Genomic DNA, 72,089 nt, shown 5'->3' with positions numbered 1-72,089 from the left:
GACATCTATATGTCTGGTGTAATTCTATAGGGACATCTATATGTCTGGTGTAATTCTATAGGGACATCTATATGTCTGGTGTAATTCTACAGGGACATCTATATGTCTGGTGTAATTCTACAGGGACATCTATATGTCTGGTGTAATTCTACAGGGACATCTATATGTCTGGTGTAATTCTACAGGGACATCTATATGTCTGGTGTAATTCTACAGGGACATCTATATGTCTGGTGTAATTCTATAGGGACATCTATATGTCATGAAGGATACAGAGGCTGTATTGTTGCTATTGTTTATATTTGTGTAGGTCTCAAAATGCTAAATAATTATCTCTTTTCTATCAACCACTTGGTATAATGTACCTTTCCTATAGAATCGAATGATATACTGTTGCTGAAGTAAGTCATGAGTTGTTTCATCAGAAAAAATGTATTTAGATGTATTTTCAAAAAACGTTTTGATTTTTTTTCAAAGAAGGAAATCAAAACTAAAACAAACATCTTACTGCATTGTGTGCTTTTCTTTGAATATTTTCCCACGGGATATTTTGATAAATCTTAAAATCTAGAAATATTGAAAACGAAGTCCTGTAGACCTATGTGACATCTATTTCAGATACACTGGTGCAGCAACCTTAAGTCCAGCTATTATAAGTTGATTTGAAGATTATGCTTGGCCTATATATGGCAACACACTATAAATATTGCCACATACTTTAGGCCTTGATGGAGGAAACAATAAACAAGACTATGAAATGGAGCTCATGATATTATATATAATGTCCTATATTGCAGCATCTTCATGTAATGCTCAGTAATGTTAAACGGGTTTTAAACTCATCTTTCAGTTAAACAGATGAATACCACTTGTTTACAACTTTAAACACAGTAGTTATAATTTACAGGGACATAAATGTTTGTAAATTTAGCTGTATAGCCGAAATAAGTACAACATAACTGTGACTTAGGTTGCGTAAATTCTCCTACGACGGCACATGTTCGACACCGGAACAAAACACGCGTAACGTATTCCATGAAGTTTAGCATCCAAAGCTCATTCAGTGCAGAAACCATATTCAGATACACTTTAGGGTGACAAAAATTACAATACTTTTAAATCAACTAACATGAATCATTTGTGAGGTGTTGAAAACGATTTGCAACTGCTTTGAATCCTAACTTCTAGGGTGAGTTCCCCAGACAACCTCCTCTAGAGTCAATACATGTAATTCTATCCTCCGTGAATCATACTTTCCATCAAAGGTAAGCATATCGTCGAGCTGTCACTTGAAGTGACCTATACGTGAAAATGACATGTCATATCAGTGTTTAGTATCCTACTTACCTCATATACCGGTACAGCCATGTTTCTGTAACGATATAAATTCATAATACTATGCAGCTACAGCGCCGAGATCTTGTCTTTGTTATAGAGCGGAAGTGCAACTGTGGTTACTTCCCTTGAATAACTGAACAGGCACTTAGCGTATTTAATGTGGTGCAACGAGCACGAAGCTCCTACGTAATTTTGGCTGTTTACAATAAAGTTGTGGCAAGCAAATAGGCAAAATTTAACTTTTTTCTCTTCTGCGTCCCCCATGCACTTCACTTAATGTAATATCCTTTGCTACACATATAGGAAGGTCCAAGGAGAGAATCAAATGTACTTGAAATCAGAACAATTTTTCGATGTGGGAATGTCGGTCTGATCGTCCGAACTTTGAAAAAGTTCTGAAGTTAAAGGGATAATGTTCGTGTAGACAAGCAAAAACTTAACCTTACAAGTAACTCTATAATGCTTTGAGACTGATCAATGCACGTAGGTGTCTCACATGGTGCGTTCATCGAATTCCCTATCTGTTAGGGCGGACATTGACTAGGCGCGGGAGGAGTTTAGTGAGATGAGACCAGGCCAGTAGAGGGTCATTCTCGGCCCCCATCGGATATCGACCTTAACACTATACCATACTGAAATAGTGAAACGAAGAATAGTAACTCTGGGCGATCAGAACTTGATAGTAGTGGAGTTTGAAAATTATGAGATGTGTTTGAGAAGAAGTCACTATGACATGAAAGTCGCGGAAAGCATATATGAAAGAAAGACAAACTTAAAAACAAAAGAAATTAAAGTTAATAGACTCAATAGTTCTAATAAGCGAAACGCATATTTTCGGTTTGAAAATTTTAATCACACCTGTTGGTAAATGTACTCATATTGATTTGTATTTGTATTTCGCAAGTTCTTTTCACAGAGTCATTATTTTTGGATTCAACACTGAAGATCAAATTTTCAGTACAGGAGCTCCGGTATATAAAACAAGAGGTCCATAGGGTCTGTATCGCTTCATCCAAACTAGATAAAAAGCGTATAAACTTGAAGTTTAACATCTATTTACACTCTAATGCCCCGCCCCACTGCCCCATGGGAATCAGATGCAGCCCTTTAAAAAAATGAAGTTCCATTCCCTCATTGATGCTTCAAATCAAATTGGCGCAAAATTTAAAATTTGCGAAAGAATGATGATTTGAATGAATCTGCTATATTTCTCCTGTTGTGTCCCGTCACTCATGTCACACGGGGTATGCGACCCAAAGTTGCTTCAAACCAAATTGAGACAAAACCCTGACATACCTTGCAAAGAAAGAATCTAATGAATTTACTCCAGTTCCCATATTTGACCCCGCCCTTCAGCCCCACAGTTTACATAAAACTGGTTCCGGTTCCGCTTCACCAATGGATGCTTCAGACCAAATTTCACAAAATCTTATCGTTTCTGCAGGAGAAGAAGAATTTTAAAGAATTTGCTCTATTTTCCATATTTTGCCCCGCCCTTCAACCCCAGAGGACAGAGACCCACAGTTCAGTTTATACAAAACCAGTTTCCTCTTCACATATGGATGCTTCAGACCAAATTTGACAAAATCCAATCATTTCTGCAGGAGAGGAATTTTAAAGAATTTGCTCTATTTCCCGTATTGGGCCCGCCCTTCCCGCCTCTCAGGGGTCGAGACCCACCATGTATACAAAACTGACTCCCATTCATTAAGGGACGCTTCTGACCAAATTTGGAAATCAAATTATTCCTGCAGGAAGAGTAGGATTTTAAAGAATTTGTTCTATTCTTCAGATTGGGCACCGACCCTCAAGCCCCGGGAGCCCAGACCGACCGTTCAGTAAACAAAATTGGTTTCCTTTCCCTCAAAAATCCTTCAGACCAAATTTGGTTAAAATCAGCTGCTCAGGTGTACATATCTAGTAGCAATTTATAAGCTCTTTCGGACAAGGTGAGCTAAACAGGGAATAACGATAATTGTTTCATTTATGTTTTCAGTCTTTTTTGATGGTCTATAAATTTTATTCCGTAGAATCTTCTTGACCCCTAGTGGTGCAATAGCAATATTGCGGGAAATCGAAAACACTGATATTGCCTGTGACGTTTACCGCTATTTCATGGAAGGACAAGTCCTAAATTGTATATGTAGGTTCCCAATGGTCCCGAGATTCACATTTTAATTTTGAGACTGGCCAATATTAGTTTAAGTGTATATTTACCGTATTTACCGAGGCTTGCTGAGTGTTTGACAGCTTAATAATCCCCCCGAGGGTTGAGATCCCCCTGTCTCATCCCAAATCGGGTGAATGATTATTTTTCTCTTACCCTGTTCCCCCGCTGATTGTAAAATTCGAAATAGAATGTTTGTAAACAAAAACTCGTAGACAACGTATGAATATAGTGACAATGCCGTCTCAACCGCGTCACGCTTAATTGTGATATCCCGCACAAAATATAATTCCCATTAACGGTACAGTAAAAGATAAAAAGGCATAATATTATTGATAAAAAAACAATTTTAATGTGAAAGTATGGATGAGATGACTTCAATATATAAACAAAATCAACACTTATAATTAAATCGTTATTTTACAATGACGTCATTTACATGTCAAATTCCACTTCCGGGTCAAGATAGTGACGTCACATTATTGTTGAGAACGCGCAAGGAGCGCGTGTAGCTTGTCTCAACCCCAGGGTGAGATAGAAAAATCTCACACCGGTAAAAACTGTAGATTAATAGAATCTTCCCCTACCCTGAGGGTGTGATAGAGAAATCTCCAACCCGAGGGGTGATTTTTGTTGTTGTCTAACCCGAGGGTTAGACTACAAAAAAAATCACCCCGAGGGTTGGAGATTTCTCTGTCACATCCTCTGAGGGTAGGGGTTGATTATTTTTCTTCCATCCCATTATTTCTGCCACGACGTAAAAAAAAAAAATCCCACGGTACAAGTGTCTGAATGGCGCATGAATATCACCATTCACGTTTCCAAAATTCTACATTCTTCCGCGGGAGCAAAATGACAGACTGCAAACGCAATATGAATAACCATTAGAAATATTTATTTTTTGGAAATTAAATATTTTAATTAGAGATAGATACATGGAAATACTTGTATTGAACAACATTTAACTCTGTATCATTTATTAAGGTAGGGTAGGCTTGCCGCGATGTCATGGACAAAAAGGGAATTTCCCAGTTTATAATGACGTCAATTGTTTATGCGCGCGAAAAATTGCAATGGTGTGAGTGTCACGCGTGTGTTCATTCAGAATCAGAGTCATAGATGATCCACCGACGTTTATTTGTGTTCACTGGACAAGGACTGTTATAGTTAATGTTAACTGTGATGTTACAGTCGCGCATTACGGAACCTGCAAACAAAGCATCCACTCATCGGTTTGAGTAAGTTGTGATAGCCGACTAAGGTCACCGAGTGCAGTCATGTGGGATAGATTTATCCTCCATGGATGTTCCACATGGGACATGTCTATCCTACATGGGCAGAGGTGGGAGAAATCCCTGTCCGGAATAAGAGAAAGCCCCTCTCTACCTCATCTCTGTATCTCACTCTCTCCAGTCACTGATAGTATATACAGCCCCTCTCTACCTCATCTCTGTATCTCACTCTCTCCAGTCACTGATAGTATATACTTGAATTTGAGTTTCGATTTTAAATCTGTTCACATATTTTTTATGACCTTGCAAAATCAGAAATATGATTTGTAGAAATGACTAGACAGAAATGTCCTTGTACGGTTGAAACATACTCTCGCCTGGAATAAGTACTCAATTAGTTATTCAGAAATCGCAAAATCTACGCATGTGGCGTTAACAGTACTCGTGACCGTGTCCACACAGAACGGTATTTTATGGTGTTATGCCTCACAAGTTGTAGAAATACCATATTCATTAAAATCAACGTGTTCACTCTTTACAACGCGTGTCACCATTTTTAATTCTTGTCGCCTAGGATTGGTTTTCACCTTGCCTGACCTCGGCGTGGGCGTCGGCCCCGGTCCCGTCCCGGCCCAGGAGCAGGGATTATGATACATAATTAATACCTGCAGGACTCCCCTCAGGGTATTCTTTTCCCGTGATTTGGAAAGTATGGCATGAAATAATGTAAAATGTCGACGAGTTTTTGAGACCATGTCTCATATCAATTTGGTTTATTTCTAAATCTCAAGTCATTTGTATTCGTCATCAGAATCGATGGTTTACTGAACTGCTGTACTAAAATATGTAACTTTATGCAGAAATCACGGTCACTTTAAAGTGGATATAGTGTTTTAGTTTTTTCAGTCTTGCGTGTTCATATATTCTCATGTGCATAACTCGTTTTGGCGTCATTGCGGTTGGCATATTCAGTGAATACTTCGAATACGTACATTTGAATTTTTGAAATTAATTATAAACAAAGACAAAGAGTTACCTAAAATTTACAAATTTTAATTGCCATGTCTTATAAATGAATGCAATCACTACCATATAAGAAGACGTTGTGAATCATTCGTCAAATAGGCTGCTTTTGATGATTTCATGGTGTTTAAAATTATCACTGCAATGCAGCGAATTAACTACGATGCAAGGGAGGTAACTCGTAAAGAATGGTATCGGACCACACAAGCAAGTGCAATTTAAAATAAAATTATATCATTTAATGATTTATTGCTTACGGTGTCTGTTTTGTTCTTAAAATACGTTTGTTAAAATCTCTTAAAGTGTATTTTGTCCTCTACAAGGCGACAGTGAGAATAGAAGTAAACTATATTTATCGAACATTTTTATAGATATATAGATCAATTTATTTGATTATTGAGTTATAATATGGATAGTCTGACAAATATCATTAATATCAGTGAAAACGATGCAAAATTTATGAAATTTATGAATTTTTGTGTTTTGGAATATTTTATTATTAGGACTTAAAAGGGATTAGTATCGATGTAAATATGATCACTTCATTTAGAAAAAAAAAATCTGACTCAGTTTTCTTGATAACAAATTGCTCGTAAGATTACATTGTAGATATTGTATCTCGTCACACAGCTATTCACTCGCTATACTTGGAACTAAGAATGTAATTCAATGTACCAATTATGTACAAAATGTGCCAAAAGCAAATGAATTGGCGATGAGAATATAACCGGTGTGTATGCGTGTTTCCCTTTTCTTTAATTGTCTAGAAAGTTGGGTTTTTTTTATGTTATATTTTATTTTTACATACATTTCAGGATGACTGCATGCATGTGTTTAATGCAAGCACCAACAAATTTTCTGGTATTTCATGCTGTCTTCATATAAAATATTGGTGAAAATGAAGGCTTATTAAATCACAGGTTCAGTATGTCAGGAGGTCAGCCTTACTGATGTATATTGTTGTGCCCTAACACCTCACGCTACTGTATAAACGTACAGCTGAAATCAGTTACAGAGGCAACATTCAAAGTAAGCGGATCGTCAATACACAAATTGTGCAAGTTACACATTTGTCAATGTGACGATTTTCATACGCCATTTCTGAATATTTTTTTCTGTTCAAATTTGTTACTTTAAGTTGAGATAATCACAGACTCAAATACAATACCAAATATCTTTTTTTTTCTGGGAAAATGCTCCACAAATTATCAAGACGAGTGGAAGTCATACAGAACACCATATTGTAAAACTACGTATCATCAGTGTCAAGTTTACTGTTATGGTGAAGAGTACAGGATAGATTGCTACTTCCGACAGCTATACAAAATGGTTTTGGAGATGAACATGTTTTTACCATGTAACTGGTGAAAAGACCGACTGTTATTGTTATGTATCTTATATTCTTCTTCTTCTTCTTCTTCTTCTTCTTCTTCTTCTTCTTCTTCTTCTTCTTCTTCTTCTTCTTCTTCTTCTTCTTCTTCTTCTTCTTCTTTTTTGTGACCTTCTATTTTTTTTGGTGAAAGATATGATCACAGTTTACAAAGTATAAGATAGGACACGGTGTACATGAATCCTTCACAAAGTAGGCCAAAAATCATGGCCGCCATGACGTCATAGGTCAAATAAAAACACTCGCTGTTGGGTAAAAGGTCACAAATTTTCATTTTTTCAACGTTTTGTAAACAAAAAACACACCTATTGATAGAAGACGTCAATCAGATAAATTTGATGCATTCGGTTTCTCTGTATGTCTACCGTTAATATTGAATGCCATTCTGAATCTTTCTTTTGATTTTTTAAAATTGCTGTCATTTTGGTAAAATTTGTTTCAGACCTATATCAATTACTTATATTTCGTTTAATTGTCACGAGAAAGGTTTCCCCAGCTGTCCTCTATCATTTAGTGGCATTTTCAACTACATAAAAAAAAAATTGGCCGCCATGACGTCATATCAAATTTTACCTCTAATTGCACTATCTCATTAAATACTGAACGTATTGAATTCATCTTTGGATATGTTATGTAAAATAGCAAACAAATAACATTTCTGCAGAAATATTTCTATTATAAAATGTCAACTTCCGGTTTAAGGTATGGGTCAAAGTTCGAACTGGAAATTTCGTGAAACAATGTTTTAAAAATTTCTTAAATTCTACAAGGTCTAGAGGCAAGACAAAATAATTTAGGTGTGGCGTGGATGTCACCATCTTATCTGATGTATACAGGGGATGGTGAGGATGACATCATCTTATCTGATGTATACAGGAAATGGTGTGGATGACATCATCTTATCTGGTGTATACAGGGGAGGGCGTGGATGTCATCATCTTATCTGATGTATACAGGGAATGGTGTGGATGTCACCATCTTATCTGATGTATACAGGGAGGTTGTGGATGTCACCATCTTATCTGATGTATACAGGGAATGGTGTGGATGTCACCATCTTATCTGATGTATACAGGGAATGTGTGGATGACATCATCTTATCTGATGTATACAGGGGAGGGTGTGGATGACATCATCTTATCTGATGTATACAGGGAATGTGTGGATGACATCATCTTATCTGATGTATACAGGGAATGTGTGGATGACATCATCTTATCTGATGTATACAGGGAATGGTGTGGATGACATCATCTTATCTGTGTATACAGGGAATGGTGTGGATGACATCATCTTATCTGATGTATACAGGGAATGGTGTGGATGACATCATCTTATCTGATGTATACAGGGAATGGTGTGGATGACATCATCTTATCTGATGTATACAGGGAATGGTGTGGATGACATCATCTTATCTGATGTATACAGGGAATGGTGTGGATGACATCATCTTATCTGATGTATACAGGGGAGGGCGTGGATGTCACCATCTTATCTGGTGTATACAGGGAATGGTGTTGCATTGTTCATTCTGTATATCGTTACAACACATGGTATAGCGATACAGCACATGGTATAGCGATACAACACATGGTATAGCGATACAACACATGGTATAGCGATACAACACATGAAATAGCGATACAACACATGGTATAGCGATACAACACATGGTATAGCGATACAACACATGGTATAGCGATACAACACATGAAATAGTGATACAACACATGGTATAGCGATTCAACACATGAAATAGTGATACAACACATGGTATAGCGATACAACACATGATATAGAGATACAACACATGGTATAGCGATACAACACATGGTATAGAGATACAACACATGGTATAGCGATACAACACATGGTATAGCGATACAACACATGGTATAGCGGTACAACACATGGTATAGCGATACAACACATGGTATAGCGATACAACTCATGGAATAGTGATACAACACATGGTATAGCGATACAACTAATGGAATAGTGATACAACACATGGTATAGCGATACAACACATGAAATAGTGATACAACACATGGAATAGTGATCGACACATGGTATAGCGATACAACACATGAAATAGTGATACAACACATGGTATAGCGATACAACACATGGTATAGCGATACAACACATGGAATAGCGATACAACACATGGTATAGCGATACAACACATGGTATAGCGATACAACACATGGTATAGCGATACAACACATGGAATAGCGATGCAACACATGGTATAGCGATACAACACATGAAATAGTGATACAACACATGAAATAGTGATACAACACATGGTATAGCGATACAACACATGGTATAGCGATACAATACATGGAATAGCGATACAACACATGGTATAGCGATACAACACATGAAATAGTGATACAACACATGAAATAGTGATACAACACATGGTATAGCGATACAACACATGGTATAGCGATACAACACATGAAATAATGATCTCTTATATGACAATTTCCGCTCTAAACGAAACTGAAAATTCGTTATAGTTTTTTTTGTCTGTATTATCTCAAACTGAAACTGATATTTGCAGTTATTTATCTATGAATGTAACTGCTTTTAAAATACTTCCATATGTTTAACTGAAAATAAAACGACAGTCCAGCACATCCTTGTCTTGTTCGCGATCTAATATGTGCCTCATTCTGACTCGTGTGTCCAACTGGATGTTGTAAAAGATTATCGATGCGTTCGATGCACCGCACATCAGCTAAAAAATGTAACGACCAACAGAAACCATGTAAAAATCAATCAGAGTATTCCAACATAAGACGAAGTGCGTTCACGTGACTTAGAGATCGATAGTGCCAGCATCAGTATTCGATAGTGCTGCTGGAGCTATCAGCATCCGCCGCTTGTTCCGACGCGTGTAAGGAGTACGGGGTTAGCACAAGTACGGAAATATTATCGATCTAACTCAGTAGTGCACGTGTTTTCCTTGCATATTACCACTCAGTGTTAATCAGGTGTATATCACATATACCAAAAAAGTCAGTGCACGTGTATGGAAAAAATAAATACGCATTATAATACATCATATACTGCACACGCCAGTGTACATATAGCCTACACGTCAGTGCACGTGTGTATCTTTTACTGACGTGTATGATATATTACGATAAACACATTTATTTACGTGTATGGTAACTATGTTATACTCATTTACTGACGTGTGACGTGTAGCCCTGGTGTCGTACAGACAGGTATTGATGTTTCTCCAGCTCTGGTGTCGTATAGACAGTATTGATGTTTTCCTAGCCCTGGTGTCGTAAAGACAGGTTTTGCTGTTTCTCCAGACCTGGTGTCGTATAGACAGGTATTGATGTTTCTCCAGTCCTGGTGTCGTATAGACAGTATTGATGTTTTCCTAGCCCTGGTGTCGTAAAGACAGGTTTTGCTGTTTCTCCAGACCTGGTGTCGTATAGACAGGTATTGATGTTTCTCCAGTCCTGGTGTCGTATAGACAGTATTGATGTTTTCCTAGCCCTGGTGTCGTATAGACAGATTTTGCTGTTTCTCCAGACCTGGTGTCGTATAGACAGGTATTGATGTTTCTCCAGCCCTGGTGTCGTATAGACAGGTATTGATGTTTCTCCAGCCCTGGTGTCGTATAGACAGGTATTGATGTTTCTCCAGCCCTGGTGTCGTATAGACAGGTTTTGATGTTTCTCCAGCCCTGGTGTCGTATAGACAGGTATTGATGTTTCTCCAGACCTGGTGTCGTATGGTGTCGTATAGACAGGTATTGATGTTTCTCCAGCCCTGGTGTCGTATAGACAGGTTTTGATGTTTCTCCAGACCTGGTGTCGTATAGACAGGTATTGATGTTTCTCCAGCCCTGGTGTCGTATAGACAGGTATTGATGTTTCTCCAGCCCTGGTGTCGTATAGACAGGTATTGATGTTTCTCCAGCCCTGGTGTCGTATAGACATGTATTGATGTTTCTCCAGCCCTGGTGTCGTATAGACAGGTTTTGATGTTTCTCCAGACCCTGGTGTCGTATAGACAGGTATTGTTGTTTCTCAAGCCCTGGTGTCATATAGACATGTATTGATGTTTCTCCAGACCTGGTGTAGTATAGACAGGTATTGATGTTTCTCCGGCCCTGGTGTCGTATAGACAGGTATTGATGTTTCTGCAGACCTAGTGTCGTATAGACAGGTATGGATGTTTCTCCAGCCCTGTTGTCTAATAGACAGGTGTTGATGTTTCTCAAGCCCTGGTGTCGAATAGACAGGTATTGATGTTTCTCCAGCCCTGGTGTCGAATAGACAGGTATTTATGTTTCTCCAGCCCTGGTGTCGTATAGACAGGTATGGATGTTTCTCTAGACCTGGTGTCATATAGACAGGTATTGATGTTTCTTAAGCCCTGGTGTCGTATAGACAGGTATTGATGTTTTTCTAGACCTGGTGTCGTATAGACAGGTATTGATGTTTCTCAAGGCCTGGTGTCGTAAAGACAGATATTGATGTTTCTCCATACCTGGTGTCGTATAGACAGGTATTGATGTTTTTCTAGACCTGGTGTCGTATAGACAGGTATGGATGTTTCTCTAGACCTGGTGTCATATAGACAGGTATTGATGTTTCTTAAGCCCTGGTGTCGTATAGACAGGTATTGATGTTTTTCTAGACCTGGTGTCGTATAGACAAGTATTGATGTTTCTCAAGCCCTGGTGTCGTAAAGACAGATATTGATGTTTCTCCATACCTGGTGTCGTATAGACAGGTATTGATGTTTTTCTAGACCTGGTGTCGTATAGACAGGTATGGATGTTTCTCCAGTCCTGGTGTCGTATAGACAGTTATAGATGTTTCTCAAGCCCTGGTGTCGTATAGACGGGTAGCTATATTTCGCATGATCTGGTGTCGCTATATACAAGTAGTTATGTTTCTCATGATCTTGGTGTCGTTATATACAAGTAGTTATATTTCTCAAGATCACAGTGTCGCTATATACAAGTAGTTATGTTTCTCATCATCTTTGTGTCGCTATATACAGGTAGTTATGTTTCTCGTGATCTTGGTGTCGCAAAATACAGATAGTTGTTTCTCATGATTCGGTGTCGCTATAAACAGGTAGTTATGTTTCTCGTGATCTCGGTGTCGCTATATACAGGTAGTTATGTTTCTCGTGATCTCGGTGTCGCTATATACAGGTAGTTATGTTTCTCGTGATCTCGGTGTCGCTATATACAGGTAGTTATGTTTCTCATTATCTTTGTGTCGCTATATACAGGTAGTTATGTTTCTCGTGATCTCGGTGTCGCAATATACAGATAGTTGTTTCTCATGATTCGGTGTCGTTATATACAGGTAGTTATGTTTCTCATGATTCAGTGTCGTTATATACAGGTAGTTATGTTTCTCATGATCTTTGTGTCGCTATATACAAGTAGTTATGTTTCTCATGATCTTTGTGTCGCTATATACAGGTAGTTATGTTTCTCGTGATCTTGGTGTCGCAATATACAGATAGTTGTTTCTCATGATTCGGTGTCGATATATACAGGTAGTTATGTTTCTCATGATCTTTGTGTCGCTATATACAAGTAGTTATGTTTCTCATGATCTTTGTGTCGCTATATACAGGTAGTTATGTTTCTCGTGATCTCGGTGTCGCAATATACAGATAGTTGTTTCTCATGATCTTTGTGTCGCTATATACAGGTAGTTATGTTTCTCGTGATCTCGGTGTCGCAATATACAGATAGTTGTTTCTCATGATTCGGTGTCGCTATATACAAGTAGTTATGTTTCTCATGATCTTGGTATCGCTATATACAGGTAGTTATTTGTAACTAAATCTAATTGTCCGTAGTGATATATATTTCTCTACCGATATAGAGGTGATATATAAATCAAGTTTTTCCTCGACAAAACAGCTGTCAACACATGCTGACATTGATGATGTTACGTCAGAAATTCTTCTAAAATTATGAAAAGATTTTATATTAAGGATGAGCTACATTGTTTAAAAATATTTCGTTTAACACAAATGAGAACATATTGAATAATTATAATGTATGTATTTCACTCGCAAGATGGTTGCTCGCCAAGCTGACACGTCGTTGTTTATACTGAAATATCTAGGTATAACGAGGCAATCTCTCCTTTATATTAAGATAGTGGTTCTGTAAAAATCATTTGTAGGTGTGACGAGGTCGAAGAGATGATATAGACGTTAAGCGTGTGCACATGTGTGTACACTTATCGCTTTGTCTGGCTGTGATGTCTATTTCTTGCACACAAACACATGCGTGCAGTGTATATATATAACGATCAATGAATTAATACGCTATGTACAAACTGTATCCGTGATACGTGTTATTCTGTACATATGTGTGTACGCTCCACACAACCTTACAGCAGGTATTCTCTTTTCGTCCAATATTCGCGGGAATCTGGCGCTGGTAGCAGACGATCGTTCGCCTTCTTTGCAATGCCGGTTTCTGCTGCTTCTGTGAGAGCTCTGCGATGAGACTGAGATCTTGCCTGCTTCGCTGATACCGCCATTGTTGCCTCGGTGTGGCTAGATGTTAATAGACGGACTGCTGCGGAAAACCACGCGAAAACGTATATATGAAGGTGAAAAAACATGGATTGGTAAATAACAGAATTAAGGACATATCATTGAAGGACTGTTGTGTGTGAGCCGTAAATGGAGTTATGTGCTTGGATACCCAATGTTCCTGTTTCCAGTTGTCACCATGAGATGTTCTGGTGCATCAGTGAAAAGCGCTTGGAACATCTATAGAGAAACTAGTGTGTGTATTCTTCTCTAGTCCAGAACAGATATATCTATCGTTCCTGTTTCTCAGAGAGCGGAGAATTTGGTAATTGAAATGGGTGTAATTTTGGTTGATGCTCATAATACGTGTGTAGGAGAGTTCATTAACAAGGAACGATTCCTGTCTACGTTGGCTGTCTCCTGTGTAATGTATTTGTCGGTATTCGTGATTTCGAATTCTCTACAACAGTTTTCAACCATTCACCAATACCAAGATCTAATACCACAACCACACAGCAACCGGTGACTTCCTGGGGAAAAAAACCCATTCACAAAAGCTCATAACTTTCTCGATATATGTTTTCTTTTAAGTTATAGCCGAATTGAAATCGATTGTATTTACAGTGATCAATGAACTATATATGAAAAAAAATCTGCAATATTACATGTAATAGATAAGTATTATTATGATGCCTGCAATAATGGATTCATCTATTGTTTGTGCCCGTCTGATATCCTTCATCGTGACTTTAGTCTTGTTCATGTCCCTAAATATCCTTGATTTCGCAACCTGTTCAGATATTAACCAACTTTCACAACTTCGTTATTTTGCTATTAAGCAAACAGAACCGCCTCTGTATCAAAAACGTGATTTATCTGCAGTCACCTCAACACCGTTTATTCAACGTCGAAAGGAAGAAAATGCCAAAAGCACAAGTTTAGCATTGTCTTATATAGTTAATGTATTATCCAACAGAACTAAATCGTTGAACATATGTGATGAAGTGGGATTTGAGCCTCTTACACTAGATGACTATAATCTTCAATACTCTAAATCGTATTTTCATGATTCCTTTGCGTTACAAGCTGGAAAGGCCGTTGACGTTGCCAATGGATTAACAAGTCTTCATTTTAATGAAAAAAGTGTTGATATTAGGGATTTAAATGATTCACACGTGTCCGTCTACACTGCCATCCTTAAATACTATGTCCAAAATGACTCGCATATAACCGGAAGTGGTATTGCATTTGAAAATGGATTCTTTCCTTATGTTTCTAAATCAACCTCCGGAAGTGCATTTCCTTCAAATTTAGGTTCTACGTATCCCTCGTATAAAAATGCAGAATATTATACTGTTCTTAAAAACAGGAATTATTCGAAAATATGGAAAACAGAAGGTGTTTCAAAGGTAACAGCTGAAAATCACACAGCATACATAGGTAAACACGAAGGTTTTTGGACCGACCCGTACTTTGACTGTCGACATCAGGAAAAATGGATTATTACATACTCCGCACCTTTTTTCCGGCTTGTCAAAGATCAGCCGGCATTTGGGTAAGTTGGTAGACGGGAAACCTCCCCAGCCCCACCCCCACCCCCAAAACATTATAATAATAAATCAAACATATTTTGACGCTTTATTTAAAATTGTATTTTAAAAAATCCTATTACCAACAGCATTAATTCTCAATCACTGAATCCTACCCTAAATAACTTCTGACCTCCATCACTGAATCCTACCCTATAACCTCTGACCTCAGTCACTGAATCCTGCACTAAATAACATCTGACCTCAGTCACTGAATCCTGCCCTAAATAACCTCTGACCTCCATCACTGAATCCTGCCCTAAATAACCTCTGACCTCAGTCACTAAATCCTGCCCTAAATAACCTCTGACCTCAGTCACTGAATCCTGCCCTAAATAACCTCTGACCTCCATCACTGAATCCTGCCCTAAATAACCTCTGACCTCAGTCACTGTATCCTACCCTAAATAACCTCTGACCTTAGTCACTGAATCCTACCCTAAATAACCTCTGACCTCAGTCACTGAATCCTACCCTAAATAACCTCTGACCTCAGTCACTGAATCCTACCCTATAACCTCTGATATCAGTCACTGAATCCTGCCCTAAATAACCCCTGACTTCAGTCACTAAATCCTGCCCTAAATAACCTCTGACATCAGTCACTGAATCCTGCCCTAAATAACCTCTGACCTCAGTCACTGTATCCTACCCTAAATAACCTCTGACCTTAGTCACTGAATCCTACCCTAAATAACCTCTGACCTCAGTCACTGAATCCTACCCGAAATAACCTCTGACCTCCATCACTGAATCCTACCCTAAATAACCTCTGACCTCAGTCACTGAATCCTACCCTATAACCTCTGATATCAGTCACTGAATCCTGCCCTAAATAACCCCTGACTTCAGTCACTAAATCCTGCCCTAAATAACCTCTGACATCAGTCACTGAATCCTACCCTATAACCTCTGACCTCAGTCACTGTATCCTACCCTAAATAACCTCTGACCTTAGTCACTGAATCCTACCCTAAATAACCTCTGACCTCCATCACTGAATCCTACCCTAAATAACCTCTGACCTCCATCACTGAATCCTGCCCTAAATAACCTCTGACCTTAGTCACTGAATCCTGCCCTAAATAACCTCTGACCTCCGTCACTGAATCCTACCCTAAATAACCTCTGACATCAGTCACTGAATTCTACCGTAAATAACCTCTGACCTCAGTCACTGAATCCTGCCCTAAATAACCTCTGACATCAGTCACTGAATCCTGCCCTAAATAACCTCTGACATCAGTCACTGAATTCTACCGTAAATAACCTCTGACGTCAGTCACTGAATCCTACCGTAAATAACCTCTGACCTTAGTCACTGAATCCTACCCTGAATAACCTCTGACCTCAGTCACTGAATCCTACCCTAAATAACCTCTGACCTCAGTCACTGAATCCTACCCTAAATAACCTCTGACCTCAGTCACTGTATCCTATCCTAAATAACCTCTGACCTCAGTCACTGAATCCTGCCCTAAATAACCTCTGACCTCAGTCACTGAATCCTACCCTAAATAACCTCTGACATCAGTCTCTGAATCTTACCCTAAATAACCTCTGACCTCAGTCACTGAATCCTACACTAAATAACCTCTGACCTCAGTCACTGAATCCTACCCTAAATAACCTCTGACCTCAGTCACTGAATCCTACCCTAAATAACCTCTGACCTCAGTCACTGAATCCTGCCCTAAATAACCTCTGACATCAGTCACTGAATCCTACCCTAAATAACCTCTGACCTCAGTCACTGAATCCTGCCCTAAATAACCTCTGACCTCAGTCACTGAATCCTACCCTAAATAACCTCTGACCTCAGTCACTGTATCCTATCCTAAATAACCTCTGACCTCAGTCACTGAATCCTATCCTAAATAACCTCTGACCTCAGTCACTGTATCCTATCCTAAATAACCTCTAATCTCCATCACTGAATACTGCCCTAAATAACCTCTGACCTCAGTCACTGAATCCTACCCAGAATAACCTCTAACCCCAATCCCCGAATTCTACCCTAAATAATTTCTAACCTCCATTTCTGAATCCTACGCTATAACCTCTAACAACATTCACTGAATCCAACCCAGATACCTCAGACCTCCGTCACTGAATCCTACCCTTAATAACTTCTTACTTCAATCACTGAATCCTACCCTTTTAACTTCAAACTTCTATAACTGAATTCTACCCTACATAACCTCTAACATCATTAACTGAATCTAACCCAAATATCTCAAATCTCCGTCACTGAATCCTACCCTTTTAACTTTCACTGAATCCTGTCCTAAATAACCTCTGACCTCCATCACTGAATCCTGCCCTAAATAACCTCTGACCTCCATCACTGATTCCTACCCTAAATAACCTCTAACCTCCATCACTGAATCCTGCCCTAAATAACCCCTGACTTCAGTCACTAAATCCTACCCTAAATAACCTTAGACCTTAGTCACTGAATCCTGCCCTAAATAACCTCTGACCTCAGTCACTGAATCCTGCCCTAAATAACCTCTAATCTCCATCACTGAATACTGCCCTAAATAACCTCTGACCTCAGTCACTGAATCCTGCCCTAAATAACCTCTGACCTCAGTCACTGAATCCTGCCCTAAATAACCTCTGACCTCAGTCACTGAATCCTGCCCTAAATAACCTCTGACCTCCATCACATTTACCCTTGATATCATTTAACTCATTATATTTTGTCCTAGATATACTTTCAATTTCTTTTACTATATTCTCCACAAATCTATATTACCAAATCATACATTTTACAGTATGAAATCTCGAATCCTAAATCTTATCCTAAATATCCTTTAACCATCCTCTAATTACCATTCCCAAGTCTTCCCTATCCTTCATATCCTCTAACTTCCATTACTGAATCTTACCTTATATGTCTTTGAACCTTTACCACTGAATCCAATATCTACCAGAGTTGTCGTTCCTTAACAATCACAATACACGTCTGTGAACATCTCATGGACTGATAATAGTTGACCTCGCGGTCAGGGTCAAAGTTTGACGTCGTGCACAACAATTGCGGCGTCCCTGACAACGTCAAGGACTTGTATATCATCAATCAGCCTAGATATCAGCATTTCTATTTGAGATGTTATCTGACAATTCTGTAGACAACTTAGCATCAGCATCGGTCAGTGACTGTTTACTCAGAGTTAATCATCCGCGTAATACTCAAGAACGTTTATAACTATTTAAACTAAAATAGTCATTTTATAAGACGAATTTACATTTATTTTCAAAATAATGATACGAAAAACAAAACAGAAAACTAACTCTTCCCTTATATTCTCTGACCTCAATCACTGAACTCTTACCCAATACCCTCTGACCTCAACCATTGAACTCGTCCATAATTCTCTGACCTCAATCATTGAACTCTTACCCAATACCCTCTGACCTCAATCATTGAACTCTTCCATAATTCTCTGACCTCAATCATTGAACTCTTACCCAATACCCTCTGACCTCAATCATTGAACTCTTCCATAATTCTCTGATCTCAATAGATGAACTCTTCGCTAATATCCTCTGACCTCAATAATTGAACTCTTACCCAATGCCCTCTGACCTCAATCATTGAACTCTTACCCAATACCCTCTGACCTCAATCATTGAACTCTTACCCAATACCCTCTGACCTCAATCATTGAACTCTTACCCAATACCCTCTGACCGCAATCATTGAATTCTTCCCTAAATATCCTCGAATTTCAATCAAACATTTGTCTCACAAAACTACATGGATTTAATATAATCACCCTCACTGAATCCTACCCAAAATATTGGTTTTGCGGTAGGACAAAGGCTCGGTACAGATGTTGGGTGTTCTCCATTTTATAACATGTTATCGGTTATGATTGTAAATGTCTGTTTTAGGACAAGGTCAGTAGTGATGTTTGATGTGTGTCTGTTTTAGGATAAATAATTGCTAGTGACGTTTGGTGTGTCTGCCTTTCGATAGAAATTCTGTTGCGATGTCTGGTATGTCTACTTTTGAACAGAAGTTTTGTAGTGATGTTTGGTGTGTGTGGTTTAAGATAGAAGTTTTGTAGTGATGTTTGTGGTGTGTGGTTTAAGATAGAAGTTCTGCAGTGATGTTTGGTGTGTGTTTTAAGATAGAAGTTCTGTAGCGATGTTTGCGGTGTGTGGTTTAAGATAGAATTTCTGTAGTGATGTTTGGTGTGTGTCTGTTTTAAGTTAGAAGTTTTGTAGTGATGTTTGTGGTGTGTATTTTAAGATAGAAGTTCTGTAGTGATGTTTCGTGTTTGTCCGATTTTGAACTAATGATATGTACTACTGTTTTTCGTGTCCCTGTTATAAGAGTAGTGATCGATAGGATTGTTTGGTGTTCGTCTGTATTAGGGCAGGAGATCACTGGTGATGTTTAGTGCAAGTCCTTTAGAACTGGAGATCCGTTGAGATGTTTGGTTTAAGGAAAGAAGATCAGTGTGTTGTTTGTCTGATTTGGACAAAAGTCGGTAATGATATTTGATGTTGATGTGTGCTAGGACAAGATGTTGGTTAGTAACGTTTGAAGTTGATATGTTGCAGGAGATGGTGGTTTGTTTTAGGACCAAAGATCGGTAGGGGTGTTAGGTGTTTGTTTAAGGACAGAAAGCCCAGGGCTTGATATTGATTTATGTTTTGACAGGAGATCGGTAGTGAAATTAATTGTTTTAGGAGAAGCGGCCGAATGTAGCGTTTGGTGTTCATCTTTTGTCTATTTGTGTATATGTGTATTTAGCGTGCCTTCCGACCAGATTAGTGACGTACGCTTGTAGTGAACTCCGTCAAATCAGGATCCAAATGTGTAAAGATTAATGACGGAAGACTTTGGTTAGATAAGTGACGGACGGTTTTAGTGTGGTTAGATAAGTGACGGACGGTTTTAGTGTGGTTAGATAAGTGACGGACTGTTTAAGTGTGGTTAGATAAGTGACGGACGGTTTTAGTGTGGTTAGATAAGTGACGGACGGTTTAAGTGTGGTTAGATTAGTGACGGACGGTTTTAGTGTGGTTAGATAAGTGACGGACGGTTTAAGTGTGGTTAGATTAGTGACGGACGGTTTTAGTGTGGTTAGATAAGTGACGGACGGTTTTAGTGTGGTTAGATAAGTGACGGACGGTTTTAGTGTGGTTAGATAAGTGACGGACGGTTTTAGTGTGGTTAGATAAGTGACGGACGGTTTTAGTGTGGTTAGATAAGTGACGGACGGTTTAAGTGTGGTTAGATTAGTGACGGACGGTTTTAGTGTGGTTAGATAAGTGACGGACGGTTTTAGTGTGGTTAGATAAGTGACGGACGGTTTTAGTGTGGTTAGATAAGTGACGGACGGTTTAGTGTGGTTAGATAAGTGACGGACGGTTTAGTGTGGTTAGATTGGTGACGGACGGTTTTAGTGTGGTTAGATAAGTGACGGACGGTTTTAGTGTGGTTAGATTGGTGACGGACGGTTTAGTGTGGTTAGAGAAGTGACGGACGGTTTTAGTGTGGTTAGATTGGTGACGGACGGTTTTAGTGTGGTTAGATAAGTGACAGACGGTTTTAGTGTGGTTAGATAAGTGACGGACGGTTTTAGTGTGGTTAGATTGGTGACGGACGGTTTAGTGTGGTTAGATAAGTGACGGACGGTTTAGTGTGGTTAGATAAGTGACGGACTGTTTAAGTGTGGTTAGATAAGTGACGGACGGTTTTAGTGTGGTTAGATAAGTGACGGACGGTTTTAGTGTGGTTAGATAAGTGACGGACGGTTTAAGTGTGGTTAGATAAGTGACGGACGGTTTTAGTGTGGTTAGATAAGTGACGGACGGTTTAAGTGTGGTTAGATAAGTGACGGACGGTTTTAGTGTGGTTAGATAAGTGACGGACGGTTTTAGTGTGGTTAGATTGGTGACGGACGGTTTAGTGTGGTTAGAGAAGTGACGGACGGTTTAAGTGTGGTTAGATAAGTGACGGACGGTTTTAGTGTGGTTAGATAAGTGACGGACGGTTTAAGATAAGTGACGGACGGTTTAAGTGTGGTTAGATAAGTGACGGACGGTTTTAGTGTGGTTAGAGAAGTGACGGACGGTTTTAGTGTGGTTAGATTGGTGACGGACGGTTTAGTGTGGTTAGATAAGTGACGGACGGTTTTAGTGTGGTTAGATAAGTGACGGACGGTTTAAGTGTGGTTAGATAAGTGACGGACGGTTTTAGTGTGGTTAGATAAGTGACGGACGGTTTTAGTGTGGTTAGATTAGTGACGGACGGTTTTAGTGTGGTTAGAGAAGTGACGGACGGTTTAAGTGTGGTTAGATAAGTGACGGACGGTTTTAGTGTGGTTAGATTGGTGACGGACGGTTTTAGTGTGGTTAGATTGGTGACGGACGGTTTTAGTGTGGTTAGATTGGTGACGGACGGTTTAAGTGTGGTTAGATTAGTGACGGACTGTTTAAGTGTGGTTAGATAAGTGACGGACGGTTTAGTGTGGTTAGATTGGTGACGGACGGTTTTAGTGTGGTTAGATAAGTGACGGACGGTTTTAGTGTGGTTAGATTGGTGACGGACGGTTTAGTGTGGTTAGATAAGTGACGGACGGTTTAAGTGTGGTTAGATAAGTGACGGACGGTTTAAGTGTGGTTAGATAAGTGACGGACGGTTTTAGTGTGGTTAGATTGGTGACGGACGGTTTAGTGTGGTTAGAGAAGTGACGGACGGTTTTAGTGTGGTTAGATTGGTGACGGACGGTTTAGTGTGGTTAGATAAGTGACGGACGGTTTTAGTGTGGTTAGATAAGTGACGGACGGTTTTAGTGTGGTTAGATTGGTGACGGACGGTTTAGTGTGGTTAGATAAGTGACGGACGGTTTTAGTGTGGTTAGATAAGTGACGGACGGTTTTAGTGTGGTTAGATAAGTGACGGACGGTTTTAGTGTGGTTAGATAAGTGACGGACGGTTTAAGTGTGGTTAGATAAGTGACGGACGGTTTAAGTGTGGTTAGATAAGTGACGGACGGTTTTAGTGTGGTTAGATAAGTGACGGACGGTTTTAGTGTGGTTAGATAAGTGACGGACGGTTTAAGTGTGGTTAGATTGGTGACGGACGGTTTAGTGTGGTTAGAGAAGTGACGGACGGTTTTAGTGTGGTTAGAGAAGTGACGGACGGTTTAAGTGTGGTTAGATAAGTGACGGACGGTTTAGTGTGGTTAGATTAGTGTCGGACGGTTTTAGTGTGGTTAGATAAGTGACGGACGGTTTTAGTTGCGATCGATAGGTTATGGACGTTTGTAGAATTGTCAGACAAATGGTGGACGTTTGTAGTGTGAGCACACTAGTGTCACTTAGTATGGCCGGATAAGTGGGCAATGTTGATACGAGAGGCGTATTATGGTCAAACGTTAGGCGGATGTTTTAAGTTTAGTCGGACAAGAGGCTGACATAGTGTAGTGAGACAAACGGACAGACTGCTAAATCTAACAAAATGGTGGACGTTTGTAGTGTGATAGATTAATAACTGAGTTTGGTAATATGAGTGATGGATGTCTGTAATATAAGGAAATTAAAGGTGGATATTTGTAGTGTATCCGAATTAATGGCGGACGATTTTGGTGTGGTCAGACTACTTGTGGACATCTATTATGTAGTCAGGCTAGTGAGCAGCGAGCCATTGAAGTGTGGTAGTTTGGTTACATAAGTGAGGAACGTTTGTCAAATTGGTGACGGAATTATATAACCTGGCCGGATCAGTGGCGAACGTTACTACTGTTGTCAGACTAGTAGAGTATGCTGGTTAGGTTATTGGCAGACGTCTTTAGTTTGGCTGGACAGGAGAGGGACAACTTAATTATTCAGACAAACGGTCAGGCTGACTTCCGTAGTAGTGGACATCTGTAATATGCAATGTCAGATTTTATGGCAGACGTATTCAGTGTTGACAGATTAGTGGTAGATGTTTGTGATGTTAACAGATTAGTGGTAGATGTTTGTGATGTTGACAGATTAGTGGTAGATGTTTGTGATGTTAACAGATTAGTGGTAGATGTTTGACAGATTAGTGGTAGATGTTTGTGGTGTTGACAGATTAGTGGTAGTTGTGTTGTTGACAGATTAGTGTGTAGAGGTGTGATGTTGACAGATTAGTGGTAGATGTTTGTGATGTTGACAGATTAGTGGTAGATGTTTGTGATGTTGACAGATTAGTGGTAGATGTTTGTGATGTTGACAGATTAGTGGTAGATGTTTGTGATGTTGACAGATTAGTGGTAGATGTTGACAGATTAGTGGTAGATGTTTGTGATGTTAACAGATTAGTGGTAGATGTTTGTGATGTTGACAGATTAGTGGTAGATGTTTGTGATCTTGACAGATTAGTGGTAGATGTTGACAGATTAGTGGTAGATGTTTGTAGTGTTGACAGATTAGTGGTAGATGTTTGTGATGTTGACAGATTAGTGGTAGATGCGTGTGATGTTGACAGATTAGTGGTAGATGTTTGTGATGTTGACAGATTAGTGGTAGATGTTTGTGATGTTGACAGATTACAGATTAGTGGTAGATGTTTGTGATGTTGATGTTTGTGATGTTGACAGATTAGTGGTAGATGTTTGTGATGTTGACAGATTAGTGGTAGATGTTGACAGATTAGTGGTAGATGTTTGTGATGTTGACAGATTAGTGGTAGATGTTGACAGATTAGTGGTAGATGTTGACAGATTAGTGGTAGATGTTTGTGGTGTTGACAGATTAGTGGTAGATGTTTGTGATGTTGACAGATTAGTGGTAGATGTTTGTGATGTTGACAGATTAGTGGTAGATGTTGACAGATTAGTGGTAGATGTTGACAGATTAGTGGTAGATGTTTGTGATGTTGACAGATTAGTGGTAGATGTTTGTGATGTTGACAGATTAGTGGTAGATGTTGACAGATTAGTGGTAGATGTTTGTGGTGTTGACAGATTAGTGGTAGATGTTTGTGATGTTGACAGATTAGTGGTAGATGTTGACAGATTAGTGGTAGATGTTGACAGATTAGTGGTAGATGTTGACAGACTAGTGGTAGATGTTTGTGGTGTTGACAGATTAGTGGTAGATGTTGACAGATTAGTGGTAGATGTTTGTGATGTTGACAGATTAGTGGTAGATGTTTGAGATGTTGACAGATTAGTGGTAGATGTTTGTGATATTGACAGATCAATGGTAGATGCGTGTGATGTTGATAGATTAGTGGTAGATGTTTGTGATGTTGACAGATTAGTGGTAGATGTTGACAGATTAGTGGTAGATGTTGACAGATTAGTGGTAGATGTTTGTGATGTTGACAGATTAGTGGTAGATGTTTGTGATGTTGACAGATTAGTGGTAGATGTTTGTGGTGTTGACAGATTAGTGGTAGATGTTTGTGATGTTGACAGATTAGTGGTAGATGTTTGTGATGTTGACAGATTAGTGGTAGATGTTTGTGATGTTGACAGATTAGTGGTAGATGTTTGTGATGTTGACAGATTAGTGGTAGATGTTTGTGATGTTGACAGATTAGTGGTAGATGTTGACAGATTAGTGGTAGATGTTGACAGATTAGTGGTAGATGTTGTGGTGTTGACAGATTAGTGGTAGATGTTTGTGATGTTGACAGATTAGTGGTAGATGTTTGTGATGTGGTAGATGTTTGTGATTGACAGATTAGTGGTAGATGTTGACAGATTAGTGGTAGATGTTTGTGATGTTGACAGATTAGTGGTAGATGTTGACAGATTAGTGGTAGATGTTGACAGATTAGTGGTAGATGTTGACAGATTAGTGGTAGATGTTTGTGATGTTGACAGATTAGTGGTAGATGTTTGTGATGTTGACAGATTAGTGGTAGATGTTTGTGATGTTGACAGATTAGTGGTAGATGTTTGTGATGTTGACAGATTAGTGGTAGATGTTGACAGATTAGTGGTAGATGTTGACAGATTAGTGGTAGATGTTGACAGATTAGTGGTAGATGTTTGTGGTGTTGACAGATTAGTGGTAGATGTTGATGTTGACAGATTAGTGGTAGATGTTGACAGATTAGTGGTAGATGTTTGTGATGTTGACAGATTAGTGGTAGATGTTTGTGATGTTGACAGATTAGTGGTAGATGTTTGTGATGTTGACAGATTAGTGGTAGATGTTTGTGATCTTGACAGATTAGTGGTAGATGTTGACATATTAGTGGTAGATGTTGACATATTAGTGGTAGATGTTTGTGGTGTTGACAGATTAGTGGTAGATGTTTGTGATGTTGACAGATTAGTGGTAGATGTTGACAGATTAGTGGTAGATGTTTGTGATGTTGACAGATTAGTGGTAGATGTTTGTGATGTTGACAGATTAGTGGTAGATGTTTGTGATGTTGACAGATTAGTGGTAGATGTTGACAGATTAGTGGTAGATGTTTGTGGTGTTGACAGATTAGTGGTAGATGTTGACAGATTAGTGGTAGATGTTTGTGATGTTGACAGATTAGTGGTAGATGTTTGTGGTGTTGACAGATTAGTGGTAGATGTTTGTGGTGTTGACAGATTAGTGGTAGATGTTTGTGATGTTGACAGATTAGTGGTAGATGTTTGTGATGTTGACAGATTAGTGGTAGATGTTTGTGATGTTGACAGATTAGTGGTAGATGTTGACAGATTAGTGGTAGATGTTTGTGATGTTGACAGATTAGTGGTAGATGTTGACAGATTAGTGGTAGATGTTTGTGATGTTGACAGATTAGTGGTAGATGTTTGTGATGTTGACAGATTAGTGGTAGATGTTGACAGATTAGTGGTAGATGTTTGTGATGTTGACAGATTAGTGGTAGATGTTTGTGCCACAGATTAGTGGTAGATGTTGACAGATTAGTGGTAGATGTTTGTGGTGTTGACAGATTAGTGGTAGATGTTTGTGATGTTGACAGATTAGTGGTAGATGTTGACAGATTAGTGGTAGATGTTTGTGATGTTGACAGATTAGTGGTAGATGTTTGTGATGTTAACAGATTAGTGGTAGATGTTTGTGATGTTGACAGATTAGTGGTAGATGTTTGTGATGTTGACAGATTAGTGGTAGATGTTGACAGATTAGTGGTAGATGTTGACAGATTAGTGGTAGATGTTGACAGATTAGTGGTAGATGCTTGTGGTGTTGACAGATTAGTGGTAGATGTTTGTGATGTTGACAGATTAGTGGTAGATGTTGACAGATTAGTGGTAGATGTTTGTGATGTTGACAGATTAGTGGTAGATGTTTGTGATGTTGACAGATTAGTGGTAGATGTTGACAGATTAGTGGTAGATGTTGACAGATTAGTGGTAGATGTTTGTGGTGTTGACAGATTAGTGGTAGATGTTGACAGATTAGTGGTAGATGTTTGTGATGTTGACAGATTAGTGGTAGATGTTTGTGGTGTTGACAGATTAGTGGTAGATGTTTGTGGTGTTGACAGATTAGTGGTAGGTGTTTGTGGTGTTGATAGATTAGTGGTAGATGTTTATAGTACGGTCAGTGTGAAAGTAGCGGTTGTCATTTTATAGAAAATAGTGTGTTGACTCCATCGACTCTTTCGTAACAAAAAATGGTGGAGAGCTTTCGAAGAGTGTCGCTATTTTCTGTTGCCTATTGTGATAGTGTGTAAGTGTGATGATTCGGCTACACATCTATCGTACCATGTGACTGACAGCGTGTGGCCGCCGGTTATGCTGGTATTGATCTGGCATCTGTTGATCGTATCGGACAAAAATGGACAATGTTTAATGTCAATCCTATGATGTCGTTTGTAACCTCGTGTCGTAGAATCATGTACTGTTGTCTACGTTTACGATGTGTACAAGGAATTTTGTTAAAATAGGAATCCGTGTGTAATATTGAAATAGGTACAAGGACAGATTAGTGGCAGATGTTTGTGATGTTGACAGATTAATGGTAGATGTTGACAGATTAGTGGTAGATGTTTGTGATGTTGACAGATTAGTGGTAGATGTTGACAGATTAGTGGTAGATGTTTGTGGTGTTGACAGATTAGTGGTAGATGTTTGTGGTGTTGACAGATTAGTGGTAGATGTTTGTGGTGTTGACAGATTAGTGGTAGATGTTGACAGATTAGTGGTAGATGTTGACAGATTAGTGGTAGATGTTGACAGATTAGTGGTAGATGTTGACAGATTAGTGGTAGATGCGTGTGATGTTGACAGATTAGTGGTAGATGTTTGTGATGTTGACAGATTAGTGGTAGATGTTGACAGATTAGTGGTAGATGTTTGTGATGTTGACAGATTAGTGGTAGATGTTTGTGATCTTGACAGATTAGTGGTAGATGTTGACAGATTAGTGGTAGATGTTGACAGATTAGTGGTAGATGTTGACAGATTAGTGGTAGATGTTTGTGATGTTGACAGATTAGTGGTAGATGTTGACAGATTAGTGGTAGATGTTTGTGGTGTTGACAGATTAGTGGTAGATGTTGACAGATTAGTGGTAGATGTTTGTGATGTTGACAGATTAGTGGTAGATGTTTGTGATGTTGACAGATTAGTGGTAGATGTTTGTGATGTTGACAGATTAGTGGTAGATGTTGACAGATTAGTGGTAGATGTTGACAGATTAGTGGTAGATGTTGACAGATTAGTGGTAGATGTTTGTGGTGTTGACAGATTAGTGGTAGATGTTTGTGGTGTTGACAGATTAGTGGTAGATGTTTGTGATGTTGACAGATCAATGGTAGATGTTTGTGGTGTTGACAGATAAGTGGTAGATGTTTGTGATGTTGACAGCATGAAGGAAAGTGCAGACAACATGGAAAGTGCCTCACTTCACCATTATGGTGTTTTAACCCCGGTTCATCTCCCTATGCTTAACAATACCTTGCTACACCGGGGGTAATGTTAAATTTGGTGCGTGATAGTTTTATGAGTGACAGATGAAGTGATGAAATAAGAACCAAGCACCAAATGGTTTGTTAACATAAGTAAGATATAGTGTGTGTTTACATAAGTAAGATACGGTGTGTTAACATAAGTAAGATACGGTGTGTTAACATCAATAAGATACTGTGTGTTAACATAAGAAAGATATAGTGTGTGTTAACATAAGTAAGATACTGTGTGTTAACATAAGTAAGACATTGTGTCTTAACATAAGTAAGATACGGTGTGTTAACATAAGTAAGAGACGGTGTGTTAACATAAGTAAGATACTGTGTGTTAACATAAGTAAGATATAGTGTGTGTTTACATTAGTAAGAGACGGTGTGTTAACATCAATAAGATACTGTGTGTTAAAATAAGAAAGATATAGTGTGTGTTAACATAAGTAAGATACTGTGTGTTAACATAAGTAAGAGACGATGTGTTAACATAAGTAAGATACGGTGTGTTAACATAAGTAAGAGACGGTGTGTTAACATAAGTAATGCACTGTGTGTTAACATCAGTAAGATACTGTGTGTTAACATAGTAAGATACTGTGTGTTAACATCAGTAAGATACTGTGTGTTAACATAAGAAAGATATAGTGTGTGTTAACATAAGTAAGATACTGTGTGTTAACATAAGTAAGATACTGTGTGTTAACATCAGAAAGATATAGTGTGTGTTAAAATAAGTCAGATACTGTGTGTTAACATCAGTAAGAGACGGTGTGTTAACATCAGTAAGAGACGGTGTGTTAACATCAATAAGATACTGTGTGTTAACATAAGAAAGATATAGTGTGTGTTAACATAAGTAAGATACTGTGTGTTAACATAAGTAAGATAAGGTGTGTTAACATCAATAAGATACTGTGTGTTAACATTAGTAAGACACTGTGTGTTAACATAAATAAGATACGGTGTGTTAACATTAGTAAGAGACGGTGTGTTAACATAAGTAAGATACGATGTGTTAACATAAGTAAGATACTGAGTGTTAACATAAGTAAGATATTGTGTGTTAACATAGTAAGATACTGTGTGTTAACATCAGTAAGATACTGTGTGTTAACATAAGTAAGATACTGTGTGTTAACATAAGTAAGTCACTGTGTATTAACATAAGTAAGATACTGTGTGTTAACATAATGTTAACATAAGTAAGATACTGTGTGTTAACATTAGTAAGATACTGTGTGTTAACATAAGTAAGATACTGTGTGTTAACGTAAGTAAGATACTGTGTGTTAACATAAGTAAGTCACTGTGTATTAACATAATGTTAACATAAGTAATGCACTGTGTGTTCACATAAGTAAGATACTGTGTGTTAACATAAGTAAGATACTGTGTGTTAACATAAGTAAGATACTGTGTGTTAACATTAGTAAGATACTGTGTGTTAACATTAGTAAGATACTGTGTGTTAACATAAGAAAGATATAGTGTGTGTTAACATAAGTAAGATACTGTGTGTTAACATAAGTAAGACATTGTGTCTTAACATAAGTAAGATACGGTGTGTTAACATAGTAAGATACGGTGTGTTAACGTAAGTAAGATACTGTGTGTTAACATAAGTAAGATACTGTGTGTTAACATAAGTAATGCACTGTGTGTTCACATAAGTAAGATACGGTGTGTTAACGTAAGTAAGATACTGTGTGTTAACATAAGTAAGATACTGTGTGTTAACATTAGTAAGATACTGTGTGTTCACATAAGTAAGATACTGTGTGTTAACATAAGTAAGATACTGTGTGTTAACATAAGTAAGATACTGTGTGTTAACATAAGTAAGATACTGAGTGTTAACATAAGTAAGTCACTGTGTATTAACATAAGTAAGATACTGTGTGTTAACATAAGTAAGAGACGGTGTGTTAACATAAGTAAGAGACGGTGTGTTAACATAAGTAAGAGACGGTGTGTTAACATAAGTAAGATACTGTGTGTTAACGTAAGTAAGATACTGAGTGTTAACATAAGTAAGATACTGAGTGTTAACATAAGTAAGATACGGTGTGTTAACATAAGTAAGATACTGTGTGTTAACATAAGTAAGAGACGGTGTGTTAACATAAGTAAGATACTGTGTGTTAACATAAGTAAGTCACTGTGTATTAACATAAGTAAGATACTGTGTGTTAACATAATGTTAACATAAGTAATGCACTGTGTGTTCACATAAGTAAGATACTGTGTGTTAACATAAGTAAGATACTGTGTGTTAACATAAGTAAGAGACGGTGTGTTAACATAAGTAAGAGACGGTGTGTTAACATAAGTAAGATACTGTGTGTTAACATAAGTAAGATACTGTGTGTTAACGTAAGTAAGATACGGTGTGTTAACATAAGTAAGATACTGTGTGTTAACATAAGTAAGATACGGTGTGTTAACATAGTAAGATACGGTGTGTTAACATAAGTAAGATACTGTGTGTTAACATAAGTAAGATACTGTGTGTTAACATAAGTAATGCACTGTGTGTTCACATAAGTAAGATACTGTGTGTTAACATAAGTAATGCACTGTGTGTTCACATAAGTAAGATACTGTGTGTTAACATAAATAAGATACTGTGTGTTAACATAAGTAATGCACTGTGTGTTCACATAAGTAAGATACTGAGTGTTAACATAAGTAAGTCACTGTGTATTAACATAAGTAAGATACTGTGTGTTAACATAATGTTAACATAAGTAATGCACTGTGTGTTCACATAAGTAAGATACTGTGTGTTAACATAAGTAAGATACTGTGTGTTAACATAAGTAAGAGACGGTGTGTTAACATAAGTAAGAGACGGTGTGTTAACATAAGTAAGATACTGTGTGTTAACATAAGTAAGATACTGTGTGTTAACATAAGTAAGAGACGGTGTGTTAACATAAGTAAGACATTGTGTCTTAACATAAGTAAGAGACGGTGTGTTAACATAAGTAAGAGACGGTGTGTTAACATAAGTAAGACATTGTGTCTTAACATAAGTAAGATACGGTGTGTTAACATAAGTAAGATACTGTGTGTTAACATAAGTAAGAGACGGTGTGTTAACATAAGTAAGATACTGTGTGTTAACATAAGTAAGATACTGTGTGTTAACATTAGTAAGATACGGTGTGTTAACATAAGTAATGCACTGTGTGTTCACATAAGTAAGATACTGTGTGTTAACATAAGTAAGATACTGTGTGTTAACATAAGTAAGATACTGTGTGTTAACATAAGTAAGATACGGTGTGTTAACATAAGTAAGAGACGGTGTGTTAACATAAGTAATGCACTGTGTGTTCACATAAGTAAGATATGGTGTGTTAACATAAGTAAGATACGGTGTGTTAACATAAGTAAGAGACGATGTGTTAACATAAGTAAGAGACGATGTGTTAACATAAGTAAGATACGGTGTGTTAACATAAGTTAGATACGCTGTGTTAACATAAGTAAGATACGGTGTGTTAACATAAGTTAGATACGCTGTGTTAACATCAATAAGATACTGTGTGTTAACATAAGTAAGATAGGATGTGTTAACATAAGTAAGATACTGAGTGTTAACATAAGTAAGTCACTGTGTATTAACATAAGTAAGATACTGTGTGTTAACATAAGTAAGATACTGAGTGTTAACATAAGTAAGTCACTGTGTGTTAACATAAGTAAGATACTGAGTGTTAACATAAGTAAGATACTGTGTGTTAACATAAGTAAGATACTGTGTGTTAACATAAGTAAGTCACTGTGTGTTAACATAAGTAAGTCACTGTGTATTAACATAAGTAAGTCACTGTGTATTAACATAAGTAAGATACTGTGTGTTAACATAAGTAAGATACTGTGTGTTAACATAAGTAAGATACTGAGTGTTAACATAAGTAAGTCACTGTGTATTAACATAAGTAAGATACTGTGTGTTAACATAAGTAAGATACTGTGTGTTAACATAAGTAAGACATTGTGTGTTAACATAAGTAAGATACTGTGTGTTAACATAAGTAAGATACTGTGTGTTAACATAAGTAAGACATTGTGTGTTAACATAAGTAAGATACTGTGTGTTAACATAAGTAAGATACTGTGTGTTAACATAAGTAAGACACTGTGTGTTAACATAAGTAAGACACTGTGTGTTAACATAAGTAAGATACTGTGTGTTAACATAAGTAAGATACTGTGTGTTAACATAAGTAAGATACTGAGTGTTAACATAAGTAAGATACATAAGTAAGATACTGTGTGTTAACATAAGTAAGTCACTGTGTGTTAACATAAGTAAGATACTGAGTGTTAACATAAGTAAGACATTGTGTGTTAACATAAGTAAGACACTGTGTGTTAACATAAGTAAGATACTGTGTGTTAACATAAGTAAGATACTGAGTGTTAACATAAGTAAGTCACTGTGTGTTAACATAAGTAAGATACTGAGTGTTAACATAAGTAAGATAGGATGTGTTAACATAAGTAAGATACTGAGTGTTAACATAAAGCATGAACTATGTGTCACTGTGAGTACTGAAAGGTCCTATAACATGAGTACTATCGTGAGTGTTAACAGATATTGAACGATGTGCTAACGTAAATATTGAATAACAAACCTAATACTAATATTTGTTGTGAATGGCGTTTACAATTACATGAAAATCTGTTCTGAAATCACTTTTGATTGAATTTTACATTGCAGTGGTGTGGTAACTGTAGACATTGACCTCGACAGTCGTGACGTCAATCAGTGTAACACAGATTACGGACTCTTCTCCTTTTCTGACAAATGTCCACCGGAAACCACACAAGTAAGTTTTTAACGACAAAAAGGACAGTTGAAAACATGATTTCACTACATAGAAAACTGGACACACTTTAGAGAAAGCCTTATCATTTTACGATGTATAACAATGATGTATTGCGTTAAAATGGGAATATCGGGTTATAGTAAAGTGCTGTATCGTGTTATAGTTAAGTGTTGTGTCGTGTTATAGTAAAGGGTTGTATCGTGTTATAGTAAAGTGCTGTATCGTGTTATAGTAAAGTGTTGTATCGTGTTATAGTAAAGGGTTGTATCGTGTTATAGTAAGTGTTTGTATCGTGTTATAGTAAAGTGTTGTGTCGCGTTATAGTAAAGTGTTGTGTCGTGTTATAGTAAAGTGTTGTATCGTGCAATATTAAGACATTGTATTGTGCTATATTATGACGTTGTATTACACTATATTAGGACGTTGTATTGTGCTATATTAGGACGTTGTATTGTGCTATATTAGGACGTGGTATTGTGCTATATTAGGACGTTGTATTGTGCTATGTTAGGACGTATTGTGCTATATAAGGACGTTGTATTGAACTATATAAGGACGTTGTAATGTGCTATATTAGGACGTTGTATTACACTATATAAGGACGTTGTATTGTGCTATATTAGGACGTTGTATTACACTATATAAGGACGTTGTATTGTACTATATTAGGACGTTGTATTGTACTATATTAGGACTTTGTATTGTGCTATATAAGGACGTTGTATTGTGCTATATTAGGACGTTGTATTGTGCTATATTAGGACGTGGTATTGAGCTATATAAGGACGTGGTATTGTGCTATATAAGGACGTTGTATTGTGCTATATTAGGACGTTGTATTACACTATATAAGGACGTTGTATTGTACTATGTTAGGACGTTGTATTGTGCTATATAAGGACGTGGTATTGTGCTAAATTAGGACATTGTATTGTACTATGTTAGGACGTTGTATTGTGCTATATTAGGACGTTGTATTGTGCTATATAAGGACGTGGTATTGTGCTATATTAGGACGTTGTATTGTGCTATATTAGGACGTTGTATTGTACTATATTAGGACGTTGTATTGTGCTATGTTAGGACGTTGTATTGTGCTATATAAGGACGTGGTATGTGCTATATTAGGACGTGGTATTGTGCTATGTTAGGACGTTGTATTGTGCTATATTAGGACGTTGTATTGTGCTATATTAGGACGTTGTATTACACTATATTAGGACGTTGTATTGTACTATATTAGGACGTTGTATTGTGCTATATAAGAATGTTATATTATGTAATATTTAAATGTTATATTTTGTGTTATTAGGATGTTAAATATTTATTAAGATTTTGAAGTGAGTTATATTTTGATGTTGTATTGGTGGTATTAGTTTATGGTATTGTTTTTAGATAATCCTGCAAATTTGGCCATGAAATATTTTTTTCGTATATATCACAAGTATGCTGTACTCTGGAACGTTAACCGATGGCTGCGCGAGTCAGATATTGATTTGCTTCATAAATCGATAATGGCACAACAGAATGGCTGCCTCCGTTTTATCCTCCAGATTATGGCTTTCCTGAGTTATGTGATAAAAGCGTCTTACTTTTGTTTTATAACATTTCACGAGGCCTGCGAGTTTGATAAGTAATCGAAATGTCTTTAAAATCAAGTTAACTTTGTTAGTTGAAAATAACACTATAACAGATTTGATGGCGGAGGGAAAGAGAAAGTAGTAGACACGGGTATCTCCTCAACGCCAAATCATCTCAGCGAAAGGTTACAAGTTTTTCTTCAGTCTTCAGTTGAAATGGAATTAGTTGAAAAACAAGATATGGGTAGTATATAAGGGTGTAACTTGTAGTTTCATGTAGTGATGAAAGTTTTTGTGCTATAGGCTTTGGTGTTTGATCAAAGTGTTAATTTTGATGATGCCTGTCAGTGTATGTACAAACTCATAATGATATGCATTCATGTCACAGGATTTGAGACAATCTATAAACATTTTTTAATTCTTTTTCAGTGTGAAAATAAACCTGGCCATGGGTTAGCATTAGGAAGTTATGTGTGTGTTTGTCGGCAAGGTTTCTATTTCCCCAACACGAGCAACTCTGGTCAATTTTACGCGGGATCTCTCTTAGAAAGTGTTTATATGGACAGCCTCAACAATGGAACTAATTTTACCGGGAAAGGATTTCAGTGTTTGCCGTGTCTGCGTGGCTGTACACAGTGTGTTGATAGCACGCCTTGTATGGCAGATTATGATATACTACTGCGTGGTATACCTTTAGGAATACAAAGTTTCTGTATCACAGTAACGCTTGTTATTGCAGTGGCAGTGATTCGTCTCCGTAAAACAAAGGTAAGTAAGGAAGGATAAATATATGGATGGATGGATTGATGGATAATCTTTATTTGCATATTTTCGTGATATTATATGCAATCACCTTCCAAACCACAGGCGGTTGTCAGCAACTGTTGAATTACATATATTTTTGTATGCTGTATTCAGCTTTACAGAACCCAAGTCGATCGAATTAAGTTGTGGTGTAACTTTAAAGGCATAAGAGGCGAGTACGCTATCCACTGCGCCATCCGACCACTCTGAAAGTGTTAAACACTAGTTAAGTGATCAGGAGAGAAGTGTATAACAAACATTTTGCATCATCATCATTCAATAAAAAAAATATCATTTATAGCTTGAAACCGCGATATATACCGGTCCATTATCAAAATTTTCATGGCTCGAAAGTGTAGATTTTTGGCCGGGGTGCACATAGTGCAAATCCGGGTTATAGTATGTTGAATGTCGGGCGGGCGGGCGGGGAAAAGGGGTACCGGTTTTGTAGAATCATCTTCTCCTGGAGTTTTTGACGTAGAAGCTTGAAACTTTGTAGGATGTTTATATATATGTTAAAGATGTGCACCTATTAATTTAGGATTCATTCCGGACGTTTTTTCTTGATTTTCCGGGCTTTGGAATTCAGTCATTTTCAACAGTCTGGCGTGGAAAATCCAAGATGGCAGCCTTTGTCTCCCATTGGTTGAAATGTTGTTTTGAGCGTGATAGCTTTTCATTGGCTGAAACTTTGTTTTGAGCACGATATATAACATTGCATTCATCCCGCAACCCGGCCAATTGTGGCTTTGCCCCTTTTTTGCCATCGTTTTATTGTATTTTATTTGCAACGGGTTTTGATACACGTTATACAACTGATACAAAGACATTTACTTACATTAAAACTTACATGTCTATATAAACAAAATTGAAGGTGGCGTATTTGCATTATTACAGGACTTTAAAACATACTCTCACAGAACCTAAAACCTGTTAGTATCCTTAACTTACTGCTGTGTGTGCATACAAAATCATTCGTTTTCTTGTTTAGAAAGATTTGGGCCTCCAAAAAGTAGCAGAGTCACAGTGAGAGGAGTATATATATCCATAAAGTTGATTGAAGATTGTATTATATTTTAAAAAGGGGGTGATAAATGTGTTCTATTACTACAGTGACAACGTTGATCAGTAACAAACTCGGATCTAAATAGATATCTAATCACCGTGCCTTTATCTCACGTGTAAGATATTATTTTTCCGTTTACCATAAAAAAAACAAGTTAGGTACATATATGTAAGATAAATCTATATAATATTTAACCTATCTGAAAGCAGAGAATGATAAACTGTGGTTAGGGCTATCTAGGGGTAATTGATCCCACTGTTTTATTGTAGAGGGAAAAAATAAGTTACATAATCCTTACCTATTACTGGGTAAATATCATAGATTTCTTGCATTGTGGAGATTGTGTAGAGAATGGTTAGCAACAAGGGAGGGGAATGGGGGGTGGGGGTGAGGGTGGGGGGGGGAGGGGTGAAGTATTCAGATAATAAGGAGTAATATCATTGTGTATCTTGAAGAACATTTGAAGTTTTCAATAGCTTTGTCCGTAGGATAGGAGTTACCAATCCGTTTCATTATAAAGAATTTGTCTGTTTGTAGGGAGACCAGTGATGATACGATTTGATTGCTTCAAGTTCTAGTTTTTCGTTTTTCTGCAACCATTCCAAAACTCACAGCAATATTTTAAGACGGGAAAAATAATGGTCCTATTTTTTGTCTATTTAGTCTATTAAGGATAATTTTTATTCTTTTTATGCTATTAAGGATATTTAAGGACACCATATCGTTTAGCTACTGTGATAGTTATATATGCTATATGACAGTTCGAATTCGACTCGCTGAATACTCCTGAATGTTGACGGCTGTTCACGAACTCAATATTTACACCATTAAAATCTCTATTTCTATTTTATGATCCAAATCAGCATTTGAGATAAGCAATGTTATAAAAAATTGATTCTCCTTCACCCAAGGATGTTTCTGACCAAACTTTATCAAAATTGCTCACTTGGTGGGGAAGGGTTCAATAGAGAGAAGCGGTTAATATTTGAAAGCATTACTGGGAAGTGGATGGAGGCGTCTTAAAGTGCTTACCCAAAATTGTGAATTTTATGGTTCCAGGGTTTCACATTTCCCCATGGGGAGGAGGTCTAGTTTACTATAGTTTATATAGGAAATATAGATTTTTGAGCATTATTATTTCAATTTCATTTGGAAATATTTCAAACTTTGTTAAAATAATGAGTGAAGGGCGACGGCGAAATGACTGACCCCCAGGGGCCTATGGGCGCGGCAAAAATGGCTCAATTGACTTAAATTTCAAAAATCTTCTCAACACTCAGGTATGATAGAATCAAATGCTCTTAATGGATTGAAGTGACTTCAGGTGCTTTACCAAAATGAGTTTCACATTTTTCCTTGCTTTTCATTAAAAGATACCTTTGAACTTAATGTTGTTTATTTCCCAATGAAAATAAGTAAGAATTATCAGTATAGGGTGACAGTTTTGATGGTATACAGATATTGACACTGGCTTACTTTCATCAATGTCACAATTTCTTCTTCATGAAAGCTACTTACCCTTTAACCTTTGTATTAAATATTAGTTATCTCTAGTGACCGTCAAGACCGCTAAGTCTCGTTGAAGGAAAAACAAACAGATACAGCGGAAACACAGGCCCTACAATAACATGTACCCAGTAAAACACGCCCTACAATAACCTGTACCCACTAAAACACGCCCTACAATAACATGTACCCAGTAAAACACGCCCTACAATAACCTGTACCCACTAAAACACGCCCTACAATAACCCGTACCCAGTAAAACACGCCCTACAATAACCCATACCCAGTAAAACACGCCCTACAATAACCTGTACCCAGTAAAACACGCCCTACATTAACCCGTACCCAGTAAAACACGCCCTACAATAACCCGTACCCAATAAAACACGCCCTACAATAACCTGTACCCAGTAAAACACGCCCTACAATAACCTGTACCCACTAAAACACGCCCTACAATAACCCGAACCTGTAAAACACGCCCTAAAATATCCTCTACCTTGTAAAACACGCCCTACAATAACCTGTACCCAGTAAAACACGCCCTACAATAACCCGTACCCAGTAAAACACGCCCTAAAATAACCTGTACCCACTAAACACGCCCTACAATAACCTGTACACGGTAAGACATGCTGTAACGTGTATGACACGCCCTACAATAACCTGTACCCATGTAAAACACGCCCTACAATAACCTGTACCCAGTAACGTGTATGACACGCCCTACAATAACCTGTACACGGTAAGACATGCTGTAACGTGTATGACACGCCCTACAATAACCTGTACACGGTAAGACATGCTGTAACGTGTATGACACGCCCTACAATGACCTGTACCCTGTAAGACACATGTGACAATATTCTGTAACGTGTAAGACATGCCCTACAATGACCTGTACCCTGTAAGACACATGTGACAATATTCTGTAACGTGTAAGACATGCCCTACAATGACCTGTACCCTGTAAGACACGTGTGACAATATTCTGTAACGTGTAAGACATGCCCTACAATGACCTGTACCCTGTAAGACACGTGTTACAATATTCTGTAGCGTGTAAGACATGCCCTACAGTGACCTGTACCCTGTAAGACACGTGTTACAATATTCTGTAGCGTGTAAGACATGCCCTACAGTGACCTGTACCCTGTAAGACATGTGTTACAATATTCTGTAGCGTGTAAGACATGCCCTACAATGACCTGTACCCTGTAAGACATGTGTTACAATATTCTGTAGCGTGTAAGACATGCCCTACAATGACCTGTACCCTGTAAGACATGTGTTACAATATTCTGTAGCGTGTAAGACATGCCCTACAATGACCTGTACCCTGTAAGACATGTGTTACAATATTCTGTAGCGTGTAAGACATGCCCTACAATGACCTGTACCCTGTAAGACACGTGTTACAATATTCTGTAGCGTGTAAGACATGCCCTACAATGACCTGTACCCTGTAAGACACGTGTTACAATATTCTGTAACGTGTATGACACGCCCTACAATGACCTGTACCTTGTAAGACACGTATTACAATATTCTGTAACGTGTAAGACATGCCCTTCAATGACATGTACCCTATAATATACGCTCTATTATAACGTGTACCTTGTAAAACACGCCCTAAGAAACCCTGAAGTAGCTTTGACTAAAACAGATTGCTGATCGGTGCTCATTGAGTATGACCCAATCGATTGAATGGACTGTAGCGTAACAAAATCCTTTTCTTACTTACTGACGACAGGTTTTCATCGGAACTTTATCTCTAATATAAGTGTTTCACGTTTCATGCTATTTTTGGCTCTGCGATCCTTTGCGACGTCCGTCGTCCGCCAGTCACACACACCCCCCTCACCTAAACCCTATATTAGTCACGAACGACAAAGTGTAATTTGACTAAAGTTTGTCAGCAGCATCCTAGGAGAAGAGGTTAAATTGTATCCACGGTGTGTTTGACCCCCATGTCCTCATCTCCGATATGATAAAGGGGCCTACAAGGGGAAATGAGGGAATCGCTTGTCAGTCTTTTTTTCTGATACAACTAGATATTAATTTTAGCAATCATTTCCTTTTGTGGAAATGAAAGAGTTTCGATCATATTTCGGTTAAGGTGGTTTTGTACAAATTTAGTTTCCTCATCTTTTAGAGGGAAATGTAACAAGGTAATTTTAAATGAAATATTTAAAGTGAAAGTGGATATATCAAACAGAGCGATGCAGGCCTTATATACCTCTTGTTGATAAAACTGAATACACCGATCTATTTTACATACTTGAAGATAAACATTGTTCTGACATTTTCCTAACACTAGGTAAGGTATACAGGTCAGATTGGTCTCCCGTTTCATCAGTGATCCGGAATTATATAAGTTTCGTCATAGTCATCATCTAAACCATCTTAAATTAACTCTGCCCATTTCTAGACCAGCTGTCGGTGTGGTTACTGGCTATGAGCGGTACTTAAAAGCGCGTCTCACAGCAGGACATTTGCTCGCGTTCGGCTTGGAATGCAAGAGTGTTGTTTCATTGTTAAAATTCAATCAAGTTGGAGGTGGGGATGTTGATATTTTTATCACAAATAGATTTTTGTATATCAAGAAATTTCTACTATCAAGATCGCATAATACTTGTTATCGAGAGTGATATAGGTAAAGAGATGATATGGCGTCCTTCGTCCCAAATCACCAGTGTGAGAGACATTATGAGATGATATGGCGCCCTTCGTCCCAAATCACGATTGTGAGAGACGTTATGAGATGATATGGCGTCCTTCGTCCCAAATCACCAGTGTGAGAGACATTATGAGATGATATCGACGTTTTCGTCCCAAATTACCAGTGTGAGAGACGTTATGAGATTATATGGCGCCCTCCGTCCCAAATCACTAGTGTGGGAGACGTTATGAGATGATATGGCGTCTTTCGTCCAAAATCACCAATATGAGAGACGTTATGAGATGATATGGCATCCTTCGTCCCAAATCACCAATATGAGAGACGTTATTAGATGATATGGCGCCTTTCGTCCCAAATCACAAGTGTTAGAGACGTTATGAGATGATATGGCATCCTTCGTCCCAAATCACCAATATGAGAGACGTTATGAGATGATATGGCGTTTTCGTCCCAAATTACCAGTGTGAGTGACGTTATGAGATGATATGGCGTCCTTCGTCACAAATCACCAGTGTGAGAGACGTTATGAGATGATATGGCGTCTTTCGTCCCAAATCACGATTGTGAGAGACGTTATGAGATGATATGGCGCCCTTCTTCCCAAATCTCCAGTGTGAGAGACGTTATGAGATGATATGGCGTCTTTCGTCCCAAATCACGATTGTGAGAGACATTACGAGATGATATGGCGTCTTTCGTCCCAAATCACCAATATGAGAGACGTTATGAGATGATATGGCATCCTTCGTCCCAAATCACAAGTGTGAGTGACGTTATGAGATGATATGGAGCCCTTCGTCCCAAATCACGATTGTGAGAGACGTTATGAGATGATATGGCGTCTTTCGTCCCAAATCACGATTGTGAGAGACGTTATGAGATGATATGGCGCCCTTCTTCCCAAATCACCAGTGTGAGAGACGTTATGAGATTATATGGCGCCCTTCTTCCCAAATCACCAGTGTGAGAGACGTTATGAGATTATATGGCGCCCTCCGTCCCAAATCACTAGTGTGGGAGACGTTATGAGATGATATGGCGTCTTTCGTCCAAAATCACCAATATGAGAGACGTTATGAGATGATATGGCATCCTTCGTTCCAAATCACCAGTGTGAGAGACGTTATGAGATGACATGGCGCCTTTCGTCCCAAATAACTAGTGTGAGAGACGTTATGAGATGATATGGCGCCCTTCGTCCCAAATGACGAGGGTGAGAGACGTTATGAGATTATATGGCGCCCTTCGTCCCAAATCACGAGTGTGAGAGACGTTATGAGATGATATGGCGCCCTTCGTCCCAAATCACGAGGGTGAGAGACGTTATGAGATGATATGGCGTCCTTCGTCCCAAGTCACCAGTGTGAGAGACGTTATGAGATGATATGGCGCCCTTCGTCCCAAATCACCAGTGTGACAGACGTTATGAGATGATATGGCGCCTTTCGTCCCAAATCACCAGTGTGAGAGACGTTATGAGATGATATGGCGTCTTTCGTCCCAAATCACGATTGTGAGAGACGTTATGAGATGATATGGCGCCCTTCTTCCCAAATCACCAGTGTGAGAGACGTTATGAGATTATATGGCGCCCTCCGTCCCAAATCACTAGTGTGGGAGACGTTATGAGATGATATGGCGTCTTTCGTCCAAAATCACCAATATGAGAGACGTTATGAGATGATATGGCATCCTTCGTCCCAAATCACCAATATGAGAGACGTTATTAGATGATATGGCGCCCTTCGTCCCAAATCACGAGGGTGAGAGACGTTATGAGATGATATGGCGTCTTTCGTCCCAAGTCACCAGTGTGAGAGACGTTATGAGATGATATGGCGTCTTTCGTCCCAAATAACTAGTGTGAGAGACGTTACGAGATGATATGGCGTCTTTCGTTCACAAATAACTAGTGTGAGAGACGTTATGAGATGATATGGCGCCCTTCGTCCAAAAAAACTAGTGTGAGAGACGTTACGAGATGATATGGCGTCTTTCGTCCCAAAAAACTAGTGTGAGAGACGTTACGAGATGATATGGCGTCTTTCGTCCCAAAACACCAGTGTGAGAGACGTTACGAGATGATATGGCGTCTTTCGTTCAAAATAACTAGTGTGAGAGACGTTACGAGATGATATGGCGTCTTTCGTTCACAAATAACTAGTGTGAGAGACGTTATGAGATGATATGGCGCCCTTCGTCCAAAAAACTAGTGTGAGAGACGTTACGAGATGATATGGCGTCTTTCGTCCCAAAAAACCAGTGTGAGAGACGTTATGAGATGATATTGCGTCTTTCGTTCAAAATAACTAGTGTGAGAGACGTTACGAGATGATATGGCGTCTTTCGTTCACAAATAACCAGTGTGAGAGACGTTATGAGATGATATGGCGCCCTTCGTCCAAAATAACTAGTGTGAGAGACGTTACGCGATGATATGGCGTCTTTCGTCCCAAATAACTAGTGTGAGAGACGTTACGAGATGATATGGCGTCTTTCGTCCCAAAAAACCAGTGTGAGAGACGTTACGATATGATATGGCGTCTTTCGTCCCAAAAAACCAGTGTGAGAGACGTTTCGCGATGATATGGCGTCTTTCGTCCCAAATAACTAGTGTGAGAGACGTTACGAGATGATATGGCGTCTTTCGTTCACAAATAACTAGTGTGAGAGACGTTACGAGATGATATGGCGTCTTTCGTTCACAGTTATTGTTATTTAATGAACGGTACTGGATAATCCCTTCATCCCTGTTATGCGTTTATGATTCATGATTTTGGGACTGATCAGAAAGACAAAATGACTGACAGACGCTCACTTTAGAGCATGTTATTACTAATTCTTGAGAAGTACTGAATTGATCTTTCTCAGATTTTATAAATATGTTTGTCTCCATTGGTCGCTAATTGTTCTATTTGGATTTTGTGATTATCAGCCAAACAAAATGTCTTCAAATTTGGTTAGAAGCCTTAGCATGGGACAAATGTGAATGTTATGCACAGTTTACATAAGCATTATGTCTGCAATATCGTTAAAGTTAACACTGAATATCTTTTTGATATATCAAACATCACACTTTTCAATGTCATCTTTCTGTTTACAGGTAATGGTCAGTGGAATGTGGACACTGCTGGAAATCATACTGATAGGAGCCGTACTTTTGTACGCAACGGTGAGTCGTTTGGGTAGTGCGGAAAGCCTTCTCATTTCAATGATTTCAGGTCTTGGATATTGCCATGAATTATCTCCCCTTGCAAGTCTCTGATAGTTATATCACATCATGAAAAGAAGATGTGACGTCATTATACACGTAAGCACTCGATGACGTCGCCATTGCTTGTGAATGATTTCCAGTCTAAACAGTGTTGAACTTCTGTAACGTGATATAATGCCTGTCACAGTGAAGTTGATATCTTTTCTTTACTCACACACGAACATATATCCAAGAGAGAGAGAAACAAAGACAGAGACAGAGAGACAGATATATATATATACAGACAGACAGACAGACAGACAGACAGACATACAGAGACCAGAGAGACAGAGACAGACAAACAGAGAAAGAGACAGACAGACAGAGAAACAGAGAGAGGGGGGAGGGGGGGGGGAGAGGGAGAGTTAATAGTATGTTGTATTAAATATGTCTTTTGTTATTTTTGCTGTAGTTCCCATCCAAACGTCTTACCCGCATGGATTGTTTTTAGGAGAGAAGCGTCGAATCTATCTATAGGACTGAGGAGTTTGCAATATATGTTAACTTTAGATATGACAATAGCAAATCGAGTGCATTGTACTTGTAATAGGAACTATGGTCGACAGAAAATAGGATGCACCCTACTGGATGGCATAGGGTCGACACGCAAAGCTTGCTAACAAGTGTAATATCGTCGGCCCGGCCTGTTCACAAAATCGATATATTGGCCACCGCTCTAAGTAGTCGTTTCTTCCTGATGATTAAATGTAGTACATGTACAAGGGCGAGATGTCCAGCACATTAGTGGCAGACGTATAAACAGGGACTTGTTGCCATGTGCTGTAGAACCATCTCACATCTATATGTTGTGACGGGGTCGTCTGATATGTGTGTGTGGTGATATGTTCGTCTGACATCTGTGGGTTGTGATGGAGTCGTTTTATATTTGTGTGTTGTGATCAGATCGCCTGATATGCGTATTGTAATGAGGTGGTCTGACATCTGTGTGTTGTCATGGAGGCGTGCGACATCTGTGTGTTGTCATGGAGGCGTGCGACATCTGTGTGTTGTCATGGAGGCGTGCGACATCTGTGTGTTGTCATGGAGGCGTGCGACATATGTGTGTTGTAATGAGGTCGTTGACATCTGTGTGTTGTCATGGAGGCGTGCGACATCTGTGTGTTGTAATTAGGTCGTTGACATCTGTGTGTTGTCATGGAGGCGTGCGACATATGTATGTTGTCATGGAGGCGTGCGACATCTGTGTTTTGTAATGAGGTCATCTGACATCTGTGTGTTGTCGTGGAGGCGTGCGACATCTGTGTGTTGTCATGGAAGCGTGTGACATCTGTGTGTTGTAATGAGGTCGTCTGACATCTGTGTTTTGTCATGGAGGCGTGCGACATCTGTGTGATGTCATGGAGGCGTGTGACATCTGTGTGTTGTAATGAGGTCGTCTGACATCTGTATGTTATCATGGAGACGTGCGACATCTGTGTGTTGTGGAGGCATGCGACATCTGTGTGTTGTAATGAGGTCGTCTGACATCTGTGTGTGTTGTCATTGAGTCGTCTATCATTTTTGTGTTGTAATGGAGACCGTCTACTATCTGTGTTGTGATTAAGTTGTGTGACACATGTGTTCTGCCGGTGTCGTCTGACATTGGGTGTTGTTATGTTATCAACATCTGTTTGTTGTGAAGAGGTCGTAGTATTTCTGTGTTTTGATGGGGTCGTTTCTGTGTTTGGATGGGGTCGTTTGATATCTGTGTTTGGATGGGGTCGTTAGATATCTGTGTTTTGATTGGGTCGTTTGATATCTGTGTTTTGATTGGGTCGTTTGATATCTGTGTTTTGATTGGGTCGTTTGATATCTGTGTTTTGATGGGATCTCCTGAGTTATAATTAAGTTGTCAGAAATATTTATCTTGTGTTTTATTCATCTGCATCTATGTGTTGTGAAGGGATCATCTGATTTTTGTGTGTTTTGATGAAGACATCCAACGTCTGTATGTTATGATGGAAGCGTCTAACATCTGTTTGTTATGATGGAAGCGTCTAACATCTGTGTGTTATGATGGAAGCGTCTAACATCTGTGTGTTATGATGGAAGCGTCTAACATCTGTGTGTTATTATGGAAGTGTCTAACATCAGTGTGTTATGATAGAAGCGTCTAACATGTGTGTGTTATGATGGAAGCGTGTAACATCAGTGTGATATGATGGAAGCGTCTAACACCTGTGTGTTATTATGGAAGCGTCTAACATCAGTGTGCTGTGGTGGAGGCTTCTGACATCAGTGTGTTCAGATAGAGACTTCTGACATCGGTGTGTTCAGATAGAGGCTTCTGACATCGGTGTGTTCAGATAGAGGCTTCTGACATTAGTGTTCGGATAGAGGCTTCTGACATCGGTGTGTTCAGATAGAGACTTCTGACATCAGTGTGTTCAGATAGAGGCTTCTGACATTAGTGTGTTCAGATAGAGGCTTCTGACATCAGTGTGTTCGGATAGAGGCTTCTGACATCAGTGTGTTCGGATAGAGGCTTCTGACGTCAGTGTGTTCAGATAGAGGCTACTGACATCAGTGTGTTCAGATAGAGGCTTCTGACATCGGTGTGTTCGGATAGATGCTTCTGACATCAGTGTGTTCAGATAGAGGCTTCTGACATCAGTGTGTTCAGATAGAGGCTTCTGACATTAGTGTGTTCAGATAGAGACTTCTGACATCGGTGTGTTCAGATAGAGGCTTCTGACATTAGTGTTCGGATAGAGGCTTCTGACATCAGTGTGTTCAGATAGAGGCTTCTGACATTAGTGTTCGGATAGAGGCTTCTGACATCGATGTGTTCAGATAGAGGCTTCTGACATCAGTGTGTTCAGATAGAGGCTTCTGACATCGGTGTGTTCAGATAGAGGCTTCTGACATTAAGATAGAGACTTCTGACATCGGTGTGTTCAGATAGAGGCTTCTGACATCAGTGTGTGTGTTCAGATAGAGGCTTCTGACATGTGTTCAGTGTGTTGTTCAGATAGAGGCTTCAGATAGAGGCTTCTGACATCAGTGTGTTCAGATAGAGGCTTCTGACATTAGTGTGTTCAGATAGAGGCTTCTGACATCAGTGTGTTCAGATAGAGGCTTCTGACATTAGTGTGTTCAGATAGAGGCTTCTGACATTAGTGTTCGGATAGAGGCTTCTGACATTAGTGTGTTCAGATAGAGGCTTCTGACATCGGTGTGTTCAGATAGAGGCTTCTGACATTAGTGTGTTCAGATAGAGGCTTCTGACATCAGTGTGTTCAGATAGAGGCTTCTGACATTAGTGTGTTCAGATAGAGGCTTCTGACATTAGTGTGTTCAGATAGAGGCTTCTGACATCGGTGTGTTCAGTGTGTTGTGTTCAGATAGAGGCTTCTGACATCAGTGTGTTCAGATAGAGGCTTCTGACATTTCTGACATCGATGTGTTCAGTTTCTGACATCAGTGTGTTCAGATAGAGGCTTCTGACATCTGTGTGTTCAGATAGAGGCTTCTGACATTAGTGTGTTCAGATAGAGACTTCTGACATCGGTGTGTTCAGATAGAGGCTTCTGACATCGGTGTGTTCAGATAGAGGCTTCTGACATTAGTGTGTTCAGATAGAGGCTTCTGACATTAGTGTTCGGATAGAGGCTTCTGACATTAGTGTGTTCAGATAGAGGCTTCTGACATCGATGTGTTCAGATAGAGACTTCTGACATTAGTGTGTTCAGATAGAGGCTTCTGACATCGGTGTGTTCAGATAGAGGCTACTGACATCGATGTGTTCAGATAGAGGCTTCTGACATCGATGTGTTCAGATAGAGGCTTCTGACATTAGTGTGTTCAGATAGAGGCTTCTGACATCGGTGTGTTCAGGTAGAGTTTTCTGACATCGGTGTGTTCAAATAGAGGCTACTGACATCGATGTGTTCAGATAGAGGCTTCTGACATCGGTGTGTTCAGATAGAGGCTACTGACATCGGTGTGTTCAGATAGAGGCTTCTGACATCAGTGTGTTCAGATAGAGGCTACTGACATCGATGTGTTCAGATAGAGGCTTCTGACATCGATGTGTTCAGATAGAGGCTACTGACATCAGTGTGTTCAGATAGAGGCTTCTGACATCAGTGTGTTCGGATAGAGGCTTCTGACATCAGTGTGTTCAGATAGAGGCTTCTGACATCGATGTGTTCAGATAGAGGCTACTGACATCAGTGTGTTCAGATAGAGGCTTCTGACATCAGTGTGTTCGGATAGAGGCTTCTGACATCGGTTTAAAGTGAAGGGGCTATCCGATGAGTTTGTTGTGATGTAATAGTCTGACATCTGTCTGTCAGTATGGAAGCGTCTGACATCTGCATGTTCTTGGTGGAGGGGTCTAATCTGTTTGATCTGATAGAGGCTTTGGACATCTTTGTGCTGTCACGGAGTCGTCTGACATCTTTGTGTTGTCAAGGAGTCGTCTGACATCTTTGTGCTGTCACGGAGTCGTCTGACATCTTTGTGTTGTCACGGAGTCGTCTGACATCTTTGTGTTGTCACGGAGTCCTCTGACACCTTTGTGTTGTCATGGAGTCGTCTGACATCTTTGTGTTGTCAAGGAGTCGTCTGACATCTTTGTGCTGTCACGGTGTCGTCTCACATCTTTGTGTTGTCATGGAGTCGTCTGACATCTTTGTGTTGTCACGGAGTCGTCTGACATCTTTGTGTTGTCAAGGAGTCGTCTGACATCTTTGTGTTGTCATGGAGTCGTCTGACATCTTTGTGTTGTCAAGGAGTCGTCTGACATCTTTGTGCTGTCACGGTGTCGTCTCACATCTTTGTGTTGTCATGGAGTCGTCTGACATCTTTGTGTTGTCACGGTGTCGTCTCACATCTTTGTGTCGTCACGGAGTCGTCTCACATCTTTGTGTTGTCACGGAGTCGTCTGACATCTTTGTGTTGTCACGGAGTCGTCTGACATCTTTGTGTTGTCACAGTGTCGTCTCACATCTTTGTGTTGTCAAGGAGTCGTCTGACATCTTTGTGTTGTCATGGAGTCGTCTGACATCTTTGTGTTGTCACGGAGTCGTCTGACATCTTTGTGTTGTCAAGGAGTCGTCTGACATCTTTGTGTTGTCACGGAGTCGTCTGACATCTTTGTGTTGTCACGGAGTCCTCTGACACCTTTGTGTTGTCACGGAGTCGTCTGACATCTTTGTGTTGTCACGGAGTCGTCTGACATACATAATCGGAATTGACAGACGATTATATCCATTTCCAGGTAATCCTTCAGTACTTTAAGCCAACAGCTACTATATGCTTGGTGATCCCGTGGTTCCGGGAACTGGGCTTCGCAATAGTCTACGGCGCCTTGATATTAAAAGTGTACAGGTAAGGAGATGTGGTATCGTGTTTACTGTTTTATTGTGAATTATTTTAAAGACTAATGATTGTATACTTTGGACCAAATTTATTTTTCGTACCTCTTTTAAATAATAAAAGATTTTGCATTCTTCCTTTGAGTTTTGTTTATGCAATGCTATATTTAGAGTACGGTACAAATATTTATCAGAGCATATCTATGTTACAAATATAATGCTTGACTGAGATGCAATATGTACATGGGGTCAATTTAATTGCCTAATGGGACAAGCTACTGATCTTATAACCTTTGTATTGTAGATTACTGGCGGAGTTCCAGTCACGTAAAGCACACAGAGTGCACGTCCGGGATAAGGACCTACTGAAATACTTGTTGTGTGTGGTGGTCGTCGTGCTTGGATATATGTCAGCATGGACGACAGTTACCCTTGACCATTTACGCGAAGGAAAGGCCCTATTAGAGATAGGAACCACCCCTGGAGATGGGTTAAAATACTCAGTTTGTAAAGTTGGTTGGTGGGACTACGTCATAGAAGTAGGTAAGTAAAACGTGCACATACACGTCCATTTTATTTTTTAATCTTGTTGATCTTGGACGCTGATTGCTTCTGCTCGGATCTGGTGAATGTTCCGCCTTTGTGTCTTTCTGCAGTATACCTTGCAAAATACGAAGAAGTTTGATATCGAAACGTCAGTAATGACGTGCGTGTTTCCTAATGACGTTAAGATGGATACGAAGATTCCGGATAATTTACATATATTTTATACAATAACTTAATGGTAATAATCAATATTGCTAGATATATTATAAATTGTGACATATGGATGAGTATTAGTCGTTTTTAACCTGTTCAACCAGGTGTTACTTCTCCCAATTTTTAGGAACTCATTTAGCACTGTTTAGATAAAACCAGTGTCACGTATTCTGCAGACATTTTTGTCGAACGCTACACCATGTTCCTCTTTCGTCTCCCTGTCTGAAATGTTCTTCAACCACTAACGGCTGTATGGTTTCTTGGAGTATATCCGCGACAGCTGGTATTCCGTTAGCCTTATTATGAAGAAGATAGCAAGATATGTTTTAAATGTTGCCATATTCATTGACTGTTGCAAGATCCAACTGATGGTATCCACTTCACAAATCAAGTTAACATCATGGAGGTCATGAATGTACTCCTCTGTTGTCCTCTATATCTACACAGGAGTTAATTTGTCTTTGTTGGTATCACAATTGGTGATAGTCCTCAAGAAGTGGGAGTACCCTCCACCTTATTTACGATTTCTCCGTCCAACAACCTGTTGATTTTTTCCGCCTTGTCAGATAAATAGTGAACACCTATTGGGTTGTGCAGTTGAATCATTGTGAAATTTCTTCTACCTTCCTTTCAATTTTTCCATTCCATGGACTTTCCTTCACTGTATGAAATCAGAATATCCCTAGCCTAACAGGATTTTGACTTACACACCATCGCACATGCTTTCTGGTTCAATAAGTTGACAGGAGATACTGTGTCAAAAGGTGTGCATATGGACCTGATTGCTACCTTGATTGTAGGGGACTTCGGTGATACTGCTGATATATTCACCTATAGGTGTTCCGTCATCACTTCAGGCCAACATATTCTTTAGCCTATGTACTACCTTCATGTAGGATTTAATTTGTTTGCACGAAATGCACACTATATTAAAATGACTTTTTGAAATTATAAGCAAGTTTTATGTTTCGCGGGGCCTTGTGGTGAGCCGCAGTTCAGACACTGTATCGCTGTTGATCTCAGTCCTTTGATGACTGGGTAATCCCACTTCATCTGCTTTCTTGACTTCTCAGCAGCATTTTGTAGATTTTTTTTTTTTTTTACTTTTTATAACCGAAGCTGTCGCGTCTGACAATTCTAAAGTTCTAGATTTATATTTGGGTTTACTATTGTTCTATGGAGGAACTTTTGTCTCGGCTCTGTTATAATAGAAAAAAAATCATAAAATCATGTTTACGTCATTAAGAATAACAACAGGCAGACATTGTGTTCTTCATTTTGAATTGCTATTTGGTTTACAGAAACTTCAGTCTTGCGATTGAAAGGTATAATTTGACGTATTGCTTTTGAAAAAAACATACTGTACGGTTTGAATTTACTTTTAAGGCTCATGCACCACTCATGTAACTTTTCATCATATTTTCATTTTTCCGATTCGCTTTGCCTCGATCCCAAAGACGTAAGAGAGGACATTGCTGTACATATCATCAGTACATTTGCTCACACGTAAAACAGCTGTTTCATATGCCAATAAAAAACGTCGGTATAACGCAGTTTAATGAACACGTGATCTAGCAAAATATTAACATTTCCGTCAACAATTATCTTGCAGATGTTCTCGATAATTTTCTCATCTATCTATGGTTGTCTACAGATTTCATGCGAAATGAAATCTGTTCTGTCGGTTGGACTTTGCTATCAGTATATCAAATAAGAGTGCTCGGATAATTTTGGCATCTTTTCAAAGCTACTTTCGTTGTAGTTTGACAGTTCAAACGTCAGCCATTAACGAGATATCGTCGAGCGCTGAGGAAGGTTTAGGCTACATGACCCTACCGTAATTTACAAATTAGTAACCCCGTAAGCTTTCGTATCAGTTTTTCATCATCTCAGTTATGCCTATACTACGTAATATCCCACCTTTATCAATTGCGGAGTGAGTTACATAACCCATTTTATAGATAATATCCATTTCATTGAAAATCAAAAGTAAAATTTCAAAACGTAAAATTTTAGCATATATTTACAAGAATATTATAAAACTTACATAATATTTTGGAAATATATATATTAACTAGATAACTAAAAATAACAAGCTAGCATCAGTTCCTTAGACCTACGTACATACGATAACTGCAATAAAATTACAAAGCGACACTTATTGGTACTAAAGACATAACATACGTATTATCACTCCTGTGCTAATTATACACAGTTATCCCTTACTTTGCTGCTTTTCATTTATAAAGGCACTGAAAGCTGAAGTTAGCTACAATGTTAGTTGTCGAACCTTACGATTCCCTTCTTAATGACCTAGTACAGAACAATTGCAGTGGAAAAATGTTACCATTCGTTGATGTGTTAATGAATACCGCAATAGTTGATTTCAGTCACGTGACTGTCTGTTCTGTCTATATACAGCCACGGAACAAAAGTCACTCCCCAAGATGAAAGTATTTTGTAATAGATCCATTATCTCTTAAAACATGATGTGCTCCGCCGCGAGGGACGGAAAACCATAGTGATGAAAGACTGAATGGCATGTACAGCTCGGATAAGGTCAACAATATCAGCTAATGTGGCCCCTGTGACCTTGAATACATGTCAATGTCATTCGTTTTCGCAAACTTTGTCAGGCGTCATTCCAAAGCCCCACCAGTCAAATATCATTGTCTTTCAACCAAGTATGATGATTTTGAGGTATTTTGAAATACCAACGTTAGTTGACGGTTTACATTTGACTACTGTGATATCAACCACAATTTAAGGCATTTTTTATTCGTATGATATGCCCGGTTTATATACGATTATTTTAGTCATTTCTTGTAATTAAAAGATGGTTTTTCGACATTTGAACAAAGTTGATTCATGTAACTTTAAATGTGGGTCAAGGTTATTCCTTTCACAAACTTTGTCGGGTTTCCACACAGGAATATAGATGTAAAATAAGAAGTTGAAGGTTTTAATCAATTTGACCCCTGTGACCTTGAATATGAGTCAAGGTCGGATGGGATTAATCCCAGGAACTTTCCAGCCTTCTGGCCATATTATGTAGTACTGTGTTGAAAATGAGCTAATTTAATAAAACTCATATAGTAGTACCAGGTAGCTAAAAGTTGTCTTTGACTGTGGTCACCCAGTGTTACTGACAGTAACTAAAAATAAGTCTAATTACTCACATTGCTGGGCTCCGAGAAGTGAAAAAAAAAACAAATATTCTACATAATAATTTATTTCTTTATCAAAGTTTCAAGATGACAGTAGTAGTTTCTAGGCTGTAGTGACTCAATACTGCTTTATCGCAGCAGCGCATTTATCAGAACATAATTTGATTAAACACAAATGTGACCCAAAATGTTTGAAAATCAAACTTATTTAGTGGTACAACTCTCAAAAGAATTATTTCAATTCTGAGTCAAAGACGATCGGAATTCTACACTGAAATTTCAGCATTCTTCAATCATGCATATTGCATAACAAAATTGCACATTTCAAAACTCGGAATAAAACCTTAACTAAGCAAAGGTTTATATCAGAAAACATGTCAATAGTAGCACGATGTCAAAAGGAAAGTTTTTTTTTCAATCTGTTAATTCAATCCTACAACCCATAAATACTCTCATACCAAACATTAGTATCCTCATAATATGAGAGTATGTTTTATTGCCAGTGTGTATACGTGACTCATTTTCTTTAGAAACAACTGGTGAGTTTTAGACCAACAGATAAATAAAAAAAATTGTAATTAGTTTTTCATATAAAAAGAGTTAAATAAGAAATATTGCTCATTTGAGAAAAGACCAAACATTAAGGATTATAAATAAGACGCGCACACAGATATATATTAACGAACCTTTTCAAAACATAACGTTATTTTTTTAATTTTCTACTTTGAACTGTAGTTTATATAGGAAAATTCCATTTTTATTCTTTTCGAAATAATTCAAACGTGGATAGAATTATTAATATTAGACCCCCAGGGGCTGTTGGGATGGGCCAAAAAAGGGTCAAATTGACTGTCGTTTCATAAATGTTCTCAATACCCAGATACGATAAACTGTTCATGAATGGAAAAGTTTATATAGGAATCACATTTTTGAGTGTAATTTCCATTAATTCAAACTTGGTTAGAAAGTCAAACTTTTTAAGATAAATAACAAGAAGCTTTAACTCAGGTGATTATTAAGGCCTTTGGGCCTCTTGCTTAGCATTAACTATATGAAGATAATGTAGATTTCTTGTGTCTAAATTAATTTCAGTGCCAGTCCTGTATAAGATATATTTTAATTTGGACTAAAAAAAATTCTAAATATAGAATTATATGATATTCATTAATATCTTTGTAACTATCATCACACTTGATAGTTCTACATGGGTATATAGACGTAAACATTTCGTTTGTTTATATGTAATCTTCATCAATATTTACTTGTTTTAATTTATCTTTTAGATCTAAGGGGCAGATAATTCACCATCAATTAAAAAAACTGTTTGGGGTAAAAAAAATGTACACCTCGTAATTGCTTACAAAATTTGAAAGTTCACAGGGGTTGAATTTGGTAAAACATTCAAATAATTTTTGATTGACCATAAGGCCTAGTATAACGATATTTTTGTTGGTTTCCGGCAATACGAGGGAAAAGAAATAACTTTAACCATATTAAGGGTTCAAAAGTTGTCAAAAAATGAAATTCTTTAACTCATTGTTTGAATGTCAGTAATGTGAAATGTTAAATACAGGTAATCGATGCAGGCCCATTGGGCCTATTGTTCGTTGTTACCATGCGAACTCATGTTGATCCCATTTTAAAAGTTCTCCTAATAACGCTATCTTGGAACACTCCAATATTTGGGCCTGTCTGATACCATAGCAACAAAACATACATAAAACATAATACTTTACACTTTTCAATATTTATTATCTAAATACTTAATTCGAACGGACGTTATTCTATTTTAACCAAATTGCAGTAATATTGGCTAAACAAACAATTCAACACCCAATGTTCAGAATATATATTTACTTTTTGTCTATGAGATATATGTAATGTACGTTTCAGCCACCTGAAAATCGTTATTATCATAATAACGTGATGTAAGTCTATAATGAGAATTAGCTGAGGTGACGTGCAAGGCTATGCCGTAATGTAGGTCAACATGGCTTTCATCTTATTGTCTTGTGTCATGTGATCTAAAAAGTATCTGTATTACCATGAATACAATATAGATTAACTATGAAGTAGTGATAGGCCTTTATTCATAATGTAAATCTATATCAATGAACACATATCACTGCGCTCGAGATGCTAGCATTATCGATGTATGATATGAAATTTCACTTCAAACGTTTAAAGAGTCATTCCTAATGGTAGTTATTTTATCTTTCAGCTGAGCTAACGTTCCTGTGTTTTGGGATTTACCTATGTTACAAGGTGAGAGCTGCACCGTCCGATTACTCAGAAGGAACGTACATCTCGGCAGCAATCTGTTACGAAGCTGTTGTTTCTTGTATATTCTATGTGTTAAGGTAAGCTTTTATTTTGTTTAAATCTACATCTAAAACGACCTGTATCATCTACCTTTATAAACGACCTGTATCATCTACCTTTATAAACGACCTGTATCAGCTACCTTTATAAACGATCTGTATCAGCTAACTTTATAAACGACCTATATCAGCTACCTTTATAAACGACCTGTGTCAGCTACCTTTATAAACGATCTGTATCAGCTAACTTTATAAAGACCTGTATCAGCTACCTTTATAAACGATCTGTATCAGCTAACTTTATAAACGACCTGTATCAGCTAACTTTATAAACGACCTGTATCAGCTACCTTTATAAACGACCTGTGTCAGCTACCTTTATAAACGACCTGTATCAGCTACCTTTATAAAGACCTGTATCAGCTACCTTTATAAACGACCTGTATCAGCTACCTTTATAAAGACCTGTATCAGCTACCTTTATAAAGACCTGTATCAGCTACCTTTATAAACGACCTGTGTCAGCTACCTTTATAAACGACCTGTATCAGCTACCTTTATAAACGACCTGTGTCAGCTACCTTTATAAACGACCTGTATCAGCTACCTTTATAAACGACCTGTATCAGCTACCTTTACAAACGACCTGTATCAGCTACCTTTATAAACGACCTGTGTCAGCTACCTTTATAAACGACCTGTATCAGTTACCTTTATAAACGACCTGTATCAGCTACCTTTATAAACGACCTGTATCAGCTACCTTTATAAACGACCTGTATCAGCTACCTTTATAAACGACCTATATCAGCTACCTTTATAAACGACCTGTATCAGCTACCTTTATAAAGACCTGTATCAGCTACCTTTATAAACGACCTTTATCAGCTACCTTTATAAACGACCTGTATCAGCTACCTTTATAAACGACCTATATCAGCTACCTTTATAAACGACCTGTATTATCTACCTTTATAAACGACATGTATTATCTACCTTTATAAACGACCTGTATCAGCTACCTTTATAAACGACCTGTATCAGCTACCTTTATAAACGACCTGTATCAGCTACCTTTATAAACGACCTATATCAGCTACCTTTATAAACGTCAAAAATGTCAAAATGTTTCACCAAATTTCCTTTTTTTTTAATGTTTTCGTCGTAAAGTTCATGAAAATCAAAAAGAAATAATTTACTTAAAAACGAAATCAATCTCTACAAATATTTTAGTAAAAATAAACAAAACAATATAAACAAATCGGGTTATATTTACTGGGCACAATATTTACGGTTAAAATACACAGCTGTAAAAACCACAAGAAAAAAAACCTGAAACAATATATCAGAGAGCCTATATTATAACCGTAAATCTAGTGGATGTACCGTCACATCTGAAAGTCTAATGGATACTTTACAGAAATCATTGGTTGCCCATCATGCTCGAACTCGTCATTTGAAAGTAGGGTTTGCAAATAAGAATCAAGAATATTTTACACTAAAAATCGGTTCAAGCTAATATTCAATCATACTTTCAAAACAGAAATACTCCTGTAATTTCCTACAGTTTCTCCAAGCCAACTGCATCCAAAATTTCTGCTACAAGCAAACACTGCGGTAACCACGATAATTTTCATGAAGGGTCGCGAAACCACACTAATTTATTTAAATATGGATTACAAGATTCTGTTTAAAACTCTGCCAGGGAATGGGTGAAACAAGAACATGCTGTGTTGGGCTCATTTTCTGAATGGGTTAAATCTGTTCGTTCCATCATTCTTAAAATAATTAGCGACTTGATGTCTAAAATGAAAACAAAACGTAGGTCATCGTTCCTGTATCCTGATGTTAAATCCACACTTCCAGATTCACAATGAACAGGTATGTTATTGTACCTGCAGATAAGGCGTGCAATAACTTGATTCTTGTCTGCAGACATTATTACATTTCCTTTATAAAAAAAGAACTGGGCTTGCTTGTTATGATGAAAACCCCACCTATACATTATGCAAACTTTCATAAGAAGATACACTGGCTAATCTTGGTTCGGTTTTACAACCCTTTAGATTGACTATTAATGATCAGGATACGGACCTCCCTTGTTTATATTTGATCGATAAACTTCACAAGAATCCATATAAACAACGTTTAATTGCTGGCTCGTCTAGCCCTTCAACCTAACCTTTGACAAACCTATTAACTACCATTCTTAGCACTATCAAATCTGGATTTCAGTCTTATTGTGATACTGTTTAGAGGTGAAACTAATAGCTTGTGGAATTAAAAGACTGCCTTGGAACTTTCGGCCAATCTTCTAAAAACATTTCTTCTGTGAGACCGTTAAAGTTTTCCGCTCTATACACCAGTATACCCTATTCTTTCAGTTTAGTTTCGATCCCTCTTTGTTATGAGAGCATCCTTTTCTAAGAAAGGAGACAGGCAATATAATATATGGCTGTGAACTAAATTGAAGCTGATTTTGTGAAAAGTACGTCTAAATCGAAGAAGAAATATACGGAGGACGAAATCATAAAAATGATGGAGTTCTGGTGATAAAATTTTCAGCGAGTTTGATGATGGGATCTTCCGCCATTGGCATACCTTTGGGAACTGATTGTGCCCCTCTGTTGGCTGCATTTTTCATACGAGACTAAATTTATCAGAGAGCATATCCAAAACAGATCACCAAGGCTTTGCCAAGTCCTTTAATTTCACTTTTAGATATATTGATGACGTCTTTAAATTTGAAGAAATTTATCGACTTTGTCTAACTTATATACCCATCAAAATACATCAGCCGCTTATTTCAACCTTTTCCTACAATGAAATCAACATGGACAGCTTTCCACCAAACTGTATGAAAAGTAAAGTATGATTTTTGTTCAAATTCCCTTTTGTGAATATTCCAAAAATAGGAAGTAACATTAGTACTTAACGGAAAACATAACTTGTGTGTTATATAAGGTCGAGTGTACACAATGACACCACGTTATCTATGTATCAGTATAGGATTTTTGTCTACATTAATGATGTAAATTAGTTCCTCTTAATTTATGTTGATTATCCATAAATAGATAACCTGACACCATGCCACTTAGAAAGGAACAGATGGTTCATGCCATATTACAAATTTATAAATGGATAATTTTACGCCACTTTACATATCTATAAATAGATCAGTTGACACCAAGTTATTTATGTATCAAAAGATAAAAAAGAGATTCCGCCACAGCGCACTTAGGTATGACTAAATAAACAGACCGACCACGTTACCTATAGATAATCTGGAACCATATAGATAAAGTATAAATAGATAATCTGACACAATATAGATAAAGTATAAATAGATAATCTGACACCATATAGATAAAGTATAAATAGATAATCTGACACCATATAGATAAAGTATAAATAGATAATCTGACACCATATAGATAAAGTATAAATAGATAATCTGACACCATGTAGATAAAGTCTAAATAGATAATCTGACACCATGTAGATAAAGTATAAATAGATAATCTGACACCATATAGATAAAGTATAAATAGATAATCTGACACCATGTAGATAAAGTATAAATAGATAATCTGACACCATATAGATAAAGTATAAATAGATAATCTGACACCATGTAGATAAAGTATAAATAGATAATCTGACACCATGTAGATAAAGTATAAATAGATAATCTGACACCATGTAGATAAAGTATAAATAGATAATCTGACACCATATAGATAAAGTATTAATAGATAATCTGACACCATATAGATAAAGTATAAATAGATAATCTGACACCATATAGATAAAGTATAAATAGATAAAAGACCGACCACTTTACCTATAGATAATCTGACACCATATAGATAAAGTATAAATAGATAATCTGACACCATATAGATAAAGTATAAATAGATAATCTGACACCATATAGATAAAGTATAAATAGATAATCTAACACCATATAGATAAAGTATAAATAGATAATCTGACACCATATAGATAAAGTATAAATAGATAATCTAACACCATATAGATAAAGTCTAAATAGATATCTGTCATCATGCTACCTGTTTGAATTCCTGGAATATGTTCATGTTTTCATCCAGATAGACTCATTTAATACCACCCATGTACGTTGATAACTCCTCTTTTAATAGTTTGGTTTTCTTTTCGTTCAAATATATATTGATAATTTTCTTTTAGACTTTTTCCAGACGTACATTCTGATTGTCTCCCTTGTAATATTTAGACTTTTTCCAGACGCACATTCTGATTGTCTCCCTTGTTACATTTAGACTTTTTCCAGACGTACATTCTGATTGTCTCCCTTGTTACATTTAGACTTTTTCCAGACGTACCTTCTGATTGTCTCCCTTGTAATATTTAGACTTTTTTCCAGACGTACATTCTGATTGCCTCACTTGTAACATTTAGACCTTTTCCAGACGTACATGCTGATTGTCTCCCTTGTAATATTTAGACTTTTTCCAGACGTACATTCTGATTGTCTCCCCTTGTAATATTTCTACTTTTTTTCCAGACATGTATACTGGTTACATCTACATCCCGATTATCTCTTCCTTATGTATTTTGTTCGCTGTCAGTTGACAGTCACAGTAACGCTGTTACTTATATACGGTCCCAAGGTAAGTTTAGTTCTAATTATATCTGCATGTGTCACATTATGCTGAACGTCATCTAATATTTGTATCTTCGATAAGGATACCTGCTGTCGATTCTGTGTGGTTACTTAATAATTCCATTGTGTGACTCTTAACGACCGCTCCATACTTGTAATTGCGGTAGTCGATTGTAACACACGATAAACCGATTATTGAGAGAATAAATGGCGTTCTTGTTAAACTACTCCATAAACCTTTTTTACCACACAAGACACTGAAAGCCTATTGAGCATGCGCCGTAGTGCAGCTTCTGTTGTCCGTCTGGTGTCAACTCGTCCGAACGGATTTCAGTGAAAGTTTTGTGGGATTAAGCCCATCCAAGTTTGAAAGAAGAAATGACATGGTTCTTTTTTTATAGTGAATGCTTCTTGAAACCCAAATTGATTTAAAATGTGCTATTTGCCAGGAAGGTTCCTCCGATAAATTTTAAAAATTATGACCTAGCCCTTTCATTAAGGTCACAGGGATTCGATTTGTTAAACCTTTAAAACATATTCTCAGTATGCAAAAGACTTAGAATCATGAATTTCAGCATGAAAACTATGCAAAGTTTGCGCAAAAAATAAGGTCAACGTGTCATTTGTTGTTAAACCTTCAAACAAACCGGCTGCAGAGGCTGCAGAAGTCACTCTGATATCACCACTATTTCTCTTTCAGCTTCTGTATGCACACCGGCCGCCCGAGAACCATCACTTACGGAACAGGGCATACTCCTCGTCAGATGGACCAGATAGTATGGGTCCCGAATCCATGAAGTTAAACATCGGTGTCTCCTCCAACGGAGATGTGGATGTAGGTGAAATAAGTCTGGCGGAAATGGACCCTGAGGATATTCGTGTATGTATATATATGAATACAAAATCTGGCTGTGTATATATCTCTACACATTAACCTGAGTTTTATTTGTGGTACAAACTTAGATGCTCGACACCACAAACAATTAAATCAAGGATATCAGCAGACAAACTTGGCTAAAGAGAATGACGTACAATTTATAACATTGTAACCTTTACATTAAGGCCACCTGTCTATAAAGACCACCTTTCTCTATCAATAGATGAATACATACAATGCTTTTTTTTTAATAATGACTCATATAAGCAGTAAATTATACCACAAACGAAACTGTACTTTTGAAAAAAATAGGATTAGTTGTTTATGAAATATTACACTATTTGTTATTACATGCTACAGATACTATTTACTTGTATGTGTTAGACTTAATGTTAATATCACAGCTTGATATTGATTTATCATTAAACTGTACCATCATTATTTACATTTCACAACAGATATGTAAATATCTGTCATTGGCAGTATACTACGTATATCAGCTAGAGTATGCTTCGATGTGTTACTAAATATACCACCTGGTGTATGTGTAAAGAGTGTGGAGTGTTTACAGGTGTGACTAAATATATCACCTTGTGTATTGGTAAAGAGTGTGGAGTGTTTACTGGTGTGGCTAAATATATCACCTTGTGTAAGTGTAAAAGTGTGGAGTGTTTACAGGTGTGAGTAAATATATCACCTTGTGTAAGTGTAAAGAGTGTGGAGTGTTTACTGGTGTGACTACCTTGTGTAAGTGTAAAGAGTGTGGAGTGTTTACTGGTGTGACTACCTTGTGTAAGTGTAAAGAGTGTGGAGTGTTTACTGGTGTGACTACCTTGTGTAAGTGTAAAGAGTGTGGAGTGTTTACCGGTGTGACTACCTTGTGTAAGTGTAAAGAGTGTGGAGTGTTTACAGGTGTGACTACCTTGTGTAAGTGTAAAGAGTGTGGAGTGTTTACAGGTGTGACTACCTTGTGTAAGTGTAAAGAGTGTGGAGTGTTTACTGGTGTGACTACCTTGTGTAAGTGTAAAGAGTGTGGAGTGTTTACAGGTGTGACTACCTTGTGTAAGTGTAAAGAGTGTGGAGTGTTTACTGGTGTGACTACCTTGTGTAAGTGTAAAGAGTGTGGAGTGTTTACCGGTGTGACTACGTTGTGTAAGTGTAAAGAGTGTGGAGTGTTTACTGGTGTGACTACCTTGTGTAAGTGTAAAGAGTGTGGAGTGTTTACCGGTGTGACTACGTTGTGTAAGTGTAAAGAGTGTGGAGTGTTTACCGGTGTGACTAAATATATCACCTTGTGTATGTGTAAAGAGTGTGGAGTGTTTACCGGTGTGACTAAATATATCACCAGGTGTATGTGTAAAGAGTGTGGAGTGTTTACCGGTGTGACTAAATATATCACCTGGTGTAAGTGTTAAGAGTGTGGAGTGTTTACAGATGTGACTAAATATATCACCTGGTGTATGTGTAAAGAGTGTGGAGTGTTTACTGGTGTGACTTAATATATCACCAGGTGTATGTGTAAAGAGTGTGGAGTGTTTACTGGTGTGACTAAATATATCACCTGGTGTATGTGTAAAAGTGTGGAGTGTTTACCGGTGTGACTACGTTGTGTAAGTGTAAAGAGTGTGGAGTGTTTACTGGTGTGACTAAATATATCACCTGGTGTAAGTGGAAAGAGTGTGGAGTGTTTACCGGTGTGACTAAATATATCACCTGGTGTATGTGTAAAGAGTGTGGAGTGTTTACTGGTGTGACTAAATATACCACCTGGTGTAAGTGTAAAGAGTGTGGAGTGTTTTCAGGTGTGACTAAATATATCACCTGGTGTATGTGTAAAGAGTGTGGAGTGTTTACCGGTGTGACTAAATATATCACCTGGTGTAAGTGTAAAGAGTGTGGAGTGTTTACTGGTGTGACTAAATATATCACCTGGTGTATGTGTGTAGAGTGTTTACAGGTGTGACTAAATATATCACCTGGTGTAAGTGTAAAGGGTGTGGAGTGTTTACAGGTGTGACTAAATATATCACTTGGTGTATGTGTGTAGAGTGTTTACAGGTGTGACTAAATATATCACCTGGTGTATGTGTTAAGATTGCGGAGTGTTTAAATGTGTGAAGTGTCTACAGGTGTGTATATATAAGCTATTGTATGTGATATGAATGAATTATTTCACGTATAAAGATTTGAATCTATATATCGCTGGTTTGTGTGAATTCCGTGTTGAGCGTTCAAATATATCACTTTGTAATAGAATACATATATAATATAGTCTCTTTATGTTGTCTTTTGTTCCAGGCTGAACTGAAGCGTCTTTATACACAACTGCAAATATACAAAACAAGAACAATGAGAAAAGAGAATCGCCATATTTCTAAACGTAGGGGAGGCCGAAAGCAAACACATAGGCGGTTCTCCTTACAACCTTTTCACCATAAACATCGTCATCATCACGAGCACGATCATGATCACGAGATGTCGAAAACACCAGAGGAATCAACGAACAGTGCCGAGGGAGTTCCGATAGGATTCGAAACTGGCACCGGAAATAAGTGTGATGACGTTCATGAAAACGAGCAAAAGAGCGGCGGTCAATGTACTGTTACCTTTAAAATGGGACACAAATAGATTGTACTAAGTAAACCACAGCAATTATGATAATATGTTTCTCTTCAATATTGATAATTATCCATCAGTATTTTCTATAATCATGTTATGGAAACTGTTTATTTAGGGAAAAAAGCGAACCTTGTGTTGTTTTGCAAATAACATTATTATTATTTCATCCTTATCACATGATACGATGAAAACTAGTGAGTAAGTGTTATTGTAAAAATCCATCAAAACTGAATTGTCAAATTTAGATGTATTAATTTAAAATCAACATTGTGAAACGAGAATATTTTCATTCTGTTTTTCCACGATATGATAGGTGCCATTTATCTACGATATTTTGAACGTTGATGATGTATTTCAATTTACGATACATGTCTAGGTAATTTTTTTTTTCAAATGATTCACATTGTGGCGAAGGAATTGCAGTATGAACATGTGTATTCCGTTAGTGTTTACCTGTGTTAACCATTTTCGTTTTAGGTCGTCATCTGACTCCAAAGTTTAGGGTGGCATATAGCCATCTTGTTATGTCTGTCGTGATCCACCGTCCGCTGTGCATGACTACTTCAGTAGTTAAATCAGTGGGAATCCGCTGAAATTTACCTGAAATGATCCTGGGAGTGCCAAAACCAAGTGTTGTTATTTCTGTCGCCTGAAAAAGGGCATTCTAAACTTCTCAAATTTCACAGGTGTCATTTAGCTGAAAATATGTAGGGGTGTTTAGAAAAGGCAAACGGCAAAGTGTTATTTTTAGGCCTTGTCAAAATTTAATATGTCAGCTTATGCGGCCATTTTGTAACTTGAAAACAAAATCTTGGATTTCCTTAAATTCCTTGGCATGTTCCATCGATGGGATTTTGCTCAAAGTTACCGAATATATTCCAGAGATGGACCTGCCAAAACTGTTTTCTCTGGTAGGTCCGAAAAACAAAATGGCGGTCATGGCCACCAACTTGAAAAACTCATTTTGAAACGTCTTCTCCAATCCCACTCCCACCATTGAGCAGAAATTTTGTGAGAATGTTCAGAAACTGTTTTTGTTGCCTTTACTTTTTAGATATTCAAAATTAGGTCAATTAATTAATAGCTGTCCCAACTACCACCACTTCTAGTAAACCATCAATAGTTCTTTACAATCAGTTGTGTTTACAACATCTTTGTAAGACTGTACCAGGTCAGTGTAACACTGTTCAACGTCTAATGAACACTGCACCACGTCACTAAATTACCGACCATATTTGTCTGTGTAACACTGTACCACGTCTGTGTAACACTGTACCACGTCTGTGTAACATTGAGCCACGTCTGTGTAACACTGTACCACGTCTGTGTAACACTGTACCACGTCTTTGTAACACTGTACCACACTGTGTAACACTGTACCACACTGTACCAAGTATGTGTAACACTGTCTGTGTAACACTGTACTACGTCTGTGTAACACTGTACCACACTGTACCACGTCTGTGTAACACTGTACTACGTCTGTGTAACACTGTACCACACTGTACCACGTTTGTGTAACACTGTACCACGTCTGTGTAACACTACTACGTCTGTGTAACACTGTACCACGTCTGTGTAACATTGTACCACGTCTGTGTAACATTGTACCACGTCTGTGTAACATTGTACCACGTCTGTGTAACACTGTACCACGTCTGTGTAACAATGTACTACGTCTGTGTAACATTGAGCCACGTCTGTGTACCACTGTACCACGTCTGTGTAACACTGAACCATTTATATGTAACACTGTACCACGTCTGTGTAACACTGAACCACGTCTGTGTAACACTGTACCACGTCTGTGTAACACTGAGACACGTATGTGTTACACTGTACCACGTCTGTGTAACACTGAACCATTTATATGTAACACTGTACCACGTCTGTGTAACACTGAACCACGTCTGTGTAACACTGTACCACGTCTGTGTAACACTGAGACACGTATGTGTTACACTGTACCACGTCTGTGTAACACTGTACTACGTCTGTGTAACACTGTCTGTGTCACACTGTACCGTGTATATGTAACACTGTACCACGTCTGTGTAACACTGTCTGTGTATACTGTACCGTGTATATGTAACACTGTACCACGTCTGTGTAACACTGTCTGTGTATACTGTACCGTGTATATGTAACACTGTACCACGTCTGTGTAACACTGTACCACGTCTGTGTAACACTGTCTGTGTAACACTGTACCATGTATATGTAACACTGTACCACGTCTGTGTAACACTGTACCACGTCTGTGTAACACTGTCTGTGTAACACTGTACCACGTCTGTGTAACACTGTCTGTGTAACATTGAGCCACGTCTGTGTATCACTGTACCACGTCTGTGTAACACTGTACCGTGTATATGTAACACTGTACCACGACTGTGTAACACTGTACCGTGTATATGTAACACTGAACCACGTCTGTGTAACACTGAACCACGTCTGTGTAACACTGTACCACGTCTGTGTAACACTGTACCACGTCTGTGTACCACTGTACCACGTCTGTGTAACACTGTACCACGTCTGTGTGACACTGTACCACCTCTGTGTAACACTGTACCACGTCTGTGTAACACTGTACCACGCCTGTGTAACACTGTTCCACGTCTGTGTATCAATGTACCACGTCTGTGTAACACTGTACCACGTCTGTGTAACACTGTACCACGTCTGTATAACACTGTACCACGTCTGTGTAACACTGTACCACGTCTCTGTAACACTGTACCACGTCTGTGTAACACTGAACCATTTATATGTAACACTGTACTACGTCTGTGTAACACTGTACCACGTCTGTATAACACTGTACCACGTCTGTATAACACTGTACCACGTCTGTATAACACTGTACCACGTCTGTGTAACACTGTACCACGCCTGTGTAACACTGTTCCACGTCTGTGTATCACTGTACCACGTCTGTGTAACACTGTACCACCTCTGTGTAACACTGTACCACGTCTGTGTAACACTGTACCACGTCTGTATAACACTGTACCACGTCTGTGTAACACTGAGACACGTATGTGTTACACTGTACCACATCTGTGTAACACTGTACCACGTCTGTGTAACACTGAACCATTTATATGTAACACTGTACCACGTCTGTATAACACTGTACCACGTCTGTATAACACTGTACCACGTCTGTGTAACACTGTACCACGTCTGTGTAACACTGTACCACGTCTGTGTGACACTGTACCACGTCTGTGTGACACTGTACCACGTCTGTGTAACACTGTCTGTGTAACACTGTACCACGCCTGTGTAACACTGTTCCACGTCTGTGTATCACTGTACCACGTCTGTATAACACTGTACCACGTCTGTGTAACACTGTACCACGCCTGTGTAACACTGTACCACGTCTGTGTAACACTGTACCACCTCTGTGTAACACTGTACCACGTCTGTATAACACTGTACCACGTCTGTATAAAATTGTACCACTTCTGTGTATCACTGTACCACCTCTGTGTAACACTGTACCACGTCTGTGTATCACTGTACCACCTCTGTGTAACACTGTACCACGTCTGTATAACACTGTACCACGTCTGTATAAAATTGTACCACTTCTGTATTACTCTGAACCACGACTGTGTAACACTGTTCCACTACTATGTTCCATTGTATCACATTTATATTACTTTGTCCCGCGTCTCTTGTAAACTCTACCACTGTACTACGCCTGAGTTGTTCCACTTTAAAACAGTGCGCGTGCACATTACTTGGTAATAAGTTCTATATAACGATCACTATGTTTTGAAAAACAGGCTCGACATGATCCCGAAATCTCGTCTGGGTTATATTTAGTATTAATTAGTAACTTATTAACAATTAAAAGTGACTGAGGATTCAGAATATGTTTGTTCAGTTCTCTTAATGAATCACTATTATCTTAACGTATTGTGAGACATACTGTAATTGACTTTAACTGTAAGACACTAAGCTATCAAGTTTTTCGTTACACATACCTGTTCGGTAACCTGATTCATAGAGGATATGATCGGTTTCACCATATTGTTAGACACGTGTCTATATGACTGAACGTAACATAAGACACGATATTATTGGGTTTAACGTATGGTAACATTTTAACCTGTTTTATGTTAGTAAGGCGGTTAGTTATATGGTTTAAGGTACAGTGAGACACACGGTTAGATGGTTAACCATATGGTTAAACACAATGTCACATGGTTCACCGTTTGGTCAGACCAGACACTTGGTTACTTGGTCCACTGTATTGCAAAACACTTGGTCACACGGTCCGTCATATGACTAGACACTGGGTCACATGGTCCGTCATATGACTAGACACTGGGTCACATGGTCCGTCGTATGACTAGACACTTGGTCACATGGTCAGTCGTATGCCAAGACACTTGGTCACATGGTCCGTCATATGACTAGACACTTGGTCACATTGTCCGTCATATGACTAGACACTTGGTCACATTGTCCGTCATATGACTAGACACTTGGTCACATGGTCCATCGTATTACTAGACACTCGGTCACATTGTCCGTCATATGACCAGACACTTGGTCACATGGTCCATCGTATTACTAGACACTTGGTCACATTGTCCGTCATATGACTAGACACTTGGTCACACGGTCACCTAGACACTTGGTCACACGGTCGATTGTATGACTAGACTCATTGTTACACGGTCCGTCGTATGGTTAGACACTTGGTTACATGGTGTTCAAGGTATGGTCAGACATTTGAATAACGTTTAACGCCTGGTAAGACTTCTGTTATGTGGTTTAATGTAAGAAAGGACATTATTGTTTTACCTGGCCGAGACGTTGTTGGATTTAGTGTACAATAAGACACTTGAATATAGGGTTTATTATTTGTTAGTCGCTTGTTTATCGGATTTACGTCAGACACTCTCAGTTCTTTCGTGTGTCTTCATGTTATAAATAATTACAGCACTTTTTTTGTGTACCAAGATCTCTTATAGTCTCTTTTTTGTTTATATTTATTGATCAAGTTGTCAATGTATTTTTTTTGACATTTTATTTTATTTATTGATAATATCATGGATTTATTTTTATATAGATTGTTCAAATCCTTGCCGTATTTTTTTGTTTTTCTGTCTTGTGATATCTAGAAATGCCATGTTACACAGTAACGATGGGTTTCCCTTGTATGTGGTTATATATTAATTATGATATATTTGACACCATGAACAGGCAAGTTCTTTGATTGGGTTTTGTATCTGATAGACATGCTGATCCAGATATCTCGTGTTCCGTTGGTTATATGTTACAAGTGCTTAAATCTGAGGTTCGCGTGACAAAAAGGGTTCGTTATGAATGTATAGTGAGAGATATGTAAGAGGATTGCTCATAGATATAAAAAAATGATGTATATGTTTTATTTGTATATTGTTATATATATATATATATATGTAAACTTTATTAATATACGTTGATGGTACACCATCTTATTCACTTTAAGGCAGTTAAGAGTCCATTAAGTCAATGTTTCAGTATCATACATGCCTTTATCTAATTGTTGGTGTACATTTTGTGATAGATAACTTAGTGGTCAGTCGATACTGACATCTGATTATGGTCATCTTTTCCCTTTCGTCCGTTGTTCGTCAATTCCTCCCGCAAACAAACCAGTTAACCAATATTTTCTCAGATCTACCAAGAGGGTATGTACTGATCGACCTTCAGGTTGCCATGGTTACCGCTCTATCGCTACAAACTTTGAAGACTTGGCCAGTTTATATCCTAGTTGTACAGGACACGTTTCGAGCTTGATCGGTCAATCATGATGGCAGTCAGCGACAAGTTAAGGATTCTCTTTAATCAAATGAGAGTGTTTTCTTGAAACTTAAGATGACCCAGTAAATGACCGAGTGAGGCTTATGATCTTTATTGCCGTTAGTTCTGGAGAATTAGTATTAAAACACCTATAGTATGCCCTCGAATTGTAAATTTGGTTAAAGTCACAATATCATAACTAAAAATAGTGTAAAATTTAGGATTCCAGCGTTCCCTAATTGCCTATAAAAGTGAATTTCTTGGAATTATGGTTTTACATTTATCTGCAATAAAACGTTAATATTAGACAGATCAAATGTAACATCATGAAAGCTGGTTCTGGGAAAAGATAAAACTTATGTGACCTCGGGTGTTGGGCGCCAAGATCCCCTTCGGGTCTCCTGTTATACAGCTATTCTTATGTCACACTTGCGAATTAAATGAAGTTAGTCCAGTGTTTCTTGTGTTGTCGCTAAAAAAATCAGTGGCGTTAAACCAACGTCCATTGTGAATCGCTTTAAATGAATTAAATGCTTTTTATCACATAAGCCCCCTACTATCATTGTAATAACACCCATTTCATATGTTTGTTATGACAAATGTGTAACATGACGTAGTGAGAGGTGATTGGTGGAATGAAAATCCCCATTGTTTCCATTATGACGTCATTAAAAATACAATATATAGATGGAGAATATCACTAATTTAGATTAACAGTCTAATAAAATGCTATTTTCAAGAATGTTACAAAAGTATCTAAGTTATGATATATAAAAAAAAATTCTATTTCACGTGTTATTTTGAAAGTCGTCTCGAATTTTTAAAGTTACCTCGGTAGCGAGCCTTTTTAAATGAAAAATCGAATGCCTCGTTTCACGATTCTCATATGTCTAGCGTATCTGTTGTTAGTGAAAAAATATCACTATTCTTTTGACTTCGCCTGACAGGTTTGTTTGGAAAATGAGATTGCCAGTCGGAGTCGATAACCTCTGTTAGTCTCAATGTAATACTTTTGACTTCATCAGACAGACCTGTGGCTGGGAGAGTGTTACTATAGGGAACTTTAACCTCTATTAGTTTTGGTATAATTTGACGTCGTCTGACAGGTTTGTTATTACGAGAGTGTCACTCAGCCGCGTTAATCTCTTTCAGTCGGCTTAATCTTTTTTTGGTTAGATTTCTGGCTTGGAGAGTGTTTTTCGGATACTTTAACTTCTGTTATATCAGTAAATGTCTTACTTCGTCCGACAGATTTGTGGTTTGAAAAGGGTCAATGAGACGCGGTCACCTCTATTAGTCTCGGTATGTTTTTTACTTTGTCGGACAAGTTTGTGATCTGGAGAATGTCATTCGGACTCTATACGTAAGTGATTGTAGTTTGGAGAAGGTCACCCGAATCTTTAACCTCTATTCCTCTCGGTGTACCTTTTACTGCGTGTCTTTGAGTGCGTCACTCTGGCGCTTAATACTCCTTTAGTCTCAGTATTCTTTAACTTCGTCCAACAGGTCTGTGTCACTCTGACGCATAATGCTCGTTTAGTCTCAGTATTCTTTAACTTCGTCTAACAGGTCTGTGTCACTCTGACGCTTTATGCTCGTTTAGTCTCAGTATTATTTAACTTCGTCGACCAGGTCTATATCACTCTGGCGCTTAATGCTCGTATAGTCTCAGTATTCTTTATCTTCATATAACAGGCCTATTGTTGGAAATTGTTTCGAGAACGTCTGACAGTCTCAATTTTATACTTTTGACTTAATCTCTTCGTTTGACAGATATGTGGTTGGGAGAATGACACTCTCGGGCACTTCAACCTTTGTTAGCCCTTGTGTACTTGGTCTGCTAAGTTAATCATTTGAAAGTTTCATTCTGTCGCGCTAACCTCTGTTAGTCGGGTAATCTTTCGACGTCGTCTGACATGTTTGTGATTTGGGAAGTGTTACTCGGGCTCGCGAACTTCTTAAAGTATTCATGCTTTTTATCTTACTGACGTTGAAGTATTGTATCTTGTTACTTATCGTCCTTCTTGCGCGTTTGCTGTGACGTCACTCTTGTGAAGGAAATGCCTTATCCTCAATAACATCTGTTTGCCCTAGAACGCTGAAGAACGTTTGTCCTATGTAGTGACGTCACTTCCGGTACTTTGAACTACGTCTATTTTTCTTTGTGCCGTTGAAGGCGCCATTTTATAATCAAGTGTAACATTATCATTACACATTAAATAACGTCAGTCTAACATTGTTATGACGTCATTCTGACTGACAACACAAGACAACATTATATTGTGATTTCACTGAGGAAAGGAAGACAAAGACAATACTAAGACACGAAACATTAAGAAAAAATGAACGGACAGTTAGTCAACATTGACGTCTAAGGGTTGTCACATAGCATTCAGAGAATTTAACGTGGTATTGCAAACGCTACGAAACCTTACAAAACCCTGTGGGATATCCTAGTCTACCCTTAAGATAAAATACCCAGAGCGAACGTCGGAGACCACATATACAAGCATATATCGAAAAAAAAACCGGGCAGGATTTGGTGTCCGACTGAATGAGATTCAAAAAGTCGCGAAATCCATGAAGACAAAAAGTCCACCAAATTAGAACGAAACCAATTTCAGTCCCAGATCAATGGGCACTTACAGATCATTCCACA

The 72,089-nt window shown here is 38.2% G+C and overlaps 2 protein-coding genes across 2 annotated transcripts in view; one reads left to right on the top strand and one right to left on the bottom strand.

Annotated features, from left to right (window-relative positions):
• Nucleotides 1–1,424, bottom strand: part of LOC132548871 (zinc finger protein 234-like) — a 12,838-nt gene extending 11,414 nt beyond the window's left edge. Inside the window, exon 1 of the mRNA XM_060212768.1 lies at nt 1,348–1,424. The gene's annotated coding sequence lies outside the window, so the exon portion shown is untranslated. The remainder of the gene's footprint in view (nt 1–1,347) is intronic.
• Nucleotides 1,425–14,055: 12,631 nt separating this feature from the next.
• Nucleotides 14,056–69,884, top strand: LOC132548865 (probable G-protein coupled receptor 158). Its single transcript, XM_060212761.1, has 10 exons — nt 14,056–15,263; nt 32,910–33,018; nt 35,028–35,366; nt 43,761–43,829; nt 49,135–49,244; nt 49,536–49,774; nt 55,379–55,517; nt 60,025–60,130; nt 60,824–61,003; nt 63,299–69,884. Exons 1-10 carry the CDS (start codon nt 14,395–14,397, stop codon nt 63,626–63,628), a joined length of 2,490 nt encoding a protein of 829 aa, XP_060068744.1. The 5' UTR covers nt 14,056–14,394; the 3' UTR covers nt 63,629–69,884.
• Nucleotides 69,885–72,089: the final 2,205 nt, after the last annotated feature.

The sequence above is a fragment of the Ylistrum balloti genome, unplaced genomic scaffold (genome assembly GCF_031769215.1).
Source record: "Ylistrum balloti isolate Yb309-2 unplaced genomic scaffold, AGI_CSIRO_Ybal_v1 Utg370030, whole genome shotgun sequence".
NCBI classification, from domain to species: domain Eukaryota; kingdom Metazoa; phylum Mollusca; class Bivalvia; order Pectinida; family Pectinidae; genus Ylistrum; species Ylistrum balloti.
The sequence above is the reverse complement of the archived record's forward strand: the minus strand, read 5'-3'. Positions and strand labels throughout refer to the sequence as shown.

Coding starts and splice junctions, on each gene's coding strand:
- LOC132548865 (XM_060212761.1), top strand. CDS start 14,395: ATGATGCCTGCAATAATGGATTCATCTATTGTTTGTGCCCGTCTGATA. Junction 35,367..43,760: donor TTCGTCTCCGTAAAACAAAG/GTAAGTAAGGAA, acceptor TTCTGTTTACAG/GTAATGGTCAGTGGAATGTG. Junction 60,131..60,823: donor TACTTATATACGGTCCCAAG/GTAAGTTTAGTT, acceptor TTTCTCTTTCAG/CTTCTGTATGCACACCGGCC.